Raw genomic sequence first — 71,361 nt, forward strand, 5'->3', positions numbered from 1 at the left:
GGAGATTACAAATGCAAACTAAGTTATTTCTTGTTCATTCATGTATTACATTAATGAATAGGATGTTTATAAAATTATTTTTACTGGTATATAAATGGATGATTATCTTTTGTATATATGAATGAATAAGATGTTTATAAAATTATTTCTACTAGTATCTAAATGGATGATTACCTTCTTACCTTTTGTATATATAAGATAATTTACAAGAATTCTAATTGAATTTTTTTATGCTATGAAGATGCTTCTTTATAGAAATCTATGATGGGATAATCTATTTCAGGAAGTTATTTATTTACTCTGAGCATTATGTTTGTAGGGAGATTTGATTTTGTTTTGGATGTTATGCACTTTGTTAAAATAAGACTGTTGTATTTTGTGATGCTTGATTGGTATATTGAATACTATTAGTGAGCTGGGTTTATTGAGCTTGTTAGTTATATGATGTGGCTACACTTATTGATTTTTTCAAGACTTATGATATTTTGTATGAATTAAAATATTTTGGTTTTAAAAAGGGCTTGTAATAGGTACAAGTATGTTTTTTCTTATTGAGGTGGTTTTGCAATTGTTTGTTCATTTATAAATTTTTTAAGATTATCTTATTCAGAGTTTTATTAAAGTTTTAAGGTGATTAAAAGGTTTTTAGGTGTCTGATGGTGCGAACTTATGATTGTATTTTTTAAAGTGAAGTTATGTAACTTTTTATCTATGTTTGTTTTTTCAATGTTTGTTTTATCAGACTTGGTACAATGACTTTAGTTTGTCACTTATACTAAGTTTATGGATTATAAATAATTTACTTGTAATTTTAATGTTGTTAAGTATCTTTTACTTTATTATTTTTTTTGTTTATATGAAAATATATCATATTATGATTATAAATAAATTAATATTAATAATTGAAAATATAATTTTTTAAAAAAATTTATCAACGTCTTAACATTTATACTGATGGACTTGATCGTTGAAATATTTTAGGTGATAACTAATAGTCACCAATTGTCAATAAAATATAATAAAAAAATTAAAACATATAAGTCTATACTTACAATCTTTAATCGTTGGTATAGGTAAGAAAATTAAAGCATATAATTCTATATTGACAGTTTTTAATCGTCGGTATAGGTAAGAAAATTAACAAATATAAGTCTATATTGACGGATGCTAAATGTTGGTATAGACAAGAAAAATTACAAGTCTATATTAATAGGCGTTAACCGTCGGTATATGTAAGAAAAATTAAAACATATAAATCTACACTGACGGGTACTAGCTGTCGTTATAGGTAAGAAAATTAAAACATACAAATTTATACTTACGAGCTTTAAGCGTTAGTATAGGTAAAAAAAATTACAAGTCTATACTGATGGGTGATAACAGTCTATATAGGCAAGAAAAATTAACATATACAAGTTTATACTAATAGATTTTAACCGTTGGTAAAAGATATAATGGTGGAACACACAATAGATGCTATACCAACAAAGATACATTTACTAATGGTTTTGAATTATAGGTATATCTCTGCGAGCTATTCTAACACCTTAAAAATCATCAATATAGATCTATATCGATAAGAGATATACTGAAAGTTAAAAATTTATCAAAATACACATTTTGATTGTTGGTATAGGGTTTATCATACTATACTGAAGGATTTTTTAGTTTTACTGATAGCTTTTTGAGTGTTAATATATGTCAGATTTCTTGTAGTGGTAAGTTTACTAGTCATAGTGAGACAAGTGTTAATGTGATTAAGTTGGATAGTGAGGTAGTACCAAAGAATAGTTATTTTTAATATTTTGGATCAATTATTTAAAATGATGCTGAGATAGAAAGTAATGTAAATCATAAGATTTAAGTAAGATAAATGAGGTAATAAAGTGCATTGGGTGTACTTTATGATCACAACATGCTTTTAAAGTTAAAGATGAAGTTGTATAAAATAACTGTAAGACCTACATTGTTATATGATGCCGAGTGTTGGAACGTTAAGAAATAACATGAGAAAAAAATGAGCATAATTAAGATGAGGATGCTTAGATAATAAAAAATGAAGAGATTTGAGGATGTTAACCTTGAATTGATCAAAGTATTTTGAAATGATAAAACAAAAAATTTGCTAAACTTAAACTAAATTGATCTAAACTTAATTTGAACATTTTTTCAACCTTCTATCTAGCCAAAAATGTTTAAACCAAAACAAAACATCTCACTTGAAACAAAAACATTTTTGGGCTATTTAGGATAGAAGGGATCAATCCTCCATGACCTAATCAAATCCCCTAGATAAATGGATCGATTGATTTTTTTATTAGTAAGCTAACTTGTGTAAAATTTTCAAGAATTAATTGATTCCCTCTTTATAATGATCGATTGGTTTGGGGTATTGTATTGACTCGATTGATCCCTCTAGAAAGAATCGATCCATTTTTATCTAGAAGCCAAAATGTTTTCAAAGCTTGCAGAAAGGATCAACTACCCCATGAAGGGTTTGATCATTTGGATTTAGGGGATCGATCAGGTCTTCTACCTGATCGATTAGGTCTTGTTATAATGCATGAAATAGCTTTCAAAAAGCTTAACCCAATCGATTCTCTATTGCTACACAATCGATCCTCTTCTAACCAAATGAGCCCAAATGGTTATTTTGTCTAAAATTTTACAAAAGCTCTAAACATTTAATGTAACCAACGGTTATTTTCCATTTTCTACACATAACATGTAGTCTCCCAACACATTACAAGCCATTAAGAGCAAAGAAAAATTTATTCCTTCTATCCACCATCTTTTTTAGCATTAAATAGTATTTGTTGTGTGAAAAGTGCAAAAACTTCATCATGTATTTATTTCTTTCTTGACATCCTTCATAATTTTGATTTGTACTTCAAATTAGGAAATATCCAACCTTAGAGAGGTTCTTTGAACTTGCAAAACACTTCAAATTTTGTATTATGAGGTTTTGAGCTTAAGGAGGAGGAAAAACCTTAAGAGATTGTGTTATTGATTGTATAGAGCTTTGAAGAGCTAGATTGTAACATTCAACACATAGTAGATTGAATTTCTTGGTAAATGAGGCTAAGGGAGAAGATGAGGATGCTTAAAGGAAAAGCGAAACCTTTATAAATTTTGGTATTTGATTATTTATTTCTATCTCTTTACTTTCAAGATTATTATTGTGTTCATATTTTTTGTGTTTATTTGTTTAGAAATATTCATTTATAAATTTTGTGTTCATTGGATATTAAATTTGAAAAAAATTCATAATCAATCAATTCACCCTTTTTTCTGGTTTAATTCAAGTCTTTGAGCTAACAGAGAAAATTTAAGAGTATTTTGAATTAATTAAGGAAAAAAATGATAAATGAATGTTTGAGATAATTTGAACATGTGAAATGTAAGTCTATCGTGCACTAATTAGGAAAAGTGAGCTTTTGAATTTTGGAGAGATTAAAACTTTTAGACTACGAAAGATGTAGATGCAAGTAATAAGGACTGATATAAGAGTTAAGTAGATAAAAAATGTTATGTTTTTATGGAAATAAGTGATGCATGAAGATTCAAAATTACAACCTAACATGATTTCATTTTTTAGCCTTTTATACAGCTGACTCTAAAGCTTTGAAATATAAACTTAGTTTGTTGTTATTTTTGTATACGTGTAAACTCCCCATTTTCTCTTTAAGAAAGAAAATTTTCTTCGAAACCACCCTAGTTGCCATTTTTTTTTACCAATACCCTAATTGTTAATTTAGTGTGAATCCTTGAGTAAATAAAAATTAATAATAGATTCATAAATATGAGCCATTTTTTGCTATACAAAAGATGTCTTAAGGATAGGTAAAAAGGTCATAAGTGCTTAAATTTACATTCTAAATTTATTAAATATTGTTATTAAAAGATGCTTTTGAGGAGTGTTAGTATAAAAAAATTAGGAGATTATTTATTGCAGTTTTTTTTATAAGTTTAAAAAGAAAATTTTAAGAAGAGGGATCAATTTACACTAGTATAAAACTTCTTAGTTTTAGATTTCTTTTTAATAATTGATTTCAATAGATTCAATAAATGAGATTAAATTATTTTTTTAACTTGTCTCTCTTATTTCTTAGATATATTGAAATCAATTATTAAAAAAAAAATAAAAAATTAAAAAATTTTACACTAGTATAAGCTGATTTTGCCTGATTTTTAAATATGAAGATGGATCAAATTACACCAAAAAAGTTTTACAATATTTTTATATATTTTTTTAACTATTGATTTAAATAGATCTAAAAAAAATGAGAAAAACAAATCAAAAAAATAATTTAGTCTCGTTTTTTTTATATATTAAAATAAATAATTAGAAAAAAGTATAAAATTAGAAATTTTACGCCGATGAAAGTTAAAGATCTTTTTCTTTAAATGAATAAATAGATAAAACTTAAATGAGTATAGTTTTGTGATTTTTTTTTTAAAGTTTGGTAGTTGATTTGATATTAATGGACAATTAAATCAACCATCTAACCTCAACCCTTTATCACACCCTATTATTCACATGGAACTTTATAGTTTATGCCTTCTCGAATATATATTTTTTTCCTTGTCCAATTCATGATATTTACAAATTTCTCGCTTCTTGTTGCAAACGGCATTTTATCAATTTTTTAGAAAAAAAATTCTAACTCAATCCTTAAACGAAAAAAATTATTTGTACGTGCCTTGAAATCAAATATTCTAAACGTCAAATTTTATTTTCTTCATAAAATCTGCTTTCAAGGCTTCAAGGATTTGCATGTTATCGTACTTCCGCTGTCATACACCGCTACGGAGATTCATAGAAATTTATATATTCTAAAATCAATTTTCAAAGAAAATATGCAAAATTAGAGTTTTAAATCTTTTGTTTTCTTGAAGTTTATCCCTATTCATCTTTGAATTAAAAAAAAAAAAAATCAAGAACTGGTAAAAAATTCTGTTTAAATTGGATTTTTGAATTTGGTATTTATTTTCTGGCAAAAAAAAAAAAAAAAAAAAACCCATGGAGTCAAAAAGTTGGAAATAGCTGTGAAGTGAACCGTGTTTGTGTTTGTTCATCTTCATTCTACCAACCAAAACTAATCTCGTGACAAATGTAACACGCTTTCCGCAACTGAAACATTTATTGTAGTTACCGATATCAAATCATGTCCTTCCACGCGCCTTTTCTACACGTGCATTCAACTGCCAATAATTAATTTTACCATGCCCAAGTTGCCAACTAAAATAATTAATGATTCTAGAAAAAGTCAATAAAAAAATTTGGTTACCAAGTGCTATAAATAGGCAAAAGAATAAAAAAATCTCAAATAAAAATTCAATAATTATTTAAATTTTTAATTTTTTATTTCGATTCAATTAAATTTTTAATTAAATAAAATTGTGATAAAAATTGAATCAATTAATTCCTAAACTACAATAAATTGAATCCTTAAAAAAATTTTAGAGAAAAAGGCAAAAAAAAAAAAAAAAGAGAGAAGAAAAAATTAAATATTTTATTTTATTTTATTTTCACATATATTAATTATATTACATGATAAACTTTTATTTTATTTTATTGATAATATGAAATTTTATTTTAATTACTAAAAAAAATTAAAGATGTTAAATTTTTATCCAAAAAAAAGTTTAATTAAATATAAATAAATATTGTAAGGATTGATTGATTGCAATAAAAATAAAGATTTGCATTTTTTTTTAATTTTAGTTCAAAAACTTTTATACTCTTTAGTAAATCTAGTAATTTGTATTTTCGTGTTGTGACTCATGTTATTTATGACACATATAATGACATGAATTATTAAAATATAAATATGACACGAATTATAAAATTTATTTAAATTTTAAATATAAATATGATATATTTATTATACGTATTACATGTAACATGACATAATTAATATTATACAATTAATCTGTTTAAACACAATATGAATAAATATAAATAATATGAATATACACGAATAGACACGATCAATATAAATATATATAAAAACATGGTTAAAATAATAAATAACTACAAACTATCTATAATTTACAATTTAATAAACTTGATATGTTAATAATATAAAAAGTACTGGTTTATTAAAAAAATAAAAAAATTAGTACCCATTGAATATGTATTTAATATATATTTTTAAAATTTAATATATATTACATAACTATATTAGTTTTTAATATCAAATTTAAAATGATGAAATAGTAAAAATTAAAGAATAAAATAATGATGTATAGGACTAGTATTAATATTTATATTATATATATTATTAATATAAAAAATAATTTTATAATAATTATAAATGGGTATCATAATTAAATGTTTAAAATAATATTTATATGGTATTGAATAGCTAATTAAGAATCATAATTAAAAGATAAAAAATTAAAATAATATTTATATATTTATATTAAATTAAAATAAATAAAAAAATATGCTAAACGTGTTAAATATGTTAAATATATACTCATATAACAAAATTAGATTAAATGTATTTTTTGTGTCATATCATGTATTAAACGTATATTAGTATGATATATTTTATTTAAATATATTTTTTATGTTTTACACGTATTTAGATATATTAATACATATACGATATGAATTGCGTGATGTCAAAATTTGTGTAGATAATAATAAATACAAAATACGTTTTTCTAAAAACACATATATAATTTTTTTATATAATTTTTATATCCTATCACCGTATCGTATTTAAAATTACTAGGTAAACTCTTTAGCTTTATAAATATTATTTAAGTATTATAAAAAATAAATTTTATTTAAGATTTTAAAAAATTAAAATATATTTTTAAATAATTTGTAATTTTATTGTCAAAAACAATAATTCACTGCTACCAATATACAACTCATATAATTTTATCTGTCACTCTGACTTCTATACAAATATATCCCTTCTTAAACCCCATTTATCACATAAATCTTTATTTACACTATCAAAAAACAATATTTTTTGACCCTATCAATCTCAATTCTATCATTTTTTTTTTATCATTTTAAAGATCTATCCTTTATTATTTTTCACAATAGCAAACTGCCTGTTATTCCTTTCATTCCACATCAAATAAATGTATACATCCCATGCTAGTTTCAATATAATAGATATTAGTGCCTTCCATCTTAACCTGCTTACAGCCCAATGGAATTCTTTTTCCCAACCAGATACCTCTCTATGTAAGTTGCAAAGCTGTAGAACCTGTTTTCGCATAGCTTTAGAGTAATTGCAACTAAAGAAGATATGGCTCATAGACTTATCATAGCACACAGTCTGTTTCATTTGTAATTCTTCATGCATTGAATCTATCCTTGATAGGGAGTCTATTTAATATCACCATCCATAACTATAATTGCATGTTTGGGTACATACAGCTTGCACCATATTAGCCTGTGCCACACTACCTTCATCTATCATCGTTTCAAAATACTTTGATCAACAACGCTTTTTATTTTTTTGGATAAGTAACAAAGTTGAGTCATCAATATACGATTAACAAAACTAAAGTCCAAAAAGAATAAAATATCATTTAATGTATTATTTTTATTAAATTTAAAAATATATCAATTATTTTTTTAATATTGGTTTCATAAAAAAATTACAATTTGATAATAATAAAAAATTTAAATATCAAATTTATTAAAAAAATACATCTTAAATCTGTAGCATTAAACACTAATTAATATTTCTCATTAGACATCTTAAGTCTTCAACTGAACCACTGTAAGTAGTGTCCTTGCTACCACGCACGGAAATAGCGAGTGGAAGTAGGTTGAAGTAAAAACTAAGAATAAGGAAAACATCTCTTGTAGGGATTGTGTAGAGAATCTTTGTGTTTTTTAAAAAGCCAAAAAAAAATGTGTAGAAAGAAAGATGCTACCAGCTTTTGTGTACAGTCAAACAAATCTTTAGCTTTGTTACATTTTTAATACTAAATAATCGATTAAATAATAATTAAATCAAACTAATTATTTTCAAAGAATACTAAGATGGCAAAAAAAAAAAAAAAGAAAAAAACTTAGATTGCCTTCATTGCCTTCATTGGATTGAATCTTAGCGTCGAGTGTTAAAAAGTGAGGCCAAATTGTGGGGTCCAAAGGCCTGCAACAAGGGTCCCACATTTCTCTTTCAAAACTCCATGCTTCAGTGTTTAAATGCAACTGCAAAGCACCTTCACTCTCTGGAAAAATCAAATCTCTCATTTGATCTACAAACCCAAAGAAAAGGGAAAAAAACCAATAAAAGTAGCAGTAACACACAACCAGTTAGCTGTTTTCCTCTTCACTCTCTCATTTATAAGAAAAAAAAAAAAAGAGAGCTGAATTGGACAAACAAACACATAACCAGCTAGCTGTTTTACTCTTTAAAACTTTTTTTTTTTCTATATCCATGGAATAGAGAAGAATAGAATAAAGTGTACAAGAGAAAGAAGAAGGCAAAAAAGGGCATTGCTTTGTGTAAACAAGAGGGTCATTTGTTCAATTTAAAAAAAAAATTTTTTTGCCATTGCCATGGACTCCAATTCCAAGTTTTCTGTAATGTGGAATGCTTTGTTGGTTGTTCTGTCAGCTTCATGGGTTTGTTCAGTTACTGCTTCTGTTTCCTATGACAGTAAAGCTATCACCATTAATGGGCAAAGAAGGATCCTCATTTCTGGATCCATTCACTATCCAAGAAGCTCACCTGAGGTAAACTTTTCACTTCATGTTTTTTGTCCTCCAAAACTTACTTCTTGGGTCTCTTTTATTTCCTCAAAAACTGTAAGTTTTTGTAGCGTTTATTTTATGCATTTCCTCATGTGCCTCTAAAATTTCCTCCTTTCAGTAATCAGTATGCATAGTCGCATACACGTATATCATTCCGTTAATATAGTATGTTTAAGTTTGCTGTAAGTTTTTTTTATTCTTAAAAATTTGTTTCTAAATCTGGGTAATTTTGTTTTTTCATAGATGTGGCCAGATCTTATACAGAAGGCTAAAGAAGGAGGGTTAGATGTGATTCAGACATATGTATTTTGGAATGGCCATGAGCCTGAACCTGGCAAAGTAATGAAAAAAAAAAATCTTTCTTCTTGGTTTACAGAGCTTTTATTTTCGGTAAATGGCATAAGAAATTCTTTTTTTTTTTCTTTTTTTGGTTATCGTAGTATTACTTCCAAGGCAACTATGATTTGGTCAAATTTATTAAGCTGGCGAAGGAAGCAGGCCTCTATGTTCATCTGAGGATTGGTCCTTATGTCTGCGCAGAATGGAACTTTGGGTAATGCTAAAATATTTTATTTTCTAAAGTATAAAGAAATTCACGATGAAGTGTAGTTCAAGCAATGGTTTTCATTTTATTTTTCAGGGGTTTTCCTGTTTGGCTGAAGTACATTCCCGGTATCAATTTCAGAACAAACAATGGACCTTTCAAGGTTAGATAATACCATCCGCCCATCTGAAGTTTCATTGTATTCATTTAATATTCTTTTCTAATTTAACCTTGTGATTAGATATCAGAAAATTGATTTTCCCAGTTTGCTGTCCTGGAATTCTTTTGAGAAACTATACTCACTCACTAAATTGCTATGATGAAGGCTCAAATGCAAAGGTTTACTGAAAAGATTGTTGATATGATGAAAGCTGAGAGGTTGTTTGAGTCTCAAGGAGGTCCTATTATTCTATCTCAGGTAGGCAAATTGATACATTATAGTTATAAGTTAATTTCTTGATCTGGCATTTTAATTTCTTGATCTGGCATTTGTTCTAAGTATTCTCAATTTAAGATCTGGATATTAACCATCTGTTCTCAGTTTAATTGTCAATTCATTGTAATACGATGATGAACTAAGAAATACTGTCTTTATAATATGTGCTTTTGACAGATTGAAAATGAATATGGACCCATGGAATATGAACTTGGTGCACCCGGTAAAGCTTATACTGATTGGGCAGCTAAAATGGCAGTGGGACTAGGAACTGGTGTCCCGTGGGTCATGTGCAAGCAAGATGATGCACCCGATCCTATTGTAAGTATAATGTGCCTTTTATCCTTTAACCATAAATTTTTTAAACTTTTTCTTGTCATGTTCCATATCCACTTTTATTGGCCATCATATTTTGTTCAATCTTCTTTAGTGGGGTTGCTAGTGAACAGTATGTTGTGTACTTGTTGGATGATTGAAATGAATTATTATTTCTCATTGCTTATGGCTCAGCTTTTATTTTTTTGGATAAGTAACATGGCTCAGCTTTGCTCTTTTCTAAAACCTATCTGTTAGTGTCTTTATTTTATTCATTTTGGACTTAGTTTTGTTAATCATATATTGATGACCATGTTCCTTTCATCAATTATTATTGCACCCATTTGAACTTATGTAGGTAGTGGTGTCGGTGAAGAATACCTTTGCCTTTTCATTTCTTGGTGATGTCAAAGCAGTATTATATTTCTAAGTTGTTGCCCAATCGCATAGAAGCACAAGGAATAGATGTTTGATTGAACCTTTTGGGTTCGGCAATAATCTCGTCTTATCATGTGTTTCTGTGCAAGGTGAGGTGTTCTTTTGAATTATTGATTTCAGAGTTGTCTTAACTTCTATCTTCTCCCAACAGATTAATACCTGCAATGGCTTCTACTGTGACTACTTTTTGCCTAACAAGGCCTACAAACCAAAGATGTGGACTGAAGCCTGGACAGGCTGGTAAGCGCATTTTTGTCTTCACGAGAATTGTCTTTTGTAGCTCTCCCTTGCTCAAAAGAACTACAAGTTCACAAGAAGATAAGGGTGTCTCCTGGTTGATGGCTCTTTTTATTTTACTCTCTAGGTATACTGAGTTTGGAGGGCCAGTTCCTTACCGACCTGCTGAAGACATAGCATTTTCAGTTGCGAGGTTTATACAGAAAGGAGGATCGTTTGTTAATTATTATATGGTAATAACATTGTTCGTTCAATTTACTGTGTTCAATCTGTGGAAGAGTAAGTCTTATTTGATTGTATTTGTGTTTTCAGTATCATGGAGGAACAAATTTTGGCCGAACTGCTGGGGGTCCTTTCATTGCAACTAGCTATGATTATGATGCTCCTCTTGATGAATATGGTATGCAAAAAGTATCAATGGTGCTTTTTTGAAGTTGGGTCTGCATCATCTAGTTTCTATTGTCTACTTAGTTTTAACCATATATTCTATGCTTTTTAGCATTCATTTTAGTGAAAATATATTTTAAAGGATTAGTTCCTTGATATTGATTTGAAGGAGAACCATTTCTTGTCATGCAGGACTGTTGAGGCAACCCAAGTGGGGCCATTTGAAAGATTTGCATAGAGCAATAAAGCTCTGTGAACCAGCTTTAGTATCTGGAGATCCCACTGTGATGCAACTTGGAAACTATGAGGAGGTAAATATGACTTATATTGCTCAGAACCTTAATCCTACTCTGGATTGGCTTGATGCAAAACTTACAAATAAATTCCATTTGAACCTTACAGGCTCATGTATTCAAATATAAGTCCGGAGGCTGTGCCGCCTTCCTTGCAAATTACAACCCAAGATCTTATGCAAAAGTTGCCTTTGGGAACATGCACTACAACTTGCCTCCTTGGTCTATCAGCATTCTTCCTGATTGCAAGAATACTGTGTATAACACTGCAAGGGTAAGAAAAAAATTTGATAAACTTGAAATTATTTTGTTCTATTCTCGGCAATACTATGTATCAAGATTGATTTCTGGCCAAGCACCTTGCAAATAAAGTTTATCATATTTAATATCATAACATGCTATTTTGCAGTATATTCTCTTGCTTTTCATTTAGTTGGTTTCCATATTGAAGTTTTTCTGTAGAACTAATACAGGTGGAATCAACCAAGAATTTTTTTCCATTGACAGTATGAAATAACCATAATTTGGACATTTATTGAAACTTCTGTAATAGGTTGGTGCCCAAATTTCACGGAAGAAGATGGTTCCTGTTCCCATGCATGGAGCATTCTCTTGGCAGGCATACAATGAAGAGACAGCTTCAGATATTGACAGTTCATTCACAATGGTCGGGTTGTTGGAGCAGATAAATACAACCAGAGATATATCTGACTATTTGTGGTACACAACAGAGTAAGTAGTGAATAACAGCATCTCATTGCAGTTTGCATCATCTGTATTCATTCAACTCTTTTTTTTTTTTTGCAAAACGCTATATATTTTTTCTTGAAGAAAAGAAAGAATGTTCTATTGAATTCCTCTTTATTACCTGTATTTGACTTTCTAATGTTTTGTACTTTCTGTTTCCATCTCCAGCATTAAGATTGACCCCAGTGAAGGATTCTTGAAGAATGGAGAATCTCCTGTTCTTACTGTCTTATCAGCTGGCCATGCTTTGCATGTTTTTGTCAATGGTCAACTATCAGGTGGGCTTACCGTTGGTTCTTGGTTGCTTTTGAACCACTTCATATGATAGTAATATTTAGTAATTGCTCAAAATATAGTGTTATATTTTTTGCTTCTAACTTAGGTTGATATTTTAGAATGTTATCCTTGAAAAAAATGGAAAAAAGTAGTATGTAATTAATATTTTTTCCCTTGATATTGTTTCATTTCCCTCAAATTGATATTGCCAGGAAGTGCCTATGGAAGTCTAGAATTCCCCAAACTAACATTCAGTCGAGGTGTTAATTTGAGAGCTGGTATCAATAAAGTTTCACTTCTAAGCATTGCTGTTGGTCTCCCAGTATGCTCTCTCTCTCTCTCTCTCTCTCTCTCTATGCAGACAACTTCTTGTCAATGAAATTTGTTTATGAATGGTTGAATTTGTGGTTTGCGTGCAGAATGTTGGTCCACATTTTGAGACTTGGAATGCTGGTATTCTTGGCCCAGTTACATTAAATGGTCTCAATGAGGGAAGGAGAGATCTCTCATGGCAGAAATGGTCTTACAAGGTCTTTTTCTTGCATACTAGTATTTATTCGCTACTTGTCCTGATGTGCTAGAGAGTTATTTGGCTATTTATTCCTTTGCAGGTTGGCCTTATAGGAGAAGCATTGAATCTTCATTCACTAAGTGGTAGTTCCTCAGTGGAGTGGGCAGAGGGGTCCTTAGTGGCACGAAGGCAGCCACTGACATGGTACAAAGTGAGCATCTCAAAATATAAGCATTTGTTGGACTGTGCGTTTTCATAAAAAGGAAAAATGAACAGAAATAGAAGTGCACTTGAATGCACCTTTAGTCAGCATTTGTTGACATTCTTTAATTTTGCAGACAACTTTCAATGCTCCAGCTGGAAATGCTCCATTGGCATTGGATATGGGTAGTATGGGAAAAGGTCAGATTTGGATAAATGGACAGAGCATTGGACGCCACTGGCCTGCATATAAAGCATCCGGTAATTGTGGTGACTGTAATTATGCTGGAATGTATGATGAGAAGAAATGTAGAACTAATTGTGGAGAGCCCTCTCAAAGATGGTAAGGGTTCAAACTAATCTGCTTTGCAGTTTCTCCTTCAAGCATGGAATTGTTGATAGAATGACTTGTGTTCACTAATTTATATTTAGGTACCATGTTCCTCGTTCATGGCTCAACCCAACCGGGAATTTGTTGGTTGTGTTTGAGGAATGGGGTGGAGACCCAAATGCAATATCTTTGGTCCGGAGAGAAACTGACAGTGTTTGTGCTGATATCTATGAATGGCAACCAACCCTAATGAATTACCAGATGCAAGCCTCTGGTAAAGTCAACAAGCCCCTAAGGCCAAAAGTCCATTTAGAGTGTGATGCTGGGCAGAAAATCTCGGCAGTACAGTTTGCCAGCTTTGGAACTCCAGAAGGGGTCTGTGGAAGCTACCGCGAAGGGAGCTGTCATGCTCATCACTCTTATGATGCTTTTAATAGGGTAAGTTACATTTGCTTACATTATATCTTCTTTTATAGTTGGAATAGTGAAAATAATAAACCAATGACTGAGCTGTGATTACTCTTTGGGTTTTACTAGTATCATATGCTGGTTTTCAAGCTTTGTCCAGCAATTGTTCATTGCTCCATACACATTGACCTACGACTTTGTCCTTGCAGCTCTGTGTTGGGCAGAACTTCTGCTCAGTGACTGTAGCACCTGAAATGTTTGGAGGAGACCCATGTCCTAGTGTCAGGAAGAAACTCTCTGTGGAGGTCATATGCAGCGGAACACATCAGAAGTACATGAAATAAACAGGGGTATCAATTAATTCTCTCTCAATCCAACATGCCATTCAGCATTTATCATTTTTGGGTAAATTAAATCCACACTCCAAGATCACAACCATTTGTTTTGGCTTTTCCAGGGTGAACTTGTACAAAAACACAAACACCCCTTTGCAAAGCTCATATAGATTATGAAATGATTGCAGATAAGCGCAATGTATATATACAATGTTTGTTCCAGCATGATATACAGAATTCATAGACACAATGAGGTCAGTAGAAGCGCATTGAGACGATAGTGTACTGAGTCCATGTGCAAATGTTTCGTTGTTGTTGTAGGATATGGAAAGCCTTTGGTTTCTAGTGAAGTCTATTGCCTTGTAGTCTATTTTAATTTCCTGGGAAGCAATCCCCTCATTGCTTTGTTCTCTTAAGAATAGCTTGAGAAGGTAATAAAATCAAGTATGTTGGATTTTCTCAAGTAACTTTCTTTACTCGTTATGATTGCTGTTGTGATTCTTATATTTCAGTCTAACTTGTGCCTTGCTCTGTGTGATAAGGATATCAAAAAAATGAACCCTGTTTGCCCTTGCATGCGGCAAGTTAACATCTTCTAGAACTGGAAAACGTTACACGGGGGGCTCAGAGAATGGGATATTAAAAATGTTCAAAACCCAAGCTCCATAGATCTCAATTAGCGTTATCCCAAACTTTCTTAAAAAAAACTGGAGGATGTATCTATCAAGCCTTAGGCTCGAGGAAAAAATTTACTATTCCGTTTTACTTGACTGCTCATGTGTGAAAGAGGGTCCTAATTGTCCGCCCATGAAGGCCCATCAAAGAGAAAGCAAGCTAAACCAAAAGGATCAAAACCTCAATACGGAACACTCGAACAAAATGCCCTTTAATTGGGCTATTGCCATTAGACCAATTGTTTTTTTTTTTTTTTTTTTGGGGGGGGGGTGGTTTGGGTATTTTATTATTGACGGCAATGTGGGATTGGGATAAATTTTTATTTATCTCAAATCTAATAAAATATTAAAATATTATTTTCATATTTGATTTGATTTATATATATTAAAATTTATAATTAATTTGATCTGATTTAAAATTAATAAAATATTAATTTTTAATATAAAATATTATTAATATTATTTTAACATAAAATATTTTTTAAATATGAAGATCAAATTAAATACATATATATAAATATTTATAAATATATATAAATATAAAATAAATAAATAATATATATATATATATTATATATAGATATCAAGTTGGGTTGGAGTGTATTTGTATAAAATTTGATCCTAATTTTTTTATAAAAAAATACATAATTCAAATTTTAATTTAAAAAAATTAATTTTAAAAAATTGAGTCGAATTGAAATTGTCAATCTTAATATTTTTTCGTTATTTTTGTTGGATTTTTTTTTTTTATAATATGATGTGTCAAATGTGTTTTTAATTTTTTTTAATCTAACATCTTTTTGAATCATCTAAGGATATATTTTTCACTTTTGTAATATTCTTACAAAAACCGAGTCATGATTGACATCGAAAGAATTCTCTCTTTAACAATTGGACCTTTTAATATGGTAGACTTTTTGTAATTTTTTCTTCTAAATTATGACATCATCATAATCACATGACGGTACGAAGTTACATTAAAAAAATTCGTTAATGATTTTTACCACAATAATTATCTAATCAGATTGCCAAAAATACTTTAGTAAGACAGGTAATTTAGATTTAAATAAATTTGATAATTTAAAAATAATATAATAATATAAAAATAATATGATTTAAAATTTTAATAAAAATTATATTTAAATTCAATATAATAAAAAATATATTTATATTTATTTATTGATATAAATTATTACATAAAATATAATATAAATATATAAATTATTAATATTTTATACAATATAAATATATAAATCACCGTGTGTGTCCCGACTAATATATTACTTGTAGCTTACTACTCTCTAACCTCTTAAATTCTAGAAAAGAAAATTTCTTTCAAAACCATTTGAACCAGGGGCTCACCTTTTGACTGATTTTGAGGTAGTTTTGCACAATCTGGTGGCAGTAATCAGATGATCAAGGCAAGGCAAGGGTCAAAAATTATAAATTAATAAATGTTAAGGGAGATTTGCACAAAGATAAAGCGATGGAGATGGAGAAAATCTTTGACTACAAGCTCAGTTCAAAATTTTTTTTTCTTTTAAAGCCTGTACCGGATTCTTGTGTCTTTAATTGTTTGCGGTCTGCTCCATTTTTTTCCAATTTCTGAACCAATTGAAGGGTAAGACTTAAAGTGCGACAAGTTTTGTTAAAAACCATTTTTTATTGCCTTTTCCACATCTTATTGATGAATTTTTTATTTATAATTTAAGTTTGATAAATTAAAATATGATATAATAATATAATATAAATATAATATAAAAAATTTTATAATTTTAAATTTTAATAAAAATGATATATAAATTTAAATCAAATACCATAAAAATATATCGATTCTCACTCAAAGGAAAAATCACCTGAGGTAACATTTACCAAAAGCAACATGCTCGCGTTGACCATATTCGTTGACCACATGATCTTTCTTCTTGATGAACGGCTTTAAACCCACTTCCCAAATTTTTATTCTCGAACTTTATCCTATCGTAAACACTGCTTTTGCCCTTGTTGTTTGCAGTACTAGAAACATAGAACTCTTGTAACAAAACATCGAACACTTGTTATCTTTCTCTGTTTCATATTGTGTCGTGATTGACGGATTTTAATGGTGGCTAAACCTTCACTTCTTCTTCTTTCCTTCTTCTATAGTTGTCTTTTTATCTTAACATAAAATTATAAATTAAAATTCCATTTCCTATCCTTTTATTTTGCTTCTAACTTTGAACCAGTCCCTCCAAATGTTTTTCTTCTTCTTTCTCTTCTCTTTCGTTCTCTCTTTCTTATTATTTTTCTTTTCTTTTTACTGTAAAAATCTCCTTAAACAACAAGAAGAAGGAAAGTCCCAGAATGAACCGGCCCTTTTGGGCGGCTCTCTCTCCGATATTGTTGATAAAAATGCCCAAACCCTGCAAAACGACCCGACCCATTGGCCCCATTCGCTTCTTCTAGAGATCTTGCCTTCTGATTCTAAAAAGTGGGCTGGTTTGTTTACCGGTGAAGATCAACCCAAGGGAGATACGGGTCAATTCGGGTCGGGTCGAGAAGGGGAACCTTGTGAAACGGGTGGTGAGGATCAGAGCATGAAGAAGAAGAAGAAAAGGGGGAAGAAGAAGAGATTAGATTCCAAAGTTGAAGAAGAAAATGTGGACGCAAGATGTAGTTTTGCTGAGGAAGAGAAGAAGAAAAGGGAAGAATCGTGTCAGGGTGTTTCGGGTTCTCGGGTCAAGCCAGAGCTGGTTTGCCTGTACCCTTTTACATCAACGAGTAGCGCAACGCAAAGGAAGATCAAGCAACAGTACGATCAGCTTGTTAAGTGTCATGAAAACAAAGGATTAACATTGGCTCAGGTTGGTTCTTTTTTTTTTGCTTATTATCACCTTAAAATTTTGATTTTCGACGGTTTTTTATCTGTTAATTTGGCAAGTAATATTAAAGCTTACTCTTTTGTAGTTTAAGATTTTGCTTTTGAATGTTGCTTTAATATATGGGCTATCTTGATACTAAAGAAAGTTCCATTGTTGCTTCTTATTTTAAGATATCTTTAATTTTTTTTAATTCTTTAACAATATTTAGGCTGTCTGGAGAGTAATATGATTATGTCTTTTCTCATTTCAAGCAATAGTTGAAACTTTTTCTCTTTGCTTACATTGAGGTAAGTCTTATCCAATTTGGAATTCTTTATGAGTTTGTGTTATTTCTTTTCTGCAACAAGATGTTATAAATGAAGCGAAGAGGGAGGAAAAGAACCTGAAAACTTTTGCATGAATTAAGTTACAAAATCATTGGAGGAAATCTAGGTAACATTTGGACATTACTTGAGAACAAGGTTTACTTACCGTTTAGTTAAGATGACCCTTGAACCATGTGGTTGATTGATGGCATCTTGAAGAGAGTTCACTGATTCTTGTTCTGCAGAGCACTGATGTAAAATTTTGTCATTTTATAAATGTAATATAGCTCTGATGAAATTACAGAAATGCTGAATGTGAGATTATGCTCGTAATTACATTGCTAGTTAGAGTAGTTAAATCTGTTTATTTCTGAAAAAGAACTAGATTGCAAGCATTTGGGAAAAGTCTGAAAGTTTATCTTCTCGTTTTGCTGGGGCTATAATCATATATTACTAATATGTATACAGAGTATGAGACATTGATTCCGAATTAGTCCCTGAACTTCTAGATTAAGCATGAGTCACTTCTACAAGTATTCTTTAAAAAATATGGGCCTCATAGAAAGTTGCTGGTCAAGGAGATCATAGTGAAGTTTTCATCTTTCCTGTTGAACAATAGAAAGTATGAGGCTAGTTTTAAGGTCTTATGGCATTTAATTAAGGGAAACTTGAGGATTTTGGTGAAGTTTTGAATTTAAGTACTTACTGGTAGGTCATGGAGTCTTGGGTGGTAGAGCTTTCACTTGCTTCTGCAAACCATGTGCTGGAAGCATCACCAGACTCGAAATTTTATGTGCCAAATGGATATCATTGCTCTAGAAACTTTCAAGATCAAAGTACATGAAAATTTTGATAGTTGATGCAGTACATATGAAGTAATTATATTATTTCTGTTTCTTGGAAATTGATTTGAAACATAGAGCCGGCATCAGGTGGGAATTTAGGGCTTTTTTATTTTTGTATTCAATTTGTCTGGTGCATTTTTTAGGTGAGTGTGAGATTGAGTTGTACCAATGTTAATACGGAATGGTAAGGCTTAAACCTTGACACCAATTCAAGGCTCACAAGTTTAAGCCGGATTCAATCTGAGATCTTGCTTGCATCCCAATCTAATCTTGTAGACAATTGTTTACACTTAAATAAAGATGCGTGCTTTTCATATGGCATCTGAATTATTGATTGTAAATAACTCTCGCCAGACTAATTTTAGGCTCAATATTTAACATTATATTCTGCATTGTTAAAGTTTCAAATACCTGTAAGTGCTCCAAGAATCCTAGGTTTTTTATGCTCTAACAGTCACAAGGTATGTTAAGGTCATTGTGCAAAATATTAATTTATACTTTCCTCTTCATGCCTTTTTTTTGGTCTATTAATACTTGAAAACACCTCCATCATTATTTTAACTCATGTTATTTACATCATTAGCTTTTCTCGTGCTTTTTACTTAATATTTCACACTTCTAGATAGAAGAATTTCTGGATAAGATTACAAATTTCCCTTGAAAGTTATCAGTTGCATTGATAAGCTATAAGATACATTGATCCCCCAGCCTGCCTCTTGTTATTCTGTTATATATTTTGCACTTTATAGTGGGTTTGACTATGCAACAATCGTAATATATTATCCTCCCTCATGTAGGTTGGAGAATTTGCTAATTGCTTGATTGAGGCCAGAAATGAGCTGCAGCACAAGTAAGTTAATAGTCATTGTGATGTTTTCAGAATCTAGATCTTTAGTTTTGCTTTCAATGATTTTCTTTCAGCTTTGTTCTTGTTGTTTTGGGAAAACATGCTGCTCTTTTTGATCTAAGTGATAAGCTTGCCCACTGTTTTTCTCCCTTCCAAGTCCTTAACTACTTCTATTCTGTTTGTTCTGCAAATTCCAGAATGCAATATCAGTATATTGAAATGTTTTTCCCTTTCTCCACTCCTTTAAACATGAATTTTTTTTAATGTTTTCCCCTGTTTTTCAAATTTGATATTGACAATGGTTCCTATTTTCTTTGCCTCATATTTTCACCATTAATCTGTCCTTTGAAATTGGCATGGTTAATTTCCTCATTTTCTTTCCTTGCTACGATCTTACCACAGGTCTGAGGTCATCAAACGTAAGTTTACAATAACAAAGGCTCTAATATTCAAAGCAGATCGATCTTCATTTGATCGCCTGAGGCAGCAGGTAAGCAACCAAATGAGATAAACTTGAGCTTCTGGAGTGAACTGGTTGTTTTCATTCATCTCAATCTCCTGTAATAGTGGATTGATTTGAATGTTTAGATATACAAGCTAGAAATGGAACAAAAGAGATTAGAAGAGGACACATTTGTCTATAATTGGCTCCAGCAGCAACTTAAACTATCACCAGCATATAAAAAGGTACAGTCCATATGGCTTCCAATATGTTGCTTTTTCCTACTACTACTACAGACAAATCAGTCAAAAGGATCATTGAAATGAATTTTCCCTCCCCCATGTTGATTTGTTCTCTTATTGCAATTGAAAGAGAGATTATCATGGTTCTAATATCTCTTTCTCTCTCAGATGCTTGAAATTGGTGCATGCATGGAGTTAAAGGCGAAGTCTGGTGAGGTGATGGAAGGCACAGATACTGAATTTGCCGACATTTCTTTCGAAGAGTTATTAGCTCAGGAAAAGAAGGATTCATTTTGGTTGGTTGCTCATCTTTTAAATCCTGGTTTCTAAATATTGTTTGCACCGCTTATGATAATTTTTTTTTTCTTTTCGATGCTCTGTTCAGGCAGAAAAATGGGAAATCAAGATTAAGCTCAAACTGATGACAATATTTGTTTAGCTAACTCTACTCTGGAACCGCACCTCTTTTCCTAGTATGTATCTTCGATATTTAATACTATTATGTTTCTTTAGTGTTTGTAGAAAAATCATTGCATAACTTACTTTTCTTTTTATAGGTTCCCCAATGGAAGCTATTCGATCCTACAGAATGACATAGAGTCTGATTATTGCACCATGTCCAGCCGAATTCCAGCCCTCTGCTCGCCGCGAGCACCACCTTCCAAGATCAAACATCTGCTTATTCTATCGCTCAAATCTTGATATTTGCCCTGCCTGACATTGGGGTTTACTAGATCTTCTATCGCTCAAGCATATGCTTCCAGATTGAAGCCTATGAATAGTAGGGGTGGTGTTATTATATATTTTCCAAACTTGAAAATATTACTGTTGAATATGAAGAAGATTGCTTTTTAACAGAGTTGCTTAATAAATGCGTTCAAGTTGAAATGGCTTATTCTGTCACGACAGATTCCATGACCTGCACTCCCTTAACGTGTCCGAGCCGAAAAGCGAAATGGGTTCAACCATGAACTATATTTTCATGCTCATTTTTGTTAGGGTAAACGTAGTTTTCTTTCGCATGAAATTACAGATTGAAAAAAAAAAAATCATAAATATTAGATTTATTAAAAAAAAAAAACTTGTAAAGATAGTTACAAAAATCGATTCACTTAAGCTTTGATTTCAACCTTAGCTTTAATAATAGATTTGATTGCACGAGAATTCTGGCAATTGTGTCAATCTTTTTTATACAAGAAATGTCAAAGATGTCAAAGTCTTATATGTCATATATTTCTAATATTTTTTTCACCGGACAAAGGAAGCAAGGGTCAGCTGAGCTCTAATTCTTTCATTGGTTTATCCGAACACTCATCCACAAAAGCATTGCACGGAAATACGATGCGAGGTTCTGACACACAGCCATTTACCATATCCTTATTCCAAAGTTTAAAAAACGGCTGATTCCTCTGACTTTGTTTGTTAAGTCCGACAGTAACCGCTGTTACAACTTATCTTCAACAGTCATGGCATTGTGCTCAACCTTCTGCCCTCGTGTTCCCAACAATTTTATAGCTATACCCACTTCTTCTTTTCCTTCAAAACCCCTGCTTTCTCTTTCTTGCAAAGCTTTCTCTTCTCAGGCCCCTGATGCTTCATCCCAAGGTATTTCTTTTATGGGTACTTCTTCGGTTCTTCCTTTACTTTTTGTCATGTTTTGTTCTGTTTTCTATAATTTATTTCGGTTCTTCTTTGATCAGTGGTTCTTTTTCTGCCTTAAAAGATGAAAGGCTTCATCTTAGAGGCTTCTTTTAAGAGTAAGTTGAATTGGCCTTCTAAATTGGTTCAAAGGGTTATAGATTTATCATACAAATTGCATTAAAATCTGTTGGGTGACTTTGAAACCAGAGAAGGCGTGAGGAATTATTTGGAAATTGCAATTCATGTATTTGGTAATAGCTTACATCATGGTTTAAGGAATATCGTGCTTTCTTTTGTATGCACTTTTCTTGTATTGTAATTTTTTCGACTTACTTTAGGTTGGTCTATATGTTATGGTTATGGATATTCAGACTGCATGCTTTGTATTGGTCAGCTATGTTATTATTTTAATGGGGATAGGCAGGGAATTGGGGAGATAGAGATATATTGATTGATCACTGAACTGATGGGGATACCAAATGATAAAAGGTATATATTGTTAGCACAATCAGGGCTTGCACCGTAACGATTACGTTTTAGACTGCATTGCTTGAGCCTCTGAAGAGGACACCTGCAAAGGTTTGTGTTGTATTAAGGCGCTAAGGATTCTCACTCAATGTGTACTGCATGCTTTATTGAGTACTATCATGACAGGTTCTTCATTTTGTATTGATGGAAAAGCCTGAGGAGCAATCCTGGCTTAACTTGTAAACCATTTTCAATTCTGTATAAGGTACAATTGTCACTAAGTACTATATAACTCATGCAAGGATTATGCTGAATGCAACAGAAAAATTTTCAGGCCGAGTTGGGTTTTTGGGTCTTGGAATTATGGGTGCACCAATGGCACAGAATCTCATAAAAGCTGGGTATGGCTTGGTTTCTCTTCCTAATTAGTACAGTTAGAACAATCAAATTGAAATAAAATTGTGTACTAAAAGATGTTGCTTCCGTTCACAGAAGCTTACTATGGAACTACAAGATCGTATGTTTTATTTCCTTTCATCCTATTTTTTCTCTCTTTCCTTCACATAAAGCCTCTAAGATCAGTTTGAATGAAAAATTAATTTACCTTATAATTCACTTTCTTAAGCATCAGAGATGTTCAACTCTAAGAGTGATGTGTTTAGAGTTTAATCCTCTAGCATGTATGTTGCAGATGTGATGTGACAGTATGGAACAGGACAAAAAGCAAATGTGGTCCTCTCATCAGCCTCGGTGCAAAGTGAGATTCCAATATCCCTGCTGTGAAATTAGTTTTTGTGATATTACCACACAGTTTTGGAATTTCTTAAAGTTTGGATCCTTAGTGTTTTACCTTTTCTTCATGAGATATTGACATCCATTTCTATATGGTATGCGTTAATACTAGGCAGATCAGTTGTGCTATTGACTGTTGGTAAATGTGCTTACAGGGTCAGTCACTTCCCTTAGGAGACAACTGCCACATATTCATTAGTAGATAGGATCGTGGTCTATGTCCGTTCTCATATTGTCTTTTCCTGATCTGGTGGCTTTCTGTCTCATTCTCAATGCAATTACATGCTTAATGAAAAGAGGGTAAAGAGATACCTAACTTTGTATATCCTCTACAAAAGAAAAAATAGTAAACTTTATCTAGGGATATTTTGGTGTGCATTCTATAATTCTTGTCTGAATCTTGCAGCCTTTGAACTTCATCCACAAAGCTAGCTTTCTGTCGTTATTGGTGTTTTTGTCCAGAGGTCTTCAATATAACCAGATTTAAACTTATAATTATCTATTAAGAGTTTCTGTTGTTTATTTGTTTTATTTTTGCAGGTATAGATCCTCTCCTGAGGAAGTAGCTGCAAACTGTGATGTCACATTTGCCATGCTTGCTGATCCTGAAAGTGCAGTGCGTATGTTTCTGTTGTAATTTTCATTGTTATATTTGTTTTGCTTGAACTATTATTAAGATCTGGCAACTTATTGTTGCTTTGTACCAGATTGATGTTGCCTGTGGAAAGAATGGAGCTGTGAGTGGAATGGGTCCAGGAAAAGGGTAATATTTCTCCCATGTTCTGACTTGAAAGATTTTTGTGTTAAGAAACATGTAAGTCCTCAGGGCAGTGAGCATCATGCTAGAAGCTTTTTGTGTAACAATATTAAGTTTCTACTGATACAACAATTTCATCCAAGAATTTTAGCTGTTAATTGGTGATTCAGTAAATATAGTGTCACTGTCTGCTTTTGTTGAGTTACATCCTTGAATTGATGACATTGCATTGACATTGACAGCTATGTAGACATTTCAACAGTTGATGATGCCACTGCTAAATTAATCAATGGACATATCAAAGCAACTGGGGCATTATTTTTAGAGGTAAAGTTAAAATCAGGCTTTTCATTTTCTAAAATGCTTGCAACTCTTCCAAATATAAATACATTGAGTGTGCGTCAGCAATGTGATAACGTTAGAATTTCTGTTAACCAAGCTTCATCGCTTCCTTTACAGGCTCCAGTTTCAGGTTCCAAAAAGCCAGCAGAAGATGGACAACTGATATTTCTTACTGCAGGTAAAAATTTTTTGCATTATCTTGTGGAATGCTAAATATGTTGTATAATTCAATGTGAAGTAAATTCTATTAAGGTAGCAAGAAATACTAAAATATTTGCAAAATTTGACGTTCAAGTGTTATCCTTGGATGGCTTCAAATGTTTTCCTCTTTGCTGGTTTATCCATTGTTCAGAATATAAGCATTTTAAGCCAATGATATCTGTGTCACATAACATGGTAATGTGGGGACTACTCATAAAAACTGAGGCAAAAGCTTAATCTTTCAGGTGACCGATCTTTATATGATTCAGTTGCTCCATTTTTGGACATAATGGGGAAGGTATTTTGTCTTCTGTTTGTTACATTAATACACAGTATCCTGTTGATCCATTTGGCTGTTGCAAGTAATTTTTTATATTTGTGTTTCTTCCCCAGTCAAGATTTTATCTTGGGGAGGTTGGAAATGGAGCTGCTATGAAACTTGTTGTTAACATGATCATGGGAAGGTTCTGTACAGTTATTTTACCTTTAAGTCTGTTCTTTTGGTGCTTGTGATAACGAGTATGATGATGATGTTTTGCTTTTGCAACTTGTAGTATGATGGCATCATTTTCTGAAGGATTACTTCTTAGCAAGAAAGTAGGACTTGACCCGAATGTTCTAGTTGAGGTACTTACTGAACCCCACATGCATGCACTGATTGGACGATTGAATGTTGTCTTTGATTCTTTTCCCTTTCTTTACATTATTTTGTGGTATTGCAGGTGGTCTCACAGGGCGCTATTAGTGCACCAATGTACTCACTTAAAGGCCCATCAATGGTTAAATCCCACTATCCCACAGCCTTTCCCTTGAAGCATCAACAGAAGGTTTGTAACTTGCCGGAATAATTGACATTTTTCAAAGATATGTGCCATTATCTATATATATTATAACAGAAGTTAACGGTGACACAGGACCTCAGACTTGCTTTGGGATTAGCAGATTCTGTTTCCCAGTCCACACCAATTGCAGCTGCAGCAAATGAACTGTATAAGGTTGCAAAGTCATATGGCCTCAGTGATGACGATTTTTCAGCAGTTATTGAAGCATTGAAAGCTAAATCTCACGACACAGCCTAGCTATATATATATATATATTTCATTCATGGGATCCAGAGCTTATGTAAACTGCTCCTGCATATTTGATGATTTAGACATTGTTTTGATAAATGATATTTAGGTTGAGCTTTTCTTCTCCTCAATTCTGCCTCTGATTGGTGAACTCTTTCACATGATTATTTTCCTGTATAATTATTTTTTAAAATAAAACTTTACACTAGTTGGAATTCAACAATCTAATAAGGATCCATACGACCCATTTTCATTCCATGAATCTCTAGTATGGATAGTATTCCAAAGCAAATTAGAATATGGATCTTCAATCTCTGATGCGGAGTAGAATAAGCGGTCTCTGCTCCAGCCCGCTGGATATGAATTTTCAAAGCGATGAGGCAACATGTGGATTCAGTTATGATGCCAACTTAATTGTAAACCCATTTTCAAAGCTATTAATCGCTGGAGCAACTGTCAGAGCTCTTGTTCTCCTAGGTTTGCGATTTTCCCACCAACATGGAATACTGATCCGTCATATTCATGCCTGGCAAAATTCTTCCACTATAAAAATCGGTGTAATCGTGGTAGTTTTGGGATGCTAATGCTCGTAAAACAGATTATACCAGGAACACGATGGATTTTTAAGTTGAAATTCTTCATTTATTTTTGAACATTTGTTTTTATATTTATAAGATTGATGAGAATATTGTGTATAAATTTATTTGAATTCGCAATCTTTAAATGTTAATTTCATTGATATCTCAATTGATCCAAAAGTAAATTGGCTCAAAAAATCAATTTGTCAACTGATCAAAAAGTGAACTGGCTCCGTAACCAATGTTTAGCGTGCTCAAGATCACATTCCAAAAACCAACAGCACCCCGAATGTGCACACCATCACGAGACGATTCTAGGCATTCGGCCAAAATTTTGCACAAAAAACTGGTTGATAAATTTGTATAGTTATCAATTGGAGAAAGGTGCCATAGGTTGTCTTGAACGTAACAGTAAAAAATGGAACAAAGGTCAGATTGAATTAATAATTCAGAAGGCACAAAGCCAATAAACATAGAGCAAAAACCACAGAGAGGTCTTGGCCTCAGCTCCTTGGCCTAGTGGCTAAGGAGCTCTTGGGACATAGAGGTCTATTAAGTTATCCCCATCCTGTGTACCAAAAAAAAAAAAAAAAAAAGCAGTATCTGCAGAGCATGATACAATATACAATGAAAAATAATCATTAAGGCCCTCAATTTCACATGATTGAGAAAAAGGGAATAAAGAGCTGAAATCGAGAATGATAACTGATCTCCAAAACCGAAGAGGCCCTGGTTATTCAGCGTGTAAAATCAAATAGAGTAATGGTTTTCAAGACCTAAAAATTTATAATCGATACATTTGTACGCCATACCAGATTCTCTAATACAGTGTCATTGAGATGCAATGCTCCACTCAACCAAGAAACAATTGGAATATACTCAAGCCAATTAAGAAGCATCAACGAATTCACAAATTCCTCATTGTTTTGTTGAGAGTGGATGTCTAAGTATCAAAATGTAGACTAGATCACAAACTTTACCCATTGCAGAAATTACTTAAAGAGTACAGTAAATAACTTCTAACAGTGTAGACTGTAGACAAAGTAACAGGCCAAGCCTACCTACAATCGAGCAAAATAATATAAAGAGATTGTAGAGACTATAGGAAATGAAAATTTCATAGCATATATTCATTCCGAAATAGTCCATATCATGCTTTCCTCTCGTCCAGCCTATAATTCGCATAAGTCCGATCCTCTTTCTACATTCTCATCTCAGTCAATTTTCACAGAGGAGTAGATCTTCCTAACAAACCAGAAGCAAGCATAGAAGCCAATTGTCCCTGTCAGGACAAAGAAGGCATATGAAACAATTACCATGTACCCAAAGTAAAGGATGCCTGAAACCAGCTTTGTGATCTCCAACTTGGTAAAGAAGTAGAAAACGGAGTACAGGAAAAGGTAAAAAGCAGAGGAGCCAGCAGTTAAGTAAGATCTCCACCACCAATGGTAGTCTTCACCGCACAACTGGAAGTAGCATAACACAATTGTTATCTCGGCACAAGTGATTATTAGAATAATGAATACTATGAAAAGGAAACCGAAGATGTAATAGAACTGGTTCAGCCATATTGATGTCAAGATGAAGAAGAGCTCAATAAAAACAGCCCCAAATGGAAGAATGCCTCCAATGAGTATAGAGAAGACTGGCTTCATATACCATGCCTGCTCTGGTATTTGCCTAGGAATTTTGTTGGTCTTCACGGGGTCTTCAATGGCTGGCTTTTTGAAACCCAAGTAACTGCCAACAAAGACTAAGGGAACTGATATACCAAACCATAAGCAAACAAGAATGAACATTGTCCCAAACGGCACAGCACCAGAAGATTGCTCTCCCCAAATTAGTGCATTCAGCACAAAGAAGACAGCAAATAGGATACCTGGAAACATAAATGCAGTTTTCAAAGTATTTCTCTTCCACTCTGTGCCCTTGAACATTTTGTACAGATGTGCTGAGGAGTAACCGGCAAATATTCCCATGAAAACCCACAAGAGAACCATAGCAGTCATAAGCCCTCCACGATTGGAAGGAGATAAGAAACCCAACAATGCAAATAACATTGTCACAAGTGTCATTGCAAAGATCTGGACACCAGTACCAACATAAACACAGAGTAAACCGTAATTGATTGGAGCCCTAAAGACATCCCCATGAACAAGTTTCCATCCTGTTTCTTCCTGAGCCTCATCTTGGGTTTCCAACTGATTATAGTTTGCAATATCTTTATACAATGTTCTCATCATGATCATGGCTACCATGCCAGAGAGGAAGAGAACAATCATCAATGAATTTATGATGGAGAACCAGTGGATCTGATCATCATTCATCAGAAGGTATGTGTCCCAACGAGAAGCCCATTTGATATCACTCTCCTGAAGAAAACCATAAGTTAACCTATGCATTAGGATATACAGTGGACAAAACAATGACAAGAAAGAGAAAGGGAAGGCAGAGTACCTTGAAAGTTACATCATATGTGAACACAACCTCCTTGCCTACATCAACTTCTTGTGGAACAGTACTACCTTGAATTAGATTTTTGGTGTCCTTATTGCATGTTGTTATCTGGGGATTCTTCTCATCCCATTCCTTATATTCATGATTAATGCTGGTTACAGAAGCCACACAATGAACAATAATGACACAAGTAAGCCAGTCATTTGATAACCAACAGAAAATGACCTGGTCCTAAAAATGTTAGTTTCATATTGCATAATGAACGCAAATTTCATCACAATTTCAGTACCCCTTTTGAGTAGCATATTTCAAAAGGGCAATACAAATTGTTACTTTAATTATATTTCGAAGAAATTGAAGAATAATAAATCTTTAAGCACATAAAGTTTTCAAGTAGCTGAGAACTTTCAGTGGCTACACATATTCAGCACGCTATTATAATGAGTTTTCAGTAGGATATTTCAAAAGAACAATATAAATTGCTACTTTAACTATATTTTGAAGAAATTGAAGAATAATAAATCTTTAAGCACATAAAAAACTCTCAAGTACTTGAGAACTTTCAGCAGCTGCATTAATACAGCATAATACTATAATGAGTCTTCAAAATTATGAAACAAAAAGAAACAATAGAGGTACACAAAGTTGCAAGGTTTGGCACAAGTCTTCCATTTTTATTGAACTCTGAGATATGATTCACTGTGATCTTAATCTAGAATATCCAAGTCTAACATATATCTATTAGATACTGCAACCAAAATATCTGGAAAGAACGTTATGCTTCCAGCATTATTAAGCACAAAACCTACTTTTGAAGGGAGCCCATTCCCCATCACCCCCCCGCCGTAAACATGCACATAAGGAAATTGAAGAGGATTACATTGAAACAACTCTTAATGGCTAAGTCATAATCCAAATCCACAAAAGCTACTAATGAACACGGTTCAACTAAATGTCAAAACAAATGCAAAATGAACAAAAAGAAAGTCAAGAAATTGATAGAAAACCTGTTTCGAGTAACCTCAAATCCAACAATTCTAGCAGCATCAGTCTCAGTATCCCTGTGAAACATGACCCTGAAGCTCAAGTGGTTGTTGATAAAATACTTCTCCTTCTTGCTCTGCAATGGCATATAAATGGTTAAGAATAGATAAGAAATACATAACACTCTGAAAGTAATACTAGCTTCCTACGGCATACCCCAGCATAATTTCCTTTGAACCCAACTCGGAAACCGTGTTCATATGTTGTTGGCTGACTTCCATCTCTCCTTTGTCTAAGAACAGCAACTGGAAGGTTGTCAAGAATCCTGTGCATCAACTCCAGATAATTTAGTATAAACATGCACCGCAAATATATGAGCAATGAGAGAAGAGAGAGAGGAGAGCGGAGGAGAAACAAACATTAAAATCAAGAGGTAAAAATCACATAAAACATCTCCATAAAGAGAAAAGAACAAGGAAACATGAATCTTAGGCATCACATTTATTACTTACATATTTACTCGATATTCATCATCAATTTTTTCCTTGAAATTCTTCGCAGATTCAGCATCAAGTTTTTTTTGACATACTAATTTGCAAGGTTGATCCTCCATCATTTCAAACTAAAGCAAAACACATGATAAACAACGAAATAACAATTGCAGACATAATCTATAAAGCTTTTCATAGAGAAACAATTGTCACCAACTGCAAGAAAACAACACCACCAAAGGTACAGATGCTCACAGTGTACACAGAATTCTCTATGCGGTCACCACGTAGCACCTCCCCCAAATTTTCAGCATTGTTCACAATCTTGGATGGCTTACAGTAGTTTAAGTAGTAATAGTCATATGGAAGTTGTGTCTTTGTAGATGACAACTTGTTCACTTTTACATAAAGGGGATCACCCTGTTCAGAATCAGAAAAAGACAATTTAAGATATAATACATTTAATAACAATAATGGATACAAAAACCCTAAAAAAATGGTCTTGAACAAAATTCAGAATTGGACAAATATAATCTGAATATTCCCTCCACAGATCCCCTGCCCCCAAAATTAGAAAACGAAAATATAGTTTCAAGCAAAATAATATGTAACCTGTAACCTTGAGGATAATGCAACCCCATTATTGAAATGCAAAACGTCATCAACAGATTTACCAACTTTAAATTGTACAAACAAATAGCCTAAGCACCACATGAATTTAACACCAAATATGCCTTTATGTTTTTAACTCTATAGTCAGTGATCTCTTAGAACTTGAAAATTTATTATGATCTCTTCAGAGTTTTGGATGTTCATTCGCAAAAGAGGAAATAAATTGCAAGGATCACATCCTTAATTTCAGAAGATATTAAGAAACACAAAAAGTAAGATCCTGAGAAAGAATGAATTAGCCTTTATTTCTTCATATCAGTGATCATTACCACTGTAACTGATAACTCTATCAGCCCTCACCGCACGCTAAAAGCCCTCCTAGTGTTTAGGGTTTAGGGATCATAGTTCTATGCTACAGTAATTACATAATGAATCTAAAACTAGATTGCTTCAAGTATTTGCACATAGGTGTTGCTACTCGTATTACATGATAAGGAGACATGTGCATATTTGGGCATCATACATCTATGCAAGTCAAATATGAAGACTGAACTAGCACAATAATTAACACAGAAAGTTCTTGCAAGAAAACACAATAAATCTTAACTTTCTAAGCCAACATAAGTTTTACATTGTTAAAAAACCTGATACAGTAGCTAATTATCTTACCAAAAAACGTTACAAGCAGGCAATATGCCGGTTACAGTCTTAATATTCCATCGTTTGTTAAGCAAAATATGATTCTTCCATCATTAAGATTCAAAAACAAACAAATGGCATTAGCATATATGTTGATTTTCTCTTGTATTTCACTTCAGTCTTTTTTAAAACTCAGACACACTAAACTGAATATGTTGTTCAGCTTACACTATTACTAGTCCACCATTTCAGAATCAAAATCCAAAACAAGAAAGGCAATAACCAATGAAACGAAAATCAAATCTAAATTAAAAAAAATGAAAACCCAAAAGGAGACAGAACACAACTACAGATCTAAAAGAAATGAAACACCAAAACATCATATCAAACCTTAAAACCCCTAGATCCAACTCCAGTTCCCGTCAACAAAAACAGAACTCACCCACAAATCAACACAAACATTAAAGATTAAACAAGAAAAAGATAGACCCAGATAAGGGTAGAGAAAAAGAGGGCACCCTTTGGAAATCGCGAGGGGCAACACCAGGGAGATAGAAGGAGTGAGCAGTGGCTAGCAGCAGCAGAAAAGCGAACACGACAGTCTTCCTTTTCGTACCCATTTTCTCCTCTTCTTTCTTCTTCCTCCTGGATTGGTATGGTCACTGCTTCAGGAGGGAGGAGAGTTGACAAAGTTGGGATGGATAATATGTAAGCCTTTGGAAACTGGTGTGTCAAGCAAGGATCGAATTGAAAGATAGGCTTTTTTTTTTTTTTTTTTTTTTTTTTTTTTTCTAATTAGAAATTTTGATAATTAAATTTCTTATTCCGTCTCACCCTTTTATGAAAAGAAAATAGCGGAAACGAAAATGATATTAGATTTAATTTTTATTGTTATTTTAATTTAGAAAATAAAATCATTAGTATTATCCAGCGGTTTTTCTTCTTTTTTTTTGCTTTAATTGTGCAAAGAAATGCAATTTTTGCAACATATTATTCTTCCTATTTAACATTATCTTGCAACGATTATGCAATGATTTTTTTTGGGAGGTTTTTAATTGAGAATCAACTTTCTTTTAGTTCAAGCCCCTTGATAACCATTTTTGAAAAATTTACTGCTGTAATTTTCTCCGATAGCCCATGAATTTACTTTCATGGACAGATAATAGAATTCATTTAAATATGTGAAGAAAAAAAAATCACATCCCATCATGCATTTCATTTTATTTCATAAAATTTTTAAAAATCCAATCATAAAACACAGCTTAAACACAGTTACAAGGCCGATAAAAGGCAACCAAAGGGACCTTTAGTAGGCAGGAGAAGTGATAAATGGTTTCCCATGCCAATTCAGATACGTTGCTTTATTAAAATAATGGAATAGATCATCACCAACAACCGATACAAAAATGGAAATGGTCCCAGGCTTTTTATAGTCCTCAAGTTAGGAGCACTTAAAATCCCTTCGAAATCCAGCAACAATGAAATACCATTAAAAAAAAGGAATTGAAGCTAATAACATATCTAGTTTCAACAACTTAGGACCCAAGAATGCAATAAGCTTTACTAAATTTTATGACATGCCAGAATGTGAGATTTAAACTTGTCCAGCTCAGCAATGACCTCCTCTGCAGGACGATAAATCAGATCAACCATCCGCCATATCTACACGGAAACGTCACTACAGTCAGTCAAGTTAGTTTGGTTAAGCACAAAAGTTTTTCCATTTTATTTCCATGGGATAGGGGATAGGTTAAGTACAGAATTGTCATTGATGCTACGTAAAAGATGAATATAGGGAAAATTGTTGGTGAGCTTCCTGAAATGTTAAGAAAACAGTGCTGCAAGTGAAATAAATATGTCATCATTTTGCTTATGTTTGCTTGTATGAGATAGGTTTTTGTTTTCTCCAATGACATTTTGGAGTGATGGTGTGGTTTCAGGACAAACTGATTCTCATTATGACAGTGATCATGAAGAAGATGAGGAGGAAGAAGGCAATTAAGGGAACTCTAAACGTATGAAGATGGAAAAGATGTATTTGGGCTACCTTCGTAAATTATGAGTGATCAATATTCCCTAGTTGTGCTCATCTCACATTAAACTTTTCTTTTATTTATTATTTTTTAAAAATCGATATTTGATATATTGACAATATATAAATGTTATTTTATCAATCAATCATACGATGATATTTTATTAATGAATAAAATAAAAAAAATCAATACTTAAAAATAAATATTAATAAATTGCATGATAATCTCCCTCATTTATTTTTAAAGATCTGATTATTTTTTATTTTACTTATTAATATATTATTATATACTGTCAATGAATCAAATATTAATTTATTTTTTAATATCATGGAGGATTGGGTTGCTTATTGTTGTTATATGACAATCATGTAGTGGGACTCTAAATGTATGTAAATATATATATTTTTATAAAAAATTGGAACTAATAATCTATAACATAATTAGACAATCAAATTCATACATAATAAAATTTAAATCTAAAATATTTTAAGACATCTTTTAAGATATCTTCCTATCACTGAATCAAAAATTTTATTGGCCAAACGTATGTAATCTTTAAATAATAAATGATCTGTTAATATAGTTTCATGCAACATATATTAAAATTGCAGGCCCCACCTATTATTCCTCATTTTACATTTTAATTTTATTTAAATAATCACATGTAAACATACTACGCTTTTAATACAATATAAAAATAAAAATAAATTTAAAAATCATTCATAACATTTATGAATCATATTTTTATTAATATTTGTTAATCTATTGTCAATGTGATTATATATATGCAATTATAAACTATTTTTTATTTTACATTATCTCTTAAAAAATAATCCAAATCTTTTCATCTAAAATATTTTATTTTATTTTATATTTACTACAAGGGTTTAGGTTTTTAGTGACGTTATTTTTAAATGTTATAAACACCACTAAAAGATTTACAGCATTTACGAAAAACGTCACTCAGAGTATCGGTTATACACGCGTCACGAAAAATAAAGGTATTTTCAAAAAAATGCCGCCATCTTAGTGATGTTTCTATCTTTGAAACGTCATTAAATTAGTTACGTTTTTATTAGAAAAACAATGTTGTTTTGGTAGCATTTATAACTGAAAACACTGCTACTTTAGAGGCATTGTATTTGAAAACGCCTCTATATTAGCAGCGTTTGTATTTTTGAGATACTGTTAATTTAGTGGTATTTTATGAGAAAAGCACCGTTACTTTGGTGGTGTTTGTAACTAAAAATGTCGCTACTTTAGAGGCGTTTGTATATGAAAATGCCTATATTTTAACGGTATTTGTATCTTTGAGACACCGTTAATTTAGTAGTGTTTTTATGAGGAAAACACCGTTGCTTTGGTGGCATTTGTAAATGAAAACATCGTTATTTTAGAGGTGTTTGTATGTGAAAATACCTCCATATTAACAGTATTTGTATTTTTGAGACACTGCTAATTTCATGGCATTTTTATGAGAAAAACGATGTTGTTTTGGTGGCATTTGTATCTAAAATGCCACTTACTAGCGGCGTTTGTTGGTAAGAGCGCCATTACTTTTAATGGCGTTTTACGATACAAAACGCCACTAAATTATTTATTTAGCGACATTGTTGAACGCAAACATCGCCATTATGTAAAAATGTATTTTTTCAAACAAATTTCTATACGTTAATAAATTTTAATTCATTAAAGAGCTTAAATTCAGAAATTGAAATTAATATAAAATTAATTCACATTTAAGTATGCATCTAATTAATAAAAAGTTTAAATTTAATATAATAACATTTAAATATTTTTAGTACATTAAGAAAATAAAAATTAAAATGTATGAAATGGATGACGGCATACATTTTGCTGACTGCCAATTGATGAAGAAAATTTTTCACCTTGATCACTAGCGTGTTCAAGAGCCTACTGAATAATATCATACAATTTTTAACATTTCATTGTAAGTTTTTTTTATATTTAAAAATTTAAATATTTACTAAATATAATACTTGAGTTGGTGGAGCACTAAGATTATTTTTTGGAAATTGTTGTTGCACAAAATTCATAAGATAATTGAATCAATCATGCAACTGCTAAAATTTTACATGCTTTTGCTCCATTCTAGCACGTTCTTCCTAAATTTTGGCACGCTTCTGTTCTTTTTCTGCTTCCATTTGCTGAAAATGTTGTTGCATAGTTTGCAACTCCTCTCTCAATATTGAAATGTCTCACGAAGACTGACTTGCTGAGGATGTAAATTGCTGAAAGCTATGTCTATAGTAGGCAGATGGTGTTGGACCCAATCCAAGGTCTCGGACCCGTCCATGCCTTTCTTTTCCAACAACTTCTATGAATATCCAATTTTTCATTTCTTGCATGTTAAGAGAACCATAAGATACTACTTCAATCTCAACGGTCATTTTCTCTTTCGCTTTCTCTTATGAATTTGTCATATACAACTATCAAGTTTAATGATTAATTGACAATATGTTAAAAAGAGTAAATATTTACTTTCTGTTAATATTAATTAAACAAATTATCATAATTTCTTGTGTTTCGACATTCATGTAAGATCCATATTTTTTTGTGTGTATTATGCGAAAAAGTTTCACACGTCCAATTGTACTGCCCATCTCATTCTTCTATACAAAAACATATGTTATTTGATAGGATACATATCAATCGTAACTTATTCATGTATATCAAGCCGTCAATCAAGTATTAACATTTCGAATAATTTTAATCTAATGTATTTATATTTTGGCCCCGTAACAATACAATAGTCTTAAACATAATCACACCTAAAAGCATTTTGGGCTTTCACACATATAGATAATGAAAACCAAATTCAATTATTTTCTCTCGATTTAATATCATGGATTGAAGCCATTCAATATGTTGAAAGCCATCCAAAAGTTTAATTTGTATATTTGCCTTTTATATGCAAAACTAGTCCCAAATAGACATAAATGACAACTTTTTCTCCCATATCAACCGTAGAAACCAAGTTCAATCAATCGGACAAGTTTAATATCAAGTATTGAAGCTATCCAAACTGTTAAAATATAATAATAACAACAAATTTGTATTTTTACTTAAATATATGTAAACAATAACTTTTTCATACATATCATCTGTGTCAACTAAGTTCAAAACTTTCGATAAGTTTAATACATGTATTGAAACTATCAAAACTATTAAAATAGAACAATAACTGTTAATTTGCATATTTACCTTTTAACAACAGAAAATGTTCATTCATTGGAATAAGTTTATTATCATAAACTTACTATTTCTTTTTGCTTTCTTGCAAAACTTTTTGATCCACTTGTTTGGGAATATTTCTGTTGTTTTCTGCTACCAATCCCAATATGTTCTCTTTCCTATCATAAAAAATAATTGCGTATATGATAGAAATACAAATATTACCAACTTAAACCATAAAACACTTTCATCAATTCATTCTAATATACAAAGTTATAAACTAGTACTTCTCTTATTCTTGAGAACCAAAATCTAACTAATTGTTCATATTGCTACCTAATCATATTACAGGGTAGATTTTCCATCATCGTCTTTACAGAAATACTTCAATCGAAATACTTATTCTTCAAACTATGCTTATAATCTTTCCATTTCTTTCCCAATGACTTAAGCACAAATGAAGTTGGTATTTCAAGTATAAATCTTGACTGTAATAATACAATAAGAAAAGTTTGAATAAGTAAACAAAATGTAAAATACAAAATTTTTTATTTTTAATTAATTATACTAATACCTCAATAAAGTTTAAAGTATCAGCCTTAACTTTTTCTGGAGCTTTATGCCATGTTTCATAATGAATACGTAATTTCATTCCATTACAGGCTAGCATGCCTAGAAATTCAGCCAACAGTTGAGCCTTTTCACTAGTTGGTTGCCTATCAGAGTTTGCAGACACTACAATAAGCTCATTAGGAGGTAATGTAAACAATTCCTTCAAAGTTGTCTAGCCTTTGGTCCTCTGTTGACCATTGTTGTCATCTGCAACAAAAAAAAAATAAATTTGTAAAATCGTAATACTTTTATCATTACACTCGAATTCTAAAATTGGAGTATATCATACCTACATTCAAATTTAAAGCATAATCAATTGATGGCATACTATCTAAACCTGGACCTCCTGTATTGTCAGATCCAATATTAGTTAAAGGGTTAGAAGTGACGGAGTTAGATCCGACAGTATGTTCATTTCCTTTCAAAGGATTCAGCCTATAGCCAATATTTACAGGTGCCGCAAATGGTTCTAAACTAATATCTCTGATATATTTTTCTTTCAACCTACTCCTCCGTAGTGTAGCTTACTTATATCATAAAAGTGAATATAGAAAAGATATTAGTTTAGAAAATATATAAAGCCATTGAGAAGTTAAGAAATAAAAACCTACGATATATAAATAACATATCGATTTAATTAAATCAAAAGATAATGTATGATTTAGAATACAATAATTATACAATAGCGAATATAACATTAATTACATATAATCATTTACTACATTATGTCTTAAACACTCGAATTATAAATTATAGATGAACCATTTCATGGTTCATAAATGTCTTCAGTAACATCTTTGTGGACCCATTGAGCGTAGGTACTGGAGATATTTTCAACCAAGTTTTGTTCAGCAAAAGGATAACATTCAGTTCCATGTTCAACATCATCTTCGGTATCTAACCCCATATCAAATAAGTCTGTAGGTATATTTTGAAGAACAACAAACCAACCCAATTCTTTGGGATCTTAAAAGTCAAATACTTGTTTGACTTAAGATGAAAAAATATAAGGTTCATCGATGAGTTGTTATCCAGTGTGAATTAATCGAGAAAAATTCACAAGTGTAAATTTATATTGATCTTTCTTAATACCCCTTGTACTATTCACATCAGTCCAATCACACTGAAATAAGATAACTTTTCACTTGCCATAATAATCCAACTTAATGATATCATTAATCATGCCATAATAGTTAACATTTCTCTCTAAAAGGTTTATGTCCCTAGCACTAGCATAGTTAGTAATTGATGAAATCACAACAACTTTTAAATTTTGTGTACTTCTAAATCTCTCACGAAATTTAGTGTGAAATCTAAATCCATTGATGATGAAACCTTTGTATCGTTTCACAATTCGGTTCGGACCGTGTGAAAGACACTTCACCTCTTCACTAACAAGTCTTTCACTCCAAACCTATAAAAGTGGAATAAATATATATGTTATTAATGTTATTTATACAGTAAGCATTCTATGTAGATTTTTCATAATGGGAAGTATGGCATTACTTACAGTTTCTCCTAATCATTCATAAAAGTTTTTAACAAACAACTTATCAAGCTTTTGAGGGTTTGATCGTCGATAATGTGTAGGATCTTTCAAATTATTTCTATACTCACTATAAAGCATCATGATAAAGTATTAACAAAAAAAGAAGACAATAAATTATACTTAGTGTAATGAATAATTTTCGTGCTAAAAAACTTACGTGCGAAATGATTCAATTGAGTCATGATAAAAAAGAACATATTGATGTGCTTGTGCCCAAGATTTATCATCTAACTCCACCAATTTAGCTTTGCCTATTGGTTATCCAAAACTTTGAAAAAGATAATTATAGGTAGAGTTTGTATGCTGCATACCAATATTTCTCGATGGTCTATTAAATCTTGTTTCAACATCTTCCAAATAACGAGAACAAAATGTCATACACTATTTTGCTAAATATTCTTCAATAATAGAACCTTTCGAATAACGTTTGTTGCGACAATAAGACTTTAACTTCTCCAAAAACCTATAGCATAAAACATTAGTCATATGTTATTTTAAGTAGAGTGGCTTGATCATCAATAAAAACGTAATCAATCTATTAACAAATAGTACTTTTCAATAGGATACATCCATCGATAATAAATCGACCTACCGACTTTTGCTTCATATGGAAGGTGGATAACCAAATGCATCATAATAGTGAAGAAGTTTGGAGGAAAGATTTTCTCTAAATGACATAAAGTAATCGCGGCTTGATCTTGAAGTTTGTCAAGCTCTTCTACATTCATACATTTCTAACATAGAGATTTAAATATGTTACTCAATTTAATTACCATAAAAATGAATTGGTTTGACATTGATAAACGTAAAGTAATCAAAAGTAAGTTTTGTATCAAAATGTGATAATCATGTGACTTCAATGACGAAAGTTTTCACTCTTTCAGATTTACACATCTCGATATATTTGACACATAACCATCCAGAACTTTGACATTTTTTAAAACCTTACAAAACACATCTTTTTCAGCTTTAGAAATCCCAAAACAAGTAGCAAACAATTGATATTTGCTATTAGGAAGCAACTTTAGATGAAGATCTGGGCGAATTCTCATATCAACTAGGTCAAGCTGACTCTTTAAGTCATCATTGGATCTTCTATTCACATTGAGAATTGTCTCGATAATTTTTTTGTAAATATTTTTCTCTATGTGCATAAAATGAAGGTTATGATATAATAAATTATATTCCCAATAAGGTAACTAAAAAAAAATACTTTTTTTTTCACAACTCAGACTTATCGGGGTCATCTGCTTCATCATTTTATTCATCACTTTAAACATCAAGATCACCAACTTGAGTATAAGTATCACCAACTTGCGTAATACAAGGTCATACACCTTCAAACATGTCCTTCACTCTTTTCCTTGATGGAATCATTTTTCCATAAGTGAAATTGATATCTTTTAACTTTGACAAGATATTTGACTCACTAATGGGTAAATGAGATCTCGTCAACTCTTCAATTCCATCAAAAAGATATTTTTGGAATCTAAATCGATGATTATCATCTAACCATCGACGATGTCTTATATAACAGAACTTCTTACCATTAGGTAACCATATCGAAGCATATTGAAGTTCTTTTGTTTTGATGCATTATAGGTCTCAACTCCTTTCCATATTTATTTTAACTCTTTAATAAGAGGTTGTAAGTAGATGTCTATATCATTACCTGAATCTTTTTCTTTAGGAATTATCATAGACAATATAAATGATTGTTGCTTCATAGCTATCTATGGTGGTAAATTGTAAGGAATCAATACAACTAGCTAGGTATTATAAGAAGTACTCATTATTTTGAACGGGTTGAATCCATTAGATGTTAGTCTAAGTATAACATTTTGAGGATCATATGCAAAGTTTGAAAACATAGAATAAAATGATTTTCACGCTAAAGAATCTGTAATATGCCTCAATAATCCAGCATTCGTCTGCTTCTCATGATGCCACCTCATTGAATCTGTAGTTTTAGAAGACATGAAGAGTTGTTGAAGTCTTGGTATTAATGAAAAATAGCATAAAACCTAAACAGACTTTTTTTTGACACATACCTCATCACTATCCTTATTCAACCTTTCATCGGAGTTTTTGTCCACCCAACAAGAAATACCACACAAGTGACAAGATTCTTAATTTTTTCTATCCCCCCAATACAACATGCAATCATTGGGACAACTATGAATTTTCTTATATCTGAGACCTAAATCCTTGATCATTTTTTTTTATTATTTACAAGATTCAGGGATTTTTGTAAAAAAATATATTTATTTCATAAACTCTAATAATAAAGTCAAATAGTTTTTTATCCATCCACATAAGCATTTCAAGTGAAAAAGATGAACACAGAAAGATAACCTTAAATGCTTCAATCCCTCAAAAAGTTCTTCATTCATATCTTCAAGTAACCTATAAAACTTTGATGCTTCTCCTCTAGGTTGTTGGTCACGTACACCTATCCCAAGTTCACCAAATTCATGCATTTCAATATTGGACTGATTAAATCCTTCATTTTAGGGAGAAAGATTACGAAAATATTGGTTATGAATGTTAACAGCATCTCGTAACATGCCTTCAATGTCATCTGCTATAAAAGGATTATGTTGTTGTTGGAAAGCCCTTGAAGTTGAAAGAACTTTAGTGGAAGACTTTGATGATATAGACTCTCCATGAAAATATCAATTAACATAACTCGAAAGAAATTTCATACAAATTAAATGTTCAAAAATAGCTTGACGCATTTGTCAGTCGATATTAGCACACTTCACACATGGGCATAATATCATATTATCTTCACTTGTATTCTCAAATGCAAAATTAAAAATTTTTTTCACTCTATCTTTGTACTTTTGACTTAATATTAACTTTTGCATCCAACTCTTAACCATTTAGTACTTGTTACATTATCAGACCAAATGTATATAAATAATTTATATGAAAATGAACATGTACAATACTTAAGTTTACTATGTTTTAAAACAAAAGATATTAATAAGATTAGTACTTACATAAAACGAGATCTCCTTGTTGTGAAGTAATTTATTAGCTACCAGATATTATGAATGTTAAAACTCTTCTGCTAACATAGATAATACTTAAGAGTATTTGTAGTTGGGGTTGAAATAAGGTGAAATAAGGTAGGTTTTGGAGAAAATTATTTACACCAAAGAAAAAATCACGAATTGCAAAAGCTAAAGGAATAGTTGAATAAAGTAAAAGCCAAAGTAAATAAGTAATGAATAGTCAAAATAGGGTTCTAAAAGACAATGCTCGAATACTAAAAGCTGAAGAAAAAGGAAAGTAAATTGTACTTAGTCTGGAAAAAGAAATAGTATAATAATAAATATGAAGCTTGGAGTTGGTGATTGGATGCACTAAGTTTGGAAAGATTTTTATTGGACCGGATTATGGAAGACGTTTACTAAGAAAAACGCATATAAAATTCCATCATAAATATTTTTTGAATATATTATAGGCTCATTCAACAGAGTCATAGTAGAAAAATTATGTAATATTAAAGGCGTTTATGCCATAAAAATACCGTCACTAATTTCATCTAAATTTTTTGTGTATTTATTAAAGGTATTTTTTCCATAATATGCCTTCAATAACTCTTATATTTTTATTTTACAATATCAGTGAAGATGATTTTTTACAAAAAATACCTTCAAAATTTTTTTAAAAACAATTGTTTGGGATTATTAAAGGCATCTTCTGTTGAAAACGCTTTTAATATTACACGACTTATATTTTAAGGGTTTATTGAAGGCTTTTATTCCAGAAAAATACCGTGACTAATTCGTTTATTTGTTGAAGCATTTTATTGAGGCGTCTTCTAGTGCAAAACGCCTTCAATATCATATTGCTCAAATTTTAAGATGGATAGTGATGGCATTTATTATAGAAAAATATCATTACTAAATGCTTTTATTTTATTTTAAGTACAAACTCATTGAATAATTTCCAATTAAAATTATTGGTATTATTAATAATGTCTTCTAGTGAAAAATGCCTTCAATAATCGAGAACTTAAAATTTTTAACGGTTAGTGAAGGCATTTATTCTAGAAAACTGCCATCACTGACTACATTTCATTACGTACATAATTATTAAAAGCGTTATTTATAACAACCGCCTTTAATAATTTTTGTTTCAAAATTTTGAGATTATTAAAGGCGTCTTCTATTGACAAAGGCCTTCAATAATTCCATTTAAATTATCTACATAAATATTGAAGGTGTTTCTTGATAACAAATGCCTTCTAAAATTTGTATAGATCATAAAAGCATCTTCTACTACAAAACACCTTTAATATACCGCTATACAAATTTTAACATGGTAATTGAATGCGTGTATTAAAAAAAAATACCTTTAATAATTTTTTTTAAAATTTTGTAGATAATTATTAAAGGTGTTTTTAGATAACAACCGCTGTCAATAATTTCCTCTTAAAAAATTTTTGAGATTATTAAAGGCGTCTTCTACTGGTAAACGCCTTCAATATACCACTATGATTATAAAAGGCATTTATTACAGGAAAATGCCTTTAATAATTCCTTTAAGCTTAATACATAATTACTGAAGATGTTTGTTAATAGCACACGCCTTCAATAATTTCCCTTTAAAAAAATTTTAAAATTATTAAAGGCGTCTTCTACTGACAACCGCCTTCAATAAATAAAATTTAAATTATCTTCATAAAAATTGTAAGCGTTTCTTTATAATAAACGCCTTCAATAATTTTTTTCTAGAATTTGTTTGGATTATTAAATGCGTCTTTTACTATAAAATATCTTCAATATAATGCGTATATTTAAGAAAATGTCTTTTATTATAAATTATCTACATAAATATTGAAGATATTTTTTGATAACAAACGCCTTTTAAATTTTGTTTGGATTATTAAAGGCATCTACTACTGTAAAATGCCTTAATATACAGCAATGAAAATTTTAACATGGTAATTAAAGGCGTATATTCAAGAAAAGTACCTTTAATAATTCTTGTTAAATATTTTTGCATAACTATTGAAGGTATTTTCAGATAACAACTGCCATCAATAAATTCTTTTAAAATTTTTTTAGGATTATTAAAGGTATCTTATACTAGAAAAGGCCTTCAATATACCACTATGGTTAGAGAAGGCGTTTATTCTAGAAAAATACCTTTAATAATTCCTTTAAACTTAGTACATAATTACTGAAGGCGTTTGTTGATAAGACACGCCTTCAATAATTTTCCTCTAAAAATAATTTTTGGAGTTATTAAAGGCGTCTTTTATTATAAAATGCCTTCAATAGTTTGTTATAAACTTTTGAAGTCCATAATTATTGAAGGCATTTTCTACATAATACGTCATCAATAATTCCCTCTATGCTTATCATAGGCATATCAGTGAAGGCGATTTTCTACTCAAAACGCCTTCAATAATTTTTTAGAATTATGAAAAATATTTTTTGATGAAGAACACCTTCAATAATTTCGTTAGCAGCTTATTTTTTGGATTATTAAATGCATTTTTTGTAAAAAATGCCTTTAATAATCTTTAATAAAATTTTTAAGAGATTATTGAAGGTGTTATTTAAAAAAAAATACCTTTAATAATAATTTATATATTCATTTCCCTGCTTTGAACATCAAAATGACAAACTGCTAGTACACAGAACGATTAAAAACTACATTATTTAACCAAACCAAACCTTTAAACACATTTATATCAGACAATTTGTTTATTTATCCTTATCGTCACTACTGACCTTCAACAAATCTATGGTGCGCACCTCTCTTTCTACCAGTAAGTTTTTTTGTTTTAGTTTACTATATTATTTATAATAATCTATAGAGATTTTTTTTTTCGATTCCTTAATATTTACATATGCATTTATATATTTTCATTAATTTCACTGTAAGCATTGTCGTCCAAGCACCTTTCTTGCGTGTATGCTATTTCTATGTAGTATGCCTTAAATATTATGGTTTATTGAACCTTGTTGTCTGATTTTTTTTACTGAATGGTATTGTATGATATTGGGGGGCTGAATCGTATGTTGAATGGTTTACTGAACCTTATTTATGATATTGTATTGCCAAATGGTATTGTATAATATTGGAAGGCTGAATCATATGCTGAATGGTTTGCTGAACCTTATTGTTTGATATTATTTTACTGAATGATTTTGTATGATATTGGGGGGCTGAATCATATGCTGAATGATTTGCTAAACTTTGTTATATGATGTTGTATTGTTGAATGGTATTGTATGATATTGGGAGACTGAATCATATGCTGAATGGTTTGCTGAACTTTATTGTCTGATATTATTTTGCTGAATGGTTTTGTATGATATTGTAAGGCTGAATCGTATGCTGAATAGTATTTTTGAGTAGTTTCCTGAAGGGTGTGTCTGAGCATATTACTGATTAGTGTGCTGAATGGTGTTTCTATATGTAGTATGGTATTGATTGTATTTAATAATATACAATGTTAAATTTAGACGGTCATATTATGTAATTTGTATAATTATGATCAACATTGCAGGTATCATGGACTCTGAACAACATCATTCTCTTTCTAATGAACATGCATAAGACACAATTGTAGGCCAAAAAAAAAAAGAAAGGGCCCAAATAAATAAATTAAAGTGAGTAACACAAAAATTCATGTTCACTTCAATAAAAGTGGACAACTTGTGTCTGAAAGAGTTGCCAAGATGGCTACTCATATTGGAGCTATCGATCGTCATAGGATTTTCATTATGTACATCGATTGGTGATAAGTTCCTAATGATCTAAAAGATGAGATATGATAGTCGATTGTGGTATGTTTATTCAACTATTTCATAAAATTTGTTAAATGATCATTTAATTGAAATTCAATGTGTTCAAACTAATTATGTTAACTTATTTAGGAATTGTACGACATCCCAATTGACTGTAAAAAGATTATGTTATAATATGCTGGGAAAGTGTTCGGAGACTTTAAAAGTAGATTGACAACCTAATATATTTTATTGCTAATTGGTGAAGGTGATGTATTGGCTATTCCACCTGCGGCATATGCAGATGTGATAAGTGTTGAAGATTGAATAAAATTTGTTCAAAATTGACTTTCAAAAGATTTCTCAATGCGCAAACCCATTACCAAAAAAATTGGTTGTAAGTCTTTATGCAATATAGCCTTTGATATTCATATGTGATTGACATAATTTTGTAGAAAATCAAAGAGCAGCAATGGGACATTCGAGCTAAACAACAATATCACCATCGAACAGCGAGAAAAAGATATGCAAATGTGAAGTATGAGCCGGTATGTATTGGCACACTTGTTTTATACTCATTAATAAATATTTATGAACATTCATTTCATACAGTCTGGTTCTTTTATTGCGATAATTTAATAGAAATCAACGAGCTCTGGCATAGAAGTTTTCAGGTGAGATGTTTGGAAACAAAGATATCTACGAAAGGATGGATCTTTTACAGATGAAACAACTGAGAAAATGGCAAAAAAGATTGTATGTATAACTATTTTTTTAATATAATGTATGATTGGCATTATGGTTGTATGCATGAGTATATACTAGCTTGTATTGATTTGTTGTTACAACCCATCTTATTATTGTCCTTCAAGATGATTATGCTGTCAAAGTCTAATATAGTGAACTGGTAACCCAGTATGACGAAGATCCTTTGCCTTTAGCATTAAGCGCTAAAGAAAGGCTTGGTCGGGTTCGTGGGGTTGGTAAATTTATCTTGCCATCAAAGTTTTTTAACAATCAACAAAAAATCCTATGAATGAGAAATGCACAATATGAAGCAATCATTAAGCAACAACAGTAATGAATTGATGACCAGGAACAACACCTCAATAAGCAATAGCAAAGACTCGCTACTTTGGAGTCTATATTGGTAGCAATACAGTATAACATGCCAATACACCGGTCTGACAGCATTATCCCTATAGAAGAAGCTTTTGTTGCAAGTAAGAAAGCAGTTCCATCCTTTGCTACCACCCAAGAAGTATGATATTGTTTATAAATTTAATATTAATTTGTTTATTATATTGATTGATTTGGTTTTAATATTTATATTTCATTTAATATTTTAGCAGGATATTTAGACTCACAGTATGACTTTTGCTTAAGCTTTCATGGATGAGTTATCTAAATATTCGCTGAAACATTTTTTCAGAGGAAACTTCATAACCATTGAGTTTGAGGAATGGTTATTTGATAAACCATCATTTTCTTTCATTAGTGTGGAGGAGGTTAAAGAATTTTGTGAATTGGATGAATTATCAGCTGCTGAGATTGTTGTTTATACGAGGTTAACTTATAAATACAAATATGCACATTCAATATGTAGTAATCTATATTAGGTTGTAATACTAACTAGCAGTGTTGATTGTTATCGTGCAGCTTCCTATATAGAGAGCTCAAAGGGAGACAGTTGAGCAGTAGATTTAGATTCATTAACCCCAACTTTATTAGTGAGCAAAGTGAGACAGTCGCTTATCATGCTAATCATGTGATCCTATGTATGAAAACACCAGCTGATTATTATTTACTCTCGTATAATGCGTAGTAAGCTATATTCCAACCTTAATTACTTCAACCTTACCCAAATTTGATCTAATGTGTAATATGAGTATATCATTGTTATTATTTTGCAGTCGTCATTAGGGGTGTAAATGATACATTAGTACTCGCAAGCTACTCGGGTTCGATTCGAAAAAAACTTGAATTCGGTTCGATTATTATCTAGTCGAGCTCGAGCTCAAGTAGCTCGACTTATCGATCGAGTCGAATTCGAGTATTCTTATATCTGACTCGAGTAGCTCGCGAGCCTAATCGAGCTTTTATACTTAAATATATTTTTATTATTTTAATTAATAAAATATTTCGAGTCCGAGTTCGAGCATGAATAATCGAACTCTTGTCGAGTATATGAATCGAGCTTATTTTTACATATTAATCGAGCTTAATCGAGCGAGCTCGAGTAGCTCGAATTCGATCACGAATCGAACTCGAGCTTCAAAAATAAAACTCGATCGAGCTCGAGTCGAGTATCGAGCCCCGAGTTGTGAGTCGAGCTCGAGCTCGAGCTTCTCACTATTTGGCTCGGCTCGGCTCGTTTACAGCCCTAGTCGTCATTGGGTGCTTATTGTGATTGACACCAAATCCTTAACACCATACTTACTTAATTCAGTTAATCCAACAGTGATGCCTAACACCGATATTCAAATTTTTATAAGAGATATTACACTTTATTATATTATATATCTTCTGTTTCTTCATAAGTAATTTTATTTTTGTATTAAGTAATTTTTTTTCTTTTCAATTTAGGGTAATATTTGCATTCGATAAGAAGATAAAGAAACCGAAATGGGTGTCATTACCGGTAAATGTGAAATATATTCTTTTATGCTGAGTTTATGTAGATAAATATTTTCTAAACCCACTAAATTTAATTTTCAGGTACCTCGTCAACCCGGTAATATTGAATATGGATATTATGTTATTCATTTTATGCGAGAGATAGTGTTACATAATTTTATGACCACACCATTCAAGGTTAGTATAAATCTCATAAACTCATTATATCTTCAAAAAAATAAAAAGGTACATTATGTTCTCATTTCTTAGCATTTATTTCTGATTTTTTTTAGTGGGAGAGTAAAGAAAGCTTCACGAAAGAGGAAGTGGATGAAATCCATAAAGAATGGTGTGATTATGTATTATCATTTATCAATGTTGATAAACCTTCAGGTTAGACATTGTTGGTTGAATGTAAATATATAAGGAACTAAGTATTATAATGTTTTGAACATGCCATGTTGAATGGAAACTTTAAGTTTGTACATTGGGGTATTGGTTTAATATTATTGTTATACTTAATATGAATACACTATGTCTACTTAATAAATTATTGAGTATGATTATTTTAGAAAAGTATATTAATATGACAACGTTATCAGTTTTAATTTCAGATGTTTGGTCAATTTATTGAAATACAACAATGTTCATTATATAAATTCCAAAATGTAATTCGTAGTATAGATATAAAAACCATATGTTTTTTGCGCATTAATATACAACTAACAGCAAACGTGTTACTTACAACTGCCTTAATATATACAATATCAAATATGTTTTCTTGATCGAATTATTGAAAGCGTTTTTAGTAAGAAAAAGCCTTTAATCATCCATAACAAAAAATTTTGAAAGTGTTTTTAACCAAAACCGCCTTTGATAATCACATTAAAAATTAATTGTATGGAACATTAAAGGCGTTTTGGGAAAAAAATGCCTTCAAGAATCCATCGTACCTTTGTTGTATGGATTATTAAAGACATTTAAAAAAAAACCTTCAATAAAACCAACTAAAAATTAATCGAATGTATTATGAAGAGCGTTTTCTTACGGGTAATGCCTTTAATAATCCTTAACAAAATATTATTGAAGGCATTTCTGGATATAATCGCCTTTAATAATTTGACCATCAAAATTTATCGTCTAAAATAGTAATGAAATTTTTTACCAAAATTACCTTCAATAATCCCACAAAAAAATTTATTTTGTGGAATATTAAAGGTGTTTTGAGCAAAAAACACCTTCAAGAATTTGTCTCGTCTTTTTTGTATAAATTATTGAAAGCGTTTTAAAAAAATACCTTTAATAATACCAACTAAAAATTAATCGAATGGATTATGAAGGATACTTTCCTACGGGTAATGCCTTGAATAATCCCTAACAAAATTTTATTGAAGGTGTTTACAAAAATAACCGCCTTCAATAATCCGATCATTAAACGTTTCGTTTGGAATATTAAAGGCATTTTAAGTCAAAAACACCTTCAATCATTCATTCAAACTTTTGGCTATGGATTATTAATGGCGTTTTTGACAAAAACCGCCTTTAATAATCATAACAAAAATTTATTGATTGGAGTATAGAAGGTGAGTTCGGCCAAAAACGCTTTCAAGAATCGGCTCCATATTTTTTTTATAGATTATTAAGGACATTTATATGCGAAAAATGCCTTCAATATTCTCAGCAAATTTTTTAAAGCAATTGGAGAAGGCGTTTTTGCTAAGAAAAATGCCTACAATAATCAATTGCTAATAATCTCTGTAAAAACCCATAAAAGGCTAAAGGGAGGGATCGAACCTATAACCCTATGGTTAACTTCCATACGATTGAAACATTTTGATATGATATTTATTGAAGGCGTTTTTTAACAAAAACAACTTCAATAAGCCTGTGAAAATTTTTGTCCAATTATTAAATGCATTTATTGTAGAAAACGCCTTCAATAATCTCATACAATTTTTTTAAAGATTATTATTGAAGGCATTGTCTGCCAAAAACATGCCTTTAGTATTCGCTGAAATTTTTAAGGCAGGATTATTCAGGGCATTTTAGTTGAGAAACGCTGCTGATATCAAGTATTGGGTAGCGTTTATAAGTAACAACACTGCTATTTGAAAATTTAGTGACGTTTTAATAATAAACGTCTTAAGTTTTATAAAAACACAGAAGCTAGCGGTGTTTGTAAGTGAATGACCATTACAAAACTACCGCTAATACGTCATTTTCTTGTAGTGATTCTATTTTCCTTATTTCATGTTTTTCTTTTATTTTTGACAAATGGTTTGATTATTTTAAGGGTACATGCGAAGTCCTCATGAGCCAAATGCCAAATAAAACAACAAGGGAATTATAATAAATTAGTATCATATACTTGATAAAGTCTAAAAAATAATAAAATAAATTGTTATAAAGGGTTTGATTCAAAGTAAAAAAACTGCTGAAATGTATCAACTATGTTAATTACTTATATTCTAATTGATGTTGAAGTACCTTTTTATGACTTTTTTATAAAAGGAAATTACATAAACACCTCCCACATGTATATTGTATATTTGTATATGTTCCCTTCATTAAACTTATTAATATTTTAGATTCAATCCCTAACAATTTTAATTAAAAAAAAACTTAATATTCTAGGAAAGCATTGGCATGCAAAGTATGCTAAGCAATGCTCAAATGTTAGTGACAAGCCAAACTACAATTTTCTTTTCTTATTATTATTATTATTTTTTGAGTAAACTTGAAAAACTTGCTAAATTAGCTAGGTTATATAAAAACTCTAAACATTTTGAATATTAACTACAACTTTTACTTCGAATGAAGAACAGAAAGGGCCCGGGAGAAGGCTTCACGGGCTGCCATTGTTTGTAGTTTTCAATCGACTGAAGACTGCTGAGCAGTATTAATGCCGGTACTCTAGTTTTTATCAATGGGAATCCTGCTAATAATAAGGTTGAGCAACATGTGCTTAAACTCCTCTCCATTGCTCCATTCGCAAACTTGTGCCTTTACTAGCCTCCTGTTTTTGCAAATCAAATCCCTAACTAGGAAATTCTTCCTTGTCATTACATAGTCCCCATCTCCAAGCTTCAAACTTGAACAGAAATTGCCAAGCCCATCACCAGGGTATATTGTTGTTTTCTTAGCCTCCACGAGCATGAAAGAGACTTGGATGACATGGTATAGTCCCGTATTTATGGACACCTCCAAATATTGGAAAATAAGAAAAAATGTTTTGTTTGGACACCTTCAAATTTTATTTTGAACATATCTTTCCTAATTTCTTATTCCTTAATACTTCACTCACTGTCACTACTCAATGCCTAATCACAGCTCACGGTCAATTAATACCCAACACCCAGTAAACATCCACTATAATAAATGGACACCTCCATAAAAAAATATCTTACATCCACCACTGTTAGAATTCAGTGATGTTTGATGCATCAGTCATATTTGATGCATGCATGCATATGGTTCGTGTTGTTAATAAATAGTATGATTTTCAAGTTAAAAATGATATACCTTGCACATGTTTGGAGGGTAGGATGATGACATCCATGAGTAGATTGAGTGAAATCATGCTGAGGCAAGGTCCTTAGCCTGCCTTCTTCATCTACGACACCTAGGTTGGTATTGATACCTGAAAAGCATTCCCTCAGGCCATGATGCTTCAAAATTGTGTCAACGAATAACACGTTCGCATTGCATATAATCTTCAAATCACACCTGAAATAACTAATAATGTAATGTGAGTTTTTTTTTTTTTTTTTTTTTTTTTTTTTTTTTTCTAGCGAGAAAACCAGAAAGAAAAACTAAATATACTCGAAGAGAAAAATATGTATACATACCCTAAAGCATGAGCCAATTTAATGGCTTGGATGATTCGGGCAATGTCATCAATTTTTGTTCCTTGTGAATGAAGTTCTTTCATCATTCTGATCCTGTTTTGTAAAAAAAAAAAAAAAAAGCCCTAGTTCTTGCATTTGGTAAAGAAGGAAAAAAAAACGAATAAATTAAAAGACTAACCATGAGAGAGTTCCAAGGCATGGTAAGGAGGTTGATTTAACAACTCTGTAGAACCCAACTCATCAAACACTCAGTTATTGCTATCACAGTCGAAAATCGTTTTATTGAAATCGAAAATCACGACTGTGTCTGCTGACATTTTTTTTGATGAACTAAGCAAAGCATTCACAGTTCACGCACACACATAACAAAAATGAAAATATTGATCACTAACAAAAGAGATGGAAGGGATATTATATATGCTAAGTTGTGGGTGTCTGATTGAACAAATGAAAGGTATCTATAGAGGAAAAGAGGGGATATTTATTGTTGGTCTTCTTTAGTCAAATACAACGTCGCGTATTTGTTATATTTTTGGTGGGATATTGGCCCATTGATGTGCTGACAGTTGAAAGATCAAACGATTGCAAATAAAGAATACTAGTCTGATTTTGTTCGCTATCCTTATTAGCCAACCGCTTTGATAGCAAAAAGTTAGGAATATTGGGAATGGGAAAATTCCTTCAAAAAGAGCATAATGTGTCTTGCTAGGAAAATATAGCCTATAATAAATTCAGAATTAGGTTAATTGATTTACGAAGTTAACTGACATTCAATAAATTTAAATTTAAAATTTAAAATTTTTAACTATTTTTCATGTTTTCAAACTACAATCTCTTTTATAATATATATATATATATATATATATATAATCTATAATAAAAACTTAAGTATGTTTAATTTATTTGAATTGTCAAGTTACTTTGTCCTAAGTTTCAAAATTTTAACTTTTTTTTCATATATGTTTAGATTTTAAGTTATATAATCAGAGACAAGTAATTTATAATGACATTTCACATAAAAATTATTTTGATTTATAAGATTTAAATTTAAATTATAATTTTAAATTCTTTCTAATAATTAGATCATGTAAAATCAAGATATATTTAAAGTTATGCTTTATTTTGATTCTTAATCTCTTTTATTTTTTTTATTCCAAGTGACTTTAAAAAAAAAAAAAGAGTCATGTGAAATTTTTTTGTTAACTTTTTATGATTTGTTAATCTACCTTTGGTACAACCTTTGTATAGTATACTATTAATTTGACAACCACCACTCAGCTTAACTAATCTTAACATTGCAATTAAAGAGTTAAAACTTTTCCATTGATAGGAACTTACTTAAGTGACTTCTCGGTCATGGAAATAGCAATCTCTATATTGAAATGTTAATCATGAAATTAAATTATTAAGCCTAGTGTATAGTTGGTCCAATATGAACAAATATGATTGGAACATATATCTAAATTTGAGTATATGTGGAAAACAAATGGCGAATGATTCTCAAGTGATGGAAAAAACTAGAAATAATCTTTCAATTTGGTGCTTATCTCCATTATTTCATGCAAGTAATTATTTTTAAAAGATAATATTTAATAAGTTTGAGATTTAAATTTCAATACTTTTTCTCATTCTAAAGCTATGACTTCTTTTGTAAAAATAAAATAAAAGAAAAATAATTTTTTTCTTCATAACTTTAAACTGGTGAATTTAAATTGGCAAGACTTCGCAGTCATATTTTCATTGGCAAAATTTATTTACATTTACTTCAAAAGTAGAGAAAAAAGGCCATTTGGCCTAACAATCAATATCCTTTTGAGCAACTTCGCATTAGATGAGCATTGACCGTCGATCTGTCCAACAACTAATCTACCGTGGAACTGGCAGAACTTGAGACAAGGCTTGGTTTGATGTTGAAATCGTTTGCAGTTTGCAGTCAACAGAGATAAATTGAGCAGAGTTAATCATTGTTTTCCTCAACAAAAATTATGTTGATAATTTGCAGCAAAACACTCTCGAGCTCTTCACCATCATTCCATTCACGAATCTCAGCCTTGATAAGCGTAGGATTCCTGCAAATTAAATCCCAGACAGGAAAATTCTTCCTTGGCATCATATAGTCTGCTTCTCCAAGCCTTAAGCTTGGGCAGTAATCACCTGCACCATCTCCTACGTAGATGATTTTTTTCTTCCCCTCTAAAGAAGCTTGAATCCTTTTGATGATCATCCCCTGTTACACAAAGCAGAAGCCAAAATTAAAATTGTTGACATCTTATTTCATGATTTTCATTAAATTTATGTGATTGTTGACCCATGTCAAGATCTTGGGTTTCGTTTATGTCCTTATATGAGCCATTACTTTAACAGAATAAGTGGGGCCAAGAAAAGACGTTGACATTTCTAAAATGAGGAGATTTAAAAAATAATGAAACAAATAAAACCTCCAAGCTAGTTGGATGAAATTGACTATGTACACGTGGAATGCCATTAAGTAATTAAATTTTCTAGAAATTTTCACTTATATGAAAAATCTAGGTCTTCCTACAAAAGTTTGGTGTCTTGATTTAAAATATTTACAATTGTGATATTAATGAAATTAAATCTCATGTTACTGATGAAAAGATATGATACCTTGCACATATTTGGAGGGCAGAGGTTGCAGCCATGGGAACTCTTTGTGAAATCATGGTAAGGGATGATCCTCAGCCTCCCTTCTTCATCAACAAAGCCGGGGTTGGTGTTGATCTCTGAGAAATATTCCCTCAATCCAAGATATTCCAGAATTGTCTCAATGAAGAACATGTTCGCATCACTCACAATCCTGAGTTCACACCTGAAAAAATATTCAAACCAATTTGATCACCTTAAATTTCTATTGCTTCAAACTGTAGTTTTTATAGTCACAGGTCAAACACCAAGTGGAGAAGCATAGAAAAAAAGGAGTACCCTAAAGAATGAGCTGATTTAATGGCGGGGACGATCCTAAGATGGATAGGAGCTCGTTTCAGAACCTCAGCAATGTCATCAATGGTTTTTCCTTGGGCATGAAGCTCCTTCATCATCCTGTCCTGTGATTTCAAACCACAAACACTGAGTTTCATTTTTTATAAATGTAAAGCCAACAGAAACAGAAATTGTAGAGGGCTTGATATTGGTTACCATGAGAGAATTCCAGGGCATGGTAGAAAGAAGCTGGTTGAACAAGTCGGTGAAACCCAAGTCATCGACAACCCAGTTATCACTATCACAGTCGATGATGGTTTTGTCAAAATCAAAAACCACAACAATTCCAGCCATCTCTCTGAATGAAAATCAAACAAAATGCAAAACAAGATTGGAAAAACTCAACAACTGTTTGAATGTTTTCTTGTTGGTATAGGTCACGTAACAGGCGAGGGGTATTTATATGCAAAGAATGGATTTTTTTATGCCAAAGGAATATTACGTGAAGGGGTTATTAGGTGCAAGGAGGAAGCACTAAGCAGGCCACAAGAAGCCCTTTTTCCTGCAAGCTTCCTACTCAACACATACTAATCTAATACAACTGCTTGTAAATTATTTCTCTGGTATAAGCAATATTAACCGTTTGATGGATGACTATTGACCGTGTGATCAATCAAGTTTAGTCAGCGGATCAGGGGTAAAAGGGTGTGGGTTAATTATGAAAGGGATTAGGTTCAAGGTTTAAGGTTTATCACACTTCTCTCCATTGCTCCATTCGCATAATTGTGCCTTTACTATCCTCCTGTTTTTGCAAATCAAATCCAAAACTGGGAAATTCTTCGTTGTCATTACATAGTCCCCATCTCCCAGATTCAAACTTGGACAGAAATTGCCAAGCCCATCGCCGACGTAGATTATTGTTTTCTTCTCCTCCACGGGCATGAGAGAGACTTGGATCCTTCCAATCACAATACCCTATTAAGAAAGAATTCAATCATTAGTCCATAGGATGGGAAGAAAATGAAGATAACTTACAAATAATTATAGCATAAAATTATATATCTTACAGCTAATCATGCTTTGGATTCATTACGTTTACTAAACATTAGAATTCAGTGGCGGATGCATATGGTATAGTCGGGTATTCATGTACTCCTCCAAAGGTTGGAAAATCAAAAACGTTTTCTTTGGACACCTTCAAATTTTCTTTTTGAACATATCTTTCTTAATTCCTTATTCCTTAATCCTTCACTCACTGCCACTATCTAATATCCAATCACATCACACTGTCAGTTAATGCCCAACACCCAATAAGCATCCACTATATTAAATGGACACCTCCATAAAAAAATTTCTTGCATCTGCTACTGTTAGAATTCAGTCATATTTGATGCATGCATGCATGGTTCATGTTGTTATTAACTAGTATGATTTTCAAGTTAAAAATGATATACCTTGCACATGTTTGGAGGGCAGGGATGATGAAATCCATGAGTAGATTGAGTGAAATCATGGTGAGCAAAGATCCTTAGCGTGCCTTCTTCATTTACCAAACCTGGTTTGGTATTGATCTCTGAAAAGCATTCCCTCAGGCCATGATGCTTCAAAATTGTGTCGATGAAGAACACGTTCGCATCGCATACAATCTTCAAACCACACCTGAAACTAATAATGCCAGATGAGTATTTTTTTTTCTGGCGAGAAAACCAGAAAGAAAAATTAAATATACATACCGGCAGGACTGTAGTTGGCAGGAAGGAAACTCCTAAAGCTAAGAAATGTTGCCAGAGAGCTTATAAAGTGTATGGTCCTTTAATTACTTCTTCCGACAGAGGAATAATATCACAGGCTGCAATCCCTGAGAACGCAACCGCGGCTTCCGCTGTCTCAACAAACGATTGGATTCAATATCTCACTACTTCTCTACAGACGAAGGATTTGCACCAGATGTTGGCTGGTCTGATCTTCACTAAAGAAGAAGATGTTGTTTGGCAGGCATCAAAGTCTGGCATGTTCATACTTTCAAATACATGGGACTGGATCCGGGATAGGCAATCAACTCTGGTTTGGCATAAATTGGTCAGGAATTCCTCTTCACTCCCTAGACATAGTTTTATCACTTGGCTTGTGGTTCTTAATTTATTGAGCACACTAGCTAATATTAGGAGATTCTGAGAGGAGCGTGAACAACAAGTATAAATATATCAAATATGCCATGCGAGGAATTCTCCAAAACTTGACGTTTGTTCTTCAAATATTGACAAAGTCTTTCCTAGACATTAGTTTTAATGTAAAGTTTTGCCATTTAAAATTTGTAAAAAAAAATGAATAATCCATTTATTAGCTCTGTCTATGAAAAATTGAAGGATTGTATAGGAAATGCTAAAGCTTATTCTTTGATTTGTTGACTGGTAGCCTCCTACTTCTTTGGATCAAAGAAATACCGAATGAAAAAAAAAAAAAAACTAAATATATACGAACACTGAGAAAATTGGCCTAAAGCATGAATCGAATTTAATGGCTTGGATAATTCGGGGATGTATTGGAATTGTTTTTAGAACAGCTACAATGTCATCAATGTTTGTTCCTTGTGAATGAATTTCTTTCATCATTAGATCCTGTTTTGTACATAAAAAAATAAGCCCTAGTTCTTACATTTGGAAAAGAAAGAAGAAGGAAAACAAATAAATTAAAAGACTAACAATAAGAGAGTTCCAAGGCATGGTAGAGAGGAGTTGATTGAACAACTATGTAGCTAGTCTAGGATTTATGAAACCCAAAATTCAGATTAGTTGATTTATAAAATTACTCTTAAAAGATGATATTTATCTGTAACTTAAATCTCAATATTTATAATCATTTTTCGTACTCTTGAATGGCCTCCTAAATAAAAAAAAAAAGAGTCTATAATAAGAAATTAAGTATGCTTAATTTGTTTGAATTATCAAGTTACTTGATCCTAAGTTTTAAAATTTTTAACTTTTTTAATATATGTTCAGATTTTAAATTATATAATTAGAGACAAGTAATTTATAATTATATTTCACATAAAAATCATTTCTAGTGTATAAGATTTAAATTAAAATTAAAATTTTAAATTCTTTCTAATAATTATATCATGTAAAATCAACATATATTTAAATTGATACTTTTTCTAATTCTTCATCGCTTTATTATTGAAATAATTAATCTATATAAGTATATACCATATATATTCATATCCACAATGCCTTTTTATAAAAGTGAGAAAATTATCATCAAAGAAGAATCAAAGAATGTGCAAAGAATATTAAGCAATACTTAAGTCCAAGTTATTATAGCCTAATCAATGATCCAGCCAATAAGTATCATTAGTAAAAAAAAACCTAAAGAAGAAAATAAAAGAAACCTTATCGACAACTTTTTTTGATAGTTTTCTTTGACAAAGAAAAAAAAAGGAAAATTTTAAGAAATACTCGAGAAGAAGAAGAGAGGAAGAGATAGCGCAAATCAATTCTAGAAATCACTGATTAAAATAAAATTTTGCTTAAAACTCTTGAAATTTTTTTGTTTTATACAATTTTCTACAAATCCCAAGTTATATTTTTATATATTTTCAACTTCAAAAACATTTCAACGACTTTCTAGTGACAATTTGATGAAATTATAGGTACTAATGGAAATGACTCTTCAAGACTTTTCTAATGGTATGTGTAGTATTTCATTTAGTTAAGCAATGTAGGAGAATTTAGTGTTTTAAATTTTTTATTTTTACGTTTTTGATAATTACAGATGTCCAACTTTGACCCATTGAAACTCTTTACTCTGGTGGCCGATTTGGTTGAACTTTTTGTGCTTTTGATAGTACAAAATGTGAACTTTCTATTAGTATAATTGGTTTGTTCAGATGATTTATAGGCTAAAAGAATCGAAGCTCCAAAATAGGTTTTATGAATCTAAAACTCAAAAAATCAAGGTTGTTTATGATGATTTGTCAAGTTTTGACCATCGAAACTTTGGCTTTTGGAAATTATTTTTGCTAAAACAAAATTCTATGTTGTAGTATTACATCCCTACTTTAAATTTGCGCTTCATTTTGTCATTAGGAACTGTAGAATGTTCAAGTTTTTGTGGCTCAAATTAAGCCAAATGATCACATAATTTAAAATTTCTTGTTTTTAATTATTTTAAAAATTATTTTCAGCCAATATTTAATGTATTTAGTTATAAATTACTTAAATTTTAGTTATAGTATTTTTAATGAATTTTTACTTATTTTAATATAATTTTATTGTGTTAATTTCATATTATTAGTGTTGTTAAAAGACTATTAAATTATATTTAGATTTACAAAAAAAAAAAATGATTACTATTAAATGTTAAAAATTAAATATTTGAAAAAATTTATATTGCTATTGATTTTTATGTTTTAATCCTTAATTTCATATTTATAGTCCATTCTAGGTATTTTGCTATATTAAAATAAAATTTATTTAATATGCTAAAAGAAAATATTTTCAAATAGTTTCGAATTATCAAAAGATTTGCTACATAACTCAATTTGCTTAGGATAACCCATGAAAGGTTTGCCTCATTAAATTTATGTTTTTGGGTTAAATTCTAATTTTTGAATATTTCTTGAGTTATTAGGATATCAAGATAATTGAGTAATTCACTGTTTAAGTTTTAGTTTAGCGTATTAGGTAAGTGACTTAATATCCCTTTGATTTCTATGTCCCTAAAAATCAGTCTTAATATATTTAAAGTTGAAATATATAATATATATTGTTTTGTCCATTTATTTTATAAATTAGGTTGAGCATGTAAAATGTATCTATGATTTCTTTGTTATGAGTTTGGAATATGGTTTGACATTATTTTGATTTCTGAATATGATTTCTGAATAATATATTTATATATCCATAATTTGTCAAAATATAAAATTTTGCTTTGGAATGATTATGGAAATTACTTTGTATAGATTATATTTTGAGAAAATTTATAAATATTGAATTTGTATATATTGGGTAATCTAAAAATATATTATAGTTTTGTCTCATAGTATGGTTATGTTCTGACCCTATTAATGGGGATTAATTGTTGGCTATGTTTGTAATAACTCTAGATCCGGAGATCTATTGCTAGACATTGATTTAAGGAGTCGTCATCAATCTTTTTTATCTAGGTGCGATTGGTCACCTATGGAATCTATCCTTTTAAGGAACACCAAGCCTAAGGGTCCCTAAGAGAATATGTTCAGGTCTACTAACCAAAATAGGATTTGAGAGTACGATTACGTGTGAGGAATGTTATAGTACCCTCACAACGCCCATCGAAAGATGGCACCAGCTTAATTTTGTGTTATCTAATAAGCTTTAAAAATTTACTAAGTAATTAATTATTGAAAATTATTTTCAATTGACTTTAATACTTTTAGCAGAAAATTGAGAAAATTTCCTCACCTCAAGAGTATGCAAGGAAACTACTATTTCACTTATAAAAGCTCCGTCGTCAGATTATTTAACAATAAAAAAAATTCAAGAAACAAAAAGGAAAAGAAATAAAATGGAAAAAAAAAAGATTCAGCTTTAGATATAAATCATTTTCTTTTCAAAAACTCATTGCTTTTGTACAAGAAAAATTGATACTTTCAACTTTTACTCGAAAATATTTTTTAGAAAACTTATTTTCAAGGAAAATTGATACTTTCAACTTTTCCTCAAAAATATATATTTTTTGAAATTTTATTTAAAGAAAATCAAAAAATAAAATAAAATAAAATAAAAATAAAATAAAATAAGGAATACTAAATAATTCTAATCTAATCAATAAATAATAATAATAATAATAATAATAAAAGAAATAATAATAATAATAAATAAGAAAAAAAACTTTTGGAACGGCTCGACTCGGCTGGGAAACAGCTCAGCTCAAGACAGTAAAGGTGGCTCTCGAAGACGCGGCTTGGGGACGTTGGCTCGGCTTGGCTTTCGGGATCGACTAGCATGCGGGTTAACGAATCGGGTCGCGATCGGGTCGAGTCAGTCCAAACAAAAACACGTAAATCTTGGTAGCATACTAACACTAAAACGACGTCATTTTGTGCATGTATAAAATGCAAAGAATGAGTTTTTTCTTCAGATGCGCCTTCCTACTTCTCTCTCTTTTCTTCTGTTTCTCTTTCTTCTCTTTACCCAAAGAGCACAACCCAGAATTCGATTGAATTTTCATCGGATTCTAAAAAATAATACCGAAAACGTCAAAGTTGGCCGAAAAACTCGTCAAAAAATTTAAGGTTCACCAAAAAATTTCGTCGAATTCTGAAAAATTTTCAGAAAATTTCTAGAAAAAAAACTTCAAAAATTCTAAAAACAATTTTACAAATTCCTAAAGCTGTATCTAATGCACCAGAACCTTTTTTAGCTTCTGTTTTCTCTCTGTGTGTTTTTTCGTGTCAATTGGATTTTGTTTCAACACCTATTTATAGGGATTGATCAAAAGAGTTTTTGATCAATCCCAATTCCCTTTGGGATTTGGATTCAATCTTTGAATCTAATCCCAACTCTTTCAGTCCCCTGATTTACAACCAAGCTCCCTTCTAGAACTAAGAATTATAATTAAAATAGAATTAAGACCGAATAAACCAACACAAAAAAAGATAAATATACATTGATATAAAAATATATTAATAGATAAATAAAAATAATAGTAATAGATAAATATAAAAAATATAAATTAATAGATAAATAATAAAAAATATATTAATAAATAATAAAACATATATATTAATAGATAAATAAAAAAGATAAATAGATAAATAATAATAAAAAATATATATTTATAAATAAATAAATAAAATAAAAATACAAATGGGCTTACTCATTTGGACTAGGCCCAATTGATCCAGGCCTGGACCAAATTGAGTGTCTACAACTACCCCTCTTTATGCATTTTCTGTGAAACATAAATTGTGTGAAGGCGTAGACACCCATTCAAGACTCAACTGGATTTTTTTCCTTTTTTATCTTTTTTATTTTTTTGTTTTTTTTTTAAATTTTGATCAAAGCTCCTCTAAGTAGTGGCTCAATGACTTTGAGAAATATAAACAAAGTTCCTCTAAATAGAGGCTCAACGACTTTGAAAAATATAAACAAAGCTCCTCTAATCAGAGGCTTAATAACTTTGAAAAATAAATTACTCCTTTAAACAGAGGCAACCACGACTTTGGAAAAGTAAACAAAGTTCCTCTAAACAGAGGCTCAATGACTTTGAAAAATAAATAAAGCTCCTATAATCAGAGGCTCAATGACTTTGGAAAAATAAATAAAGCTCCTCTAATCAGAGGCTCAAAGACTTTTGAAAAATAAATAAAGCTCCTCTAAATAGAGGCTCAACAACTTTTGAAAAATAAATAAAGCTCTTCTAATCAGAGGCTCAATAACTTTTGAAAAATAAATAAAACACCTCTAATCAAAGGCTCAACGACTTTGAAAAAATAACTGCTCCTCTAAACAGAGGCTCAACGACTTTTGAAAAATAAATAAAGCTCTTATAATCAGAGGCTCAATGACTTTGAAAAAATAAATAAAGCTCCTCTAAACAGAGGGACCACAACTTTGGAAAAGTAAATGTTCCTTGACGATCATATCCAAAGGAGTTAAAAATCGTATTTGAAGGAATTTTAGGAGATTATGCCCAAAGGTCTTACAAATCAATCATGATACTGAGAGATGTCTTTTTTAAGGGATTAGAAATTTACCTGACAAGCTTTTTCTCAAATTTGAAAATGTCTTCACATCTGTCTTCTCTATGTGGGATTTTGGAATACCCTTGCTTCTTGAATTTATGCACTATATTTTCTTGAATGTAGTATATGTTATGCAATGCGTGTGAAATTCAATGCATGCTATGCAAATGTTGGCTAATTAATTCCTATTCAATTGTGGTAATTAAGTTTCTCAAGCTCTTTTCTTGGGCCTCGAACCCTTGATTCTTCAAAGATCAAGTTACGTTATTCTTCTAAGATCAAGCCAGTGTAACTCTAAATCATCTCTTTCATTTAGTTCTCACATTCTTTCTGTAAGAAAATCTCTTTTCGAATTTAATGTCCTTGTCAAGAACTGAACATATCAAATTTGCCTTTATCACTCTTGACCTTTCCAATGTAATGTAGTAATCTTTCATGTTATTATTTATTTATCAATCATTATTTCAATATCAAAAAATAAGAATGTATTCACATATTTCTTCCATTGCAAGGTATTAATGAGAAAATAATAAGAATGATTAGGAAACAATCAACAAAAAAGACACACAAAGAGTGAAGTAGAATGTCTTTTATTAGCAAAAATGTTAGCAAACTTTGGCCAAGAAAGAATTACAAGGATAAGTATAGGGAGACAATGCCCAAAAATGAACAATCGGACAATCATGATAACACATCTTAAGGTTCTTTTGAAAACCTAACCATCTGATATATTTAACAACTTAGAGCTCTTCCGAATTTGCTAGCCTCCATGCCAATGGATTTTTAAATTTGATGCTGTATTCTCCTTATCTAAGTTGTCTTTTCAGGTTTTCAACTTAGATAAACCCTCTATGACTCAAACTGCCCTTTTAGGGTTTTCACCTTGAGTTCTCTTTTTTCAATCACTTTTTTTTTCTTTTCATTTCTTTTTTTTCCATTTTTTTCATTTTATTTTTCTCTTTCTTTTTTAAGCATAGTACTTCTTCACAGCATTAGAATTTATAAGATGAGATAAATCATTTCCATCAATCTCAGTCAGTATCAGTGCTTCACCCGAGAAAGCCCATTTTACCACATACGGCCATTCTCAATTCGAAGTCCATTTTCTTCTATTATCGTGCTGGGTTAAGAGGATTCTCTTCAAGATCAACTCTCCTTCTCGAAAGCAATAGGGTCAAACTTTTTTATTATGAGCCCTCATCATTCTTCTTTGATATAGTTGACTATGGCACAATGCAATCAATCTCTTTTCTTCTATGAAATTTAATTGTTCATAGCATTCTCGAATTCATTCAACTTCTTCTAATTGAACTTCTTTTAGAACCTTTAAGGATGAAATCTTCACTTCTACTGGTAGTATAGCTTTCATCCCATAAACAAAAAAAAAAAAGGGTTAACCCAGTAAACGTGTGCATTGACATTCGATATGCATGCAGTACAAATGGTAACTTCTCATGTCAATCTTTATAAGTCTCAGTTATCTTCTCAAGAATTCTTTTGATTTCTTGTTAGCTGTCTTAACTGCCCTATTCATTTTCGGACGATAGGGTACCAAGTTATGATGCTTGATTTTGTATTACGCACATATTTCTTGCATCATTTTACTATTTAGATTCTTGGCATTATCTAAAATAATTCTCTCCAAAAGTTCATATCTACAGATGATCTCTTTCTTTATAAACTTGCAAACTACATATCGTGTTACATTTACATATGATGCTGCTTTCACCCATTTTGTGAAGTAATCTATCATCATAAAAATAAACCTATACCTATTAGAAGCCTTTAGGGTGATAGGACCAATGACATCCATGCCTCACATTGAAAATGGCCAAAGTGGTACCAAAACATGTAAAACAGATGGTGAAGCATAGATCTTATCAGTATATATCTGGCATTTATGACATTTACGAGCATAGTCAATGTAATTACTCTCTATTATCAACCAGTAGTATCATACTTTTATGATCTATCTCACCATCATATGTCCACTGACATATGCCCCACATATTCCATCATGTACTTCTTCAATGATTTTCTTTACTTCAACTTTACTTACACATTTTAGTAATACTTGATCACGACTTTTTTTATACAGAACATCCTCATCTAGAAAAAAAACTTATAACTAATCTTCGAATGACCCTGTTATCATTTTTTGTTGTTTAAACTAGGTATTGTTGATCTTTAATATACTGTAAGATATCAAAATACCAGGGCTTCCCATCCTCATCTTCTTCTACATTGGAGCAATGAGCTGGCATATCCTTAACATCTAGCCTGATAGACTGAATGTCAGTATTGTCATTAATTCAAATCATTGCTACCAGAATAGCCAAGACATCGACAATCAGATTCTCTTCTCGAGATAAATGGTTAAACTAGATATCTTCAAACTACTTTATCAACTATAAAATATACTTATGATATGAAACGAGTTTTGAATCTCTCGTCTCCCATTCTCCTTTTAACTGATATATAACTAGAGCTGAGTCTCCGAACACTTTTAATGCTTTCACTCTTCTATCTATAGCAGCTTGTAAACCCATAACACATGCCTTATATTTAGTGATGTTATTTGTGCAATTAAAATTTAACCTTGCTATTACAAGATAGTATTATTTTTTTGAAGAGATAGAAATCGTCCCAATTTCGTGTCCCAAGGCATTGGCAGCTCCATCAAAATACATTCTCTAATATTTTTCTTCATGCTTCCCCTTTTTTAGTTGGGAAATAGTCATTAGATCTTTATCAGGGAATTTCAATCTCATTGGTTCATATTCTTTAGTAGCACGATTTGCAAGGAACTCCGTTATAGCACCTTATTTTATTACTTTTTGGCTTACATATATAGTATCATATTTCGAGAGCATTACTTGCCATATAGTAATTTTTTCAGATAAAGAAGGCTTCTCAAAAATGTATTTAATTGGATCTAATTTTACTATGAGCCATATGGTATGATAGAGTATATATTGTCTGAGTATTTTAGTAGTGCATGCTAATGCACAACACATTTTCTCCAATGAGAAATACTTGGATTCATATTCTGTAAACTTTTTACTCAGATAGTAAATAGCTCTCTCCTTTTGGTTAGACTCATCTTGCTGCCCCAGCACAATCCCATTGAATTCTCACATATTGTTAAATATAGAATTAAGGGTTTCTCTGAAACAAGTGGCACAAACACTAAAGGATTTGATAAGTATTGCTTAATTTTATCAAAAGTCACTTGGCATTCCTCATTCCATTGTCCAAGATTATTCTTACGGAGAAGCTTAAATATAGGATCACATTTGTAGGTGAGCTGAGAGATGAACCGAGAAATGTAATTCAATCTTTTCAAAAAACTTCAAACTTTCTTTGGTGTACTCAGAGGTGATAAATTTTGAATAGCCCGTATCTTATCTGGATCGACTTTAATCCCTCTTTCACTGATCACAAAGCCTAATAACTTCATTGACTTTACCCAAAGATGCACTTGGCTGGGTTTACTTGAGCTAAAATATTCTTAATCTCTCAAATAACTTTTTAAGGTTGGTGATATGATCTTCATCTTCACGAGATTTTACAATTATATCATCCACATATACCTCAATCTCTTTATGTATCATGTCATGAAAGAGTGTCGTTATGGCCCTTTGGTATGTTACCTTAGCATTTTTAATCCAAAAGGCATGATTTTGTAACAAAAGGTTCCTCATATAGTCACAAAAGTAGTTTTTTTCATATCATCTGTAGCTATTTTTATCTGATTATACCTTGAGAACCTATCTATAAAAGAGAAAAAATTGAATGCCTAGCCATGTTATCTACTAGTGTGTCAATGTAAGGCAAAGAAAAGTTATCTTTTATGCTAGCCCTATTCAAATCATGATAGTCTACATACGTTCATACCTTTTCATCTTTCTTAAAAATTGGTACTATATTAGCTACCCACTCTGGATACTTAGCCACTTGTAGAAAACTTGCATCAAACTGTTTCTTCACCTCTTCTTTGATCTTTAGTAGCATTTCAGGCTTCATTCACCTCAGTTTCTGATAGACTAGCTTACATTCTGGCTTTAGGGGTAATTTATGCTCTACTATCTCTGTGCTCAGCCCTGGCATATCTTGGTAAGGCCAAGCAAACACATTTATGAATTCTTGAAATAGATATGCCAAATGTTGTCTATCTCCTAATGAATGTGAAATGCCAATTCTGACATCTTTCAGATTCACTAAGTCAACTATCTCCTGATAAGGCTCAATTGGCTTATTTTCTTATTCAATCAATCTCATTAGGTCTGAAGGCATAACATATTCCTCAGAATTTTTTTCATTGTTAAGTTCATCAGTGTTAATTGAATTCTCAAAACTAACATCTTGATTGCTATCATAATTATCTTCATTTCATTTAAGGACCTGAAATTGAATGAAATGAGATTGTTGACAAGATGTATTTGAGAAAAATGATAATAATGAAAACACAAGAAGAAATGAATGAAAATGCATCATTCTTAATCTTTATTAGAATAATAAAAGATAAATGGCCCAAATAAAAAAGATCACTCCAATGCCTTATGCAATAACTATTGGGATGTTCAATTACATTGAATTAGTTTCAAAAGTCAAAGGCATTTCAATGGCATTCCAATTGTTTAACGCATAATCTGACGGACAAAGACAAACCCATCCTTTTTGCTTAAGCCTCACTTCATCTTCAATAGCATGGATGGTTAACTGGGTAAAAGCTCTTTTCATACTTTTTTCTGTATCTGGGTACATGAATCTTCTAGATCTGAAAGTCTCATACAGGTATGGAATAATTATTAGTTTTACTATTTTACCTACTAACCTTATCTTGATTTCCCATTTTACTACTTTATAGCTTAGGCCTAGCTTTTCACTATTGTCCACCACTGTTGGAGACTCCCTTATTCCTTACAAGTTCTTGCCCAGTTCTACCCATAAATACCAGCCCTTATGGATGACTTGGCTCATTACAATCTTTGAAAAAGGTTGATTTTTAAATCCTTCACCCACAGGTTGACCAGTTCAAAAGATCGATAAGAACACTCCCCCACTTCTTCGACAGCTTTCACATATGGGGCATTCGAAGGTTGGGTCACTAGTATGTCTTTCTCCTCAAACATTACCACTAACTGGCCTTCCATATTGAACTTAATTTTTTAGTGAAGAGTAAAAGGAACAGCCCCTGCCATGTGAATCCATGGCCTTTTTAGTAGACAGCTATAAGATGGAGAGATATTTATTACTTGAAATTTCACATTAAAAATGCATGACCTAATTTACAAGGGCATCTCGATATCTCTTAAGACTTTCTTTCTGGTTCTATCAAAAGCTCATACTATCATTTGACTGTCTTTCACATGAGAGTAGTCGATAGATAGCCTTATCAAAATTGACATAGGCATGACATTGATAGCAAAACCATTATCAATAAGAACTTTAGCCATGATATGGCTCTTGCATTTGACTGTGATATGCAGAGCCTTGGTACTTCCTCTTCTCTGTGGGGGAATCTCATCATCACTGAATGAAATATAATTTGGCATGACTAAATTTCTAGCCAAATGGTTCACATATTTAACAGATACATTTTGTGCCACATATGCTTGGTTTAATACTTTCAGCAAGGCATTTCGATGTGGTTTTGAATTCAATAGCAGTGATAATAATGAGATTCGTGCTAGCATTTTGTTCAATTGTTCAACAACTAAATATTCACTATGTTTTACCAACTTTAGGAATTCACAAGCCTCTTTTTCTGACACTGATATCGAACGATCCTCCTCAGGTTCCATTTTAGGGTTATTTCATTCTTTTCCTACCTTAACTTTTTCTCTTCTAGCCTTCTCTAATATTTTTAGAGTGTAGCATCTTCCATTTCGAGTAATGCCTCATACACCAGTTATATTGGAGGTGTCAGCTTTAGAGACATTCTCTTCTTACCCTTGAACTATTGTATCATAGTCATATTTTTAGGGTATAACTTTATCATCTTTATATGAGAATGAAATCAAAACTTTAAAAGTTACCGACTTGAGAATAAGTTTATCTAGGACTAACTTTGGCTTATCTCATAATGAATCGTCATCGACTTTGGAAACAGCTTTGCAGGCTTATTTGTCATGGATACTTCAACACTTTTTGAAACTTTTCCCTTTTCATAGACTTCAAATTGGCATAAATCTAAGAGCTTTTGCACCTCTTGGTGAAACTGCTCAAAAGTTTTGATAGGGTGACCATCTGTCTCATTATGATATTTACAACTAGTGCCTACTATATATACTTCATGATAGCTGTATAGACTCACTGGTTGTATCATGTCAGCTTTTTATAAAATATCAAACAGCTGACTAAGAGGTGTTTTAATATCTGTCACTTTTTTTTTATAGCACTCCTGTTCATTACTCAAGGCATTCACATTGTGATTAGGTAAAGGATTTTCATTAACATTTGGTGCAATTACCCCTCCTATATCAAAACTAATCATTCTATCCTTGATTAGTCATTTCACTTTGTGTTTCAAGGTAGTACAATTTTTAATGGAGTGACCAGCGATCCCATAGTGATAGTCATAATGGGTTGTAGGATTATACCACTTAAGGTAAGATGGCTTGAGTGGCTCTGATTTACTAGAAGCAATCAGATGACTATTGTAAAGCTCACGATATAACTTTGTATAGGTAATAGGGATTGGGTCAAATACAAGCTTTTCACGAATGGTTCGTTGCTCTCGAAAACCTCCCATTAGGCTGGCTAGATGGGTCTGAGGTCTTGAGCAGGTTGAATGTTGGGACTGTATGTGGCATTCTGAGGTCTGAAGGAATGTTGGTATATTTTAGGGTACGATAGTCGTGGGATGGGTTGGTATGGATAATGAGATGTGTTATTTAATCAGGATAATATGAGGGTATCCTTGTGATGGGTAGAATTAATAACCCCTGAATTGTTGCCTATCAAAGCTCACAGCTTGAGCTTCAGTCTGTTTCTATTTCGGGGCTTTTTTAATAAATGCTTCACCTCTTTCTAGCTTATCATTCTTGATAGCGCTCTCAATAATTTCTCTTAAAATTATCATATTAATAAAATTTTTAGTTGCATTCTCTATCATCTTTTCATAATAGGGAGATTTCAAAGTGCTACCAAACAGCACTATAGTCTCTTTCTCAGTTAGAGGGGGTTGTACTTAAAAAGCTACATCCCTCAATCTCTGGACATATTCTTTAAAAGACTCATTTACCTTTTTTTTTCAGGTTCTGTAAAGACAAACGGTCAGGAGCCAGATTCATAATATGTCGATATTGACTAATGAAATTATGAGCCATATCACTCCAAGAACGAATGTGGGTTCTGTCCAGCTAGACATACCAGTTGGCAGTAGAGCTTATAAAATTATCTTGAAAAACGTGCATTAATAGTTTTTCATTATGGGCATGGACAGTCATTTTTCAACAGTACATAGTGATATAGGTTTTTGGGCACTTCGTAACATCATATTTCTCAAATTTTGGTACTTTAAATTTTGATGGAATGACTACATCTAGGACTAAGCACAGCCTAGTAGTATCAACAGAACCATAAAATCCAATCCCTTCTATGGCCCCTAATCTTTGTTCAAGCATACTAATATTTGAATCTTCCTAAGACTCCACCACTTTTGCTTTTTTTTTCTTTTTCTCTTTCAAGTCATCTAGATCAGGAACTTGAATCGGTTCTACTATCTTTTCAGTAAAGACAGGATTTACATTGCTATGGTAATGTCTTAGATTCGAAGCTGATGGTATTTTAGGGTATACAAGATATGTGAACTATTATGGTAGAATATCTTGTGTGGGCTGGGCTTGTTGTGGACCAAAACTTGGAGGATACAAAAGGTCGACCACTTCTTATGATGGGGGCCTTATTGGCTTGTATGTTTTTTTATTCTTTTTCCTTTGTTTAGCTTATTGAGGGCATCTAGAATCTTGCTCAACTCATTTTCAATCTTTTTCAATGCTTTTTTTAGCTTTTTAAATCTGTGAGAGTTTTTTTGCTCCATTTGTCTGGCTCTGACTCTTATGTTATATCGATGGACAGAGTTTTCGCTAGATGGAGCTATCATTGAACCTTGAATACCGTATCTTAGAATTAACAAATTTATACGACTATCTCATGGTTACTTTGTTAAGTGTAATGAGTGAAAATGCATGTATGCAAAGAACATTTGCCTTAAGACGGTGCTTAACTAAAAGATTTCATTTATTCCAAAGAACTTTTATTTACATTGAGTTTATCATCTTAGAGTTATAACCATAAAATCATTTGATCTGCTCATACTGGGCCTTGGCTTCCTCAATGAAGTTTAATAGACGCTACTTATGTTCTCCCACTGAAGCTGCCATTTGTTTTAATGCCTTTGCCTTTTCTACCATCTCTCTTGTCTTGCATACCCCTTTACAAATTTGGGTCGTTAGGTGCTCAATGTACTTTTATCTTCTTAAGTTCTCTCTTTTACCACACTAGACTTGGTATGATAACTCTCTATGCTCTCTAACCAATGCAGTAATATGGTTGTCTTGTTCATTCAACTTTTGTCTCAACCTACTTAGTTAGCTATTCAACATGTTATTCTTTGTCTGTACTTGGTTACTT

The 71,361-nt window shown here is 31.4% G+C and overlaps 5 protein-coding genes and 3 pseudogenes across 12 annotated transcripts; 3 read left to right on the forward strand and 5 right to left on the reverse strand.

Annotated features, from left to right (window-relative positions):
• Positions 1–8,216: 8,216 nt before the first annotated feature.
• Positions 8,217–14,662, forward strand: LOC111280771 (beta-galactosidase 1-like). 3 transcript variants are annotated; one of them, XM_089757383.1, is made up of 20 exons: positions 8,217–8,722; positions 8,984–9,079; positions 9,181–9,293; positions 9,381–9,447; positions 9,610–9,702; positions 9,898–10,041; positions 10,625–10,713; positions 10,838–10,943; positions 11,023–11,110; positions 11,290–11,408; positions 11,500–11,664; positions 11,944–12,122; positions 12,306–12,415; positions 12,626–12,735; positions 12,833–12,943; positions 13,025–13,135; positions 13,263–13,468; positions 13,558–13,894; positions 14,074–14,214; positions 14,322–14,662. In XM_089757383.1, exons 1-19 carry the CDS (start codon positions 8,546–8,548, stop codon positions 14,206–14,208), a joined length of 2,556 nt encoding a protein of 851 aa, XP_089613509.1. In that variant the 5' UTR covers positions 8,217–8,545; the 3' UTR covers positions 14,209–14,214; positions 14,322–14,662. The 3 variants fall into 3 exon arrangements, with proteins under 3 accessions (XP_089613509.1, XP_089613508.1, XP_089613510.1); XM_089757382.1 differs by having other exon boundaries at positions 14,074–14,662; XM_089757384.1 differs by lacking the exons at positions 13,558–13,894; positions 14,074–14,214; positions 14,322–14,662 and having other exon boundaries at positions 13,263–13,472.
• A 2,124-nt stretch (positions 14,663–16,786) lies between these two features.
• On the forward strand, positions 16,787–21,318 carry LOC111281324 (uncharacterized). Its single transcript, XM_022869052.2, has 7 exons — positions 16,787–17,716; positions 19,682–19,734; positions 20,134–20,221; positions 20,320–20,418; positions 20,584–20,711; positions 20,801–20,888; positions 20,973–21,318. Exons 1-6 carry the CDS (start codon positions 17,108–17,110, stop codon positions 20,835–20,837), a joined length of 1,014 nt encoding a protein of 337 aa, XP_022724787.2. The 5' UTR covers positions 16,787–17,107; the 3' UTR covers positions 20,838–20,888; positions 20,973–21,318.
• Positions 21,319–21,565: 247 nt separating this feature from the next.
• Positions 21,566–25,817, forward strand: LOC111281325 (glyoxylate/succinic semialdehyde reductase 2, chloroplastic). 5 transcript variants are annotated; one of them, XM_089757438.1, is made up of 13 exons: positions 21,931–22,020; positions 22,116–22,172; positions 22,847–22,925; positions 23,216–23,281; positions 23,857–23,932; positions 24,024–24,079; positions 24,316–24,400; positions 24,533–24,593; positions 24,862–24,914; positions 25,010–25,080; positions 25,171–25,243; positions 25,339–25,443; positions 25,531–25,817. In XM_089757438.1, the coding sequence occupies exons 2-13, from the start codon at positions 22,139–22,141 to the stop codon at positions 25,693–25,695; spliced, it is 924 nt and encodes a 307-aa protein (XP_089613564.1). In that variant the 5' UTR covers positions 21,931–22,020; positions 22,116–22,138; the 3' UTR covers positions 25,696–25,817. The 5 variants fall into 5 exon arrangements, with proteins under 5 accessions (XP_089613563.1, XP_089613562.1, XP_089613566.1 ...); XM_089757437.1 differs by lacking the exon at positions 22,116–22,172 and having other exon boundaries at positions 21,566–22,020; positions 22,859–22,925; XM_089757436.1 differs by lacking the exon at positions 22,116–22,172 and having other exon boundaries at positions 21,572–22,020.
• Positions 25,818–27,152: 1,335 nt separating this feature from the next.
• On the reverse strand, positions 27,153–32,172 carry LOC111281323 (transmembrane 9 superfamily member 7-like). Its single transcript, XM_022869051.2, has 7 exons — positions 31,966–32,172; positions 30,452–30,616; positions 30,218–30,327; positions 29,922–30,030; positions 29,729–29,841; positions 28,722–28,872; positions 27,153–28,636 (listed from the first exon to the last, which is right to left on the reverse strand). The coding sequence occupies exons 1-7, from the start codon at positions 32,065–32,067 to the stop codon at positions 27,479–27,481; spliced, it is 1,908 nt and encodes a 635-aa protein (XP_022724786.2). The 5' UTR covers positions 32,068–32,172; the 3' UTR covers positions 27,153–27,478.
• Positions 32,173–38,989: 6,817 nt separating this feature from the next.
• Positions 38,990–39,633, reverse strand: LOC149510683 (uncharacterized; annotated as a pseudogene).
• An 11,487-nt stretch (positions 39,634–51,120) lies between these two features.
• LOC111280577 (inorganic pyrophosphatase 2-like) lies at positions 51,121–52,545 on the reverse strand (annotated as a pseudogene).
• A 1,098-nt stretch (positions 52,546–53,643) lies between these two features.
• On the reverse strand, positions 53,644–55,590 carry LOC111281026 (inorganic pyrophosphatase 2-like; annotated as a pseudogene). The gene is made up of 4 exons (XR_016334960.1): positions 55,212–55,590; positions 54,999–55,120; positions 54,684–54,885; positions 53,644–54,282 (listed from the first exon to the last, which is right to left on the reverse strand). The product of XR_016334960.1 is annotated as an inorganic pyrophosphatase 2-like (transcript).
• A 110-nt stretch (positions 55,591–55,700) lies between these two features.
• On the reverse strand, positions 55,701–67,877 carry LOC111280578 (inorganic pyrophosphatase 2-like). Its single transcript, XM_089757058.1, has 6 exons — positions 67,747–67,877; positions 67,393–67,501; positions 57,698–57,742; positions 57,492–57,613; positions 56,450–56,660; positions 55,701–55,970 (listed from the first exon to the last, which is right to left on the reverse strand). Exons 1-6 carry the CDS (start codon positions 67,875–67,877, stop codon positions 55,737–55,739), a joined length of 852 nt encoding a protein of 283 aa, XP_089613184.1. The 3' UTR covers positions 55,701–55,736.
• Between the last annotated feature and the right edge of the window lie 3,484 nt (positions 67,878–71,361).

Source organism: Durio zibethinus, chromosome 28 (genome assembly GCF_047325235.1).
Source record: "Durio zibethinus cultivar Kanyao isolate XHJ-2024 chromosome 28, ASM4732523v1, whole genome shotgun sequence".
Classification (NCBI taxonomy): Eukaryota; Viridiplantae; Streptophyta; class Magnoliopsida; order Malvales; family Malvaceae; genus Durio; species Durio zibethinus.

Excerpts from the sequence above, each read along its gene's own strand:
- LOC111280578 (XM_089757058.1), bottom strand. The coding sequence starts at position 67,877 with ATGGAAGGCCAGTTAGTGGTAATGTTTGAGGAGAAAGACATACTAGTG. Across the intron at positions 67,502-67,746 it reads TCTTTTGAACTGGTCAACCT|ATCTAGAAGATTCATGTACC; the intron begins GTGGGTGAAGGA and ends TGAGACTTTCAG. Across the intron at positions 55,971-56,449 it reads GCCCTCCAAACATGTGCAAG|GGTATTGTGATTGGAAGGAT; the intron begins GTATATCATTTT and ends CTTTCTTAATAG.
- LOC111281323 (XM_022869051.2), bottom strand. The coding sequence starts at position 32,067 with ATGGGTACGAAAAGGAAGACTGTCGTGTTCGCTTTTCTGCTGCTGCTA. Across the intron at positions 30,617-31,965 it reads CCCCTCGCGATTTCCAAAGG|GGTGATCCCCTTTATGTAAA; the intron begins GTGCCCTCTTTT and ends GATTCTGAACAG. Across the intron at positions 30,328-30,451 it reads TAGAGAATTCTGTGTACACT|TTTGAAATGATGGAGGATCA; the intron begins GTGAGCATCTGT and ends GTTTTGCTTTAG.
- LOC111280771 (XM_089757382.1), top strand. The coding sequence starts at position 8,546 with ATGGACTCCAATTCCAAGTTTTCTGTAATGTGGAATGCTTTGTTGGTT. Across the intron at positions 9,080-9,180 it reads ATGAGCCTGAACCTGGCAAA|TATTACTTCCAAGGCAACTA; the intron begins GTAATGAAAAAA and ends TGGTTATCGTAG. Across the intron at positions 13,136-13,262 it reads AGCCACTGACATGGTACAAA|ACAACTTTCAATGCTCCAGC; the intron begins GTGAGCATCTCA and ends TTAATTTTGCAG.
- LOC111281324 (XM_022869052.2), top strand. The coding sequence starts at position 17,108 with ATGTTTTTCTTCTTCTTTCTCTTCTCTTTCGTTCTCTCTTTCTTATTA. Across the intron at positions 20,419-20,583 it reads TATCACCAGCATATAAAAAG|ATGCTTGAAATTGGTGCATG; the intron begins GTACAGTCCATA and ends TTTCTCTCTCAG. Across the intron at positions 20,712-20,800 it reads GAAAAGAAGGATTCATTTTG|GCAGAAAAATGGGAAATCAA; the intron begins GTTGGTTGCTCA and ends TGCTCTGTTCAG.
- LOC111281325 (XM_089757436.1), top strand. The coding sequence starts at position 21,882 with ATGGCATTGTGCTCAACCTTCTGCCCTCGTGTTCCCAACAATTTTATA. Across the intron at positions 22,021-22,846 it reads CCCTGATGCTTCATCCCAAG|AAAAATTTTCAGGCCGAGTT; the intron begins GTATTTCTTTTA and ends TGAATGCAACAG. Across the intron at positions 24,080-24,315 it reads GGAATGGGTCCAGGAAAAGG|CTATGTAGACATTTCAACAG; the intron begins GTAATATTTCTC and ends TGACATTGACAG.